Source organism: Lathyrus oleraceus, chromosome 7, assembly GCF_024323335.1.
Source record: "Lathyrus oleraceus cultivar Zhongwan6 chromosome 7, CAAS_Psat_ZW6_1.0, whole genome shotgun sequence".
NCBI classification, from domain to species: domain Eukaryota; kingdom Viridiplantae; phylum Streptophyta; class Magnoliopsida; order Fabales; family Fabaceae; genus Lathyrus; species Lathyrus oleraceus.
Window position 1 is genome coordinate 280,107,227 of NC_066585.1, and position 72,089 is coordinate 280,179,315.

Consider the following 72,089-nt stretch of genomic DNA (forward strand, 5'->3'; position numbering starts at 1 on the left):
TATTTGCAGGTATCCAGGTACTCAACGAAAATAAAGATCTACGCTTCTCCAAGCTAGATCTCCATGGTTTTCCTCTTTTGATCTTGTATTCTTCTCTTTCTTCATAATATTATATTACATAAAAGAATACTCATTTTACATACAAGAGAGTGAGATGAGAAGAGAAGTTACATAGGGAGTGTATAGAGAAAGGCACGCATGCAAGTCGTATTTAAAATTTGCAAAATTAAATAGATAAATAAAAAGGACTAAAGTCATAACCGTTCACCACAAGAAAATAATTATAAACACACTTTTAGTATTATAACTAATTTAAATTCTGTTAATTAAATAAATTAAATTAAATTTGACAAATTGATCACATTATTCAGAGTTATCAAGGTTTTACTGTCGGGTTATAAATGTATAACAAATTATGTAAATAAATAATAATAACAAATTATTATTATAATATTTAAATAAAAATTCTAAACCATTATAATTTTATCATTATAAAGAACCATACTTCTTAAAATTAATATAATGATAATAATAATTATTATTATATTATAAAAAGAGAATTTATGTATACAATTTTACAAACCCTAATTTTATAACTCTTGACAATACAACTTTTGTGTCGTCACAAACTCAAATACAACACATTGATACTATCAAAAATATAATGAACGATTATTCAATTCGAATGATCAAAATATCATTGTTTCACCATATAAATGTTGGATTCCGAAGCAGAATGAACATTGACCATTCATATGAAACACAATCATCACACTAATTGAATCAATGAAATAAAAGGCATATCAAATATACCGCAGTTGCAGAATTATTCATATCTTATATGGAATTGATCGGTTAATTTTGTGTAACTTATGAATGATCGACGTATCGCTGCTTTACCATACAAAAGTTGAATTCCAAAGCATAGTCAACATTGAATCATTCAAATCGTACACAATATGATGCCAAAAATTAATTTTCTTTATTATTTAATTTATTCAGTCTTTTAATCGAATTAAATCAGAAAGTACAGAAAATAAACAACTACCTGATTCATGGTTTCGTAAATGGCTCGAATACCATTGAAGGGAAATAGCGATTCAAAACGCAACGGAAAACAAAATTTTCCCTTTAGTTGATCCTTACGAATGAACATGATTAGTAATAAAAACAATTATCTCTTGTGGTAATTAACAACTTTGATGCAAATCCGGGTGAATGATCATGATCGTTGAATGAAGAACAACGTCTCTACCCAGTCCACATGAATATAGTGCATTCAATCTCATTGCTAGATACTACGAATGAAGACTTTGAGTAAGAGAGAGGAAGAGAGAAATTACGGTCAATGTTTCACCAACCGAATTTTATCAACTAAGAAAACTTTTACACAAGGGTTATATTTATAGAACCACTTGTGTGGACTACAAGCTAAAAAACCCAACTTAAGTTCACCATATAATAATAATAAGGCTTAAGTAGTCTTTTGGTCCCTGTAAGTTAACGAGTTTTTAATTTTGGTCCCTGTATCTTTTTTTTTATCTGAGTCCCTATATCTCACTTTTGTGCTCATTTTAGTCCCTAAAAGTAAAATCCGCATAAAATCTGCGGATTTTCCTACAAATTTTAACTTTAGGGACTAAAACCAACACAAAAAGTGAGATATCTCAGACCAAAAAATTAAAATTACAAGAACCAAAATCAACAATTCGCTAACTTACCGGAACCAACAAACTATTTTAGCCTAATAATAATAATAATAATAATAGTAGTAGTAGTAATAATAATATTAGTATAATAACTATTTTTATAATAACATATTTTATTATTATTATATTTAATAATTAATATAATAATATTAACTATTATTATTATATTATATGATGTTCCATATTTCACTTATGTACACCGTATCTTACGATGTTTTATAATTTTCTCAACTACATTGTACCATATAGTGTTCCTTATTTATTTTATCTCTCATCAATCTGTTCTTATGTGTGTGACCCTGTAGGTTCTCATGATGTTGACAGTGAGCAGTATCTAGAAACACATCACTGCTACCTAAGTCACGAAAATATTGTGTGATATGACAAAACTTTTTCGTGATAATATTAGTGTGTACAATTACCCTTTTGCCATCATGTATATATTGAACACAAGGCATTGACCGTGTCACCCTTGTCAATTTCAATATTGGACCCTTAGACATTTATCCTATTACGCAGAAATTTCATCTAGGTCACTCATGTCCCTCAACATACTTTGTGGAGTACCCATCAACTGTCTTTATGGTCATCCAGTTACGAACAATGTTTGATCAACAATAAAGTATTCGACTCCACTATCACCATGAGAATAACTTATGACACTTTTCATAACTTTCTATGTAGTATTCTCATAGCAGGTCAATTCAGTATAAATATTACTCCTAATATTCATACATATGTGAAGACGTGATAACTTTTTATCCATGACCTACAAGATGTGATTATCAGTCTATCCACATAATAGTCTTAATGTTTTAATGTTACCCCACTTCATAATAAAGTTCGACTATGGATACTTTAAGAATAATGTCCTTATGTTTAATGGAATCTAATAATTAAGTCACACTTATCATTTCATTAAACGGACTAACTATTCTAGGAACTTTGTCATTTTGGAAAAACAAACATAATAAAGAAATGCCTTCTTAATTATTAATAAATAATTCGATACAAGTACCAAAACTATTTGCCTCTAAGACTTAAACCCACACTCCCCTCGAATAACTAAACGCCTAGGAACAGGGCCGGTTTTTTTCCTGTGCAAGCTGTGCAGTAGCATAGGGCCTCACTTTTTGTGGGGCCTCAAATTAACTATTATTAGTGAATATAAAAAAATTAATAAATAAAAATATTTTTGTATCACATATAATAAATAAAATATTAAATGCTGGAAAATATGATATTTGGAAATCAAACCTTTTTTTTTTCTTTTCTCACACATTCTCACTTCTCTCTCCTCTCAAACGTTATTCTCTTCTCCTCTTTCTCTGTTAGAGCTGTTTGAAACCAGAAAAAAAATCTTATTTTTCATTTTCAATCCTCTCTTTTATCAGGTTAGTTTATTCAATTAGTTACTTTCCATTTATTTTTATTGTGATTATTTGATTTTGAAGGTAGAAAAAATAGTAATTTTAGATTTATTTTAAATTTTAGGGTGAAATCCTATTTTAGTTCCCGTATCAATATTGATTTTAGATTTTAGATTTTAGGGTGGAAATGAGGGTAACATGTGTTCTTTATAAAATTATAATATATAAATAAATAGAATTTTAGGGTGAAGTGCGATACTAATATACTGTATATACTACTCAGTAGTATCAAAACTCAAAACAAGAATACTGTTGGTGTTGGTAACGATTTTTATACCTACTTTTTCTCATAAGACCAAATTGCAATTTGGAATCTTTCAAAGCAAAATTAGTATGTATCAGTATTGATATTTTTTATGATTAATTTATAATTTATTTAATTAAATGTAATTTATTTTCTTACTATTAATTTATAATTTGCTTTTAATTTATAATTATTAATTTTTTATGGTACTATATTAGAGAAGAACACAACATAATAAAATATAATTGAATATTAATTAAAGTCTTTTTTTCCATGATTTAATTATTAATATTTTTTGATGATTAATTTATAATTTCTTTTATTTAATGTAATTGATTTTTTTTGTTATTGATGTAGGAAGACAATTTCACAACAACATAATTAGTAGATCATCGACGGACACAAAAGACATTGTGAGAAATTTCATATTTTTCTTATTATGCCTCCTAAGATGCCTCCTAAGAATAGAAAATTTGAATGTGGAAATGATAAACGTAAGAAAAAGAAAAAAATTGAAGAGTTAATTCAATCTCAAGTAAGAGCTCTTGTAAATTTTTAATCAAAGAACCACAAGTTTCAAATGAAAGTCGTTATGTTGATAATATTGATAGTTTGCCTATTGAAAATGATAATCTTGATAGTGTTCCGATTGAAAATGATAATCTTGATAGTGTGCCCATTGAAAATGATAATCTTAATAGTATGCCCATTGAAAATGATAATCTTGATAGTGTGCCAACTGTTGATGAAGTTAATAATGATGATGATGCCGATGATGATGATGATAATGTTGATTATGATATATTTGATCCAAGAAATTGGGATCGTCTTCAACCTAAACTGATTGATTTATTAGTTGTGAAAGGTCCTAAAAGAGATAATTCTATTGTGAAGGGTCCTAGAGATAGTTTGAATAGACATTTTACGGCTAATTTGTATACTAGAGCTTTAGCAAATGGAGAGGTGTGTGATAGAGATTGGCTTGTTTATTCGAAAGAGTTTGATAGAGTATTTTGTTTTTGTTGTAAAGTTTTTAAAAATGGGATTGTTAGGGGACAATTAGCAAATGAGGGTTATAGTGATTGGGTACATGTTGGTGAAAGAATTAAAGAGCACGAGTTAGGCATGGAACATGTTAAAAATATGACTACTTGGTATGAGTATCGCAAAAGGCTGCAAAAATTTTAAACTATTGATAAAACAACTCAAAGATTAATTGAGAAAGAAAAGGATCACTGGAAAAATGTTTTAAAAAGAGTTATTTCAATAGTGAAATTTCTTGCTAAACATAATTTAGCCTTTCGTGGTTCTAAGGAGAAATTGTACGAAGATAGCAATGGAAACTTTTTGGGTTTGATTGAAATGTTAGCTGAATTTGACCCAATCATCCAAGAACATGTTAGACGTGTTACAACTCAAAAAGTTCATATTCATTATCTTGGGCATAACATACAGAATGAGTTGATTTCATTGCTTGGTTCTGAGATTAAAATTGAAATCATTAGAAAAATCAAATAGGCAAAGTATTTTTCGGTGATACTTGATTGTACTCCTGATGTTAGTCACCAAGAGCAGATGTCTTTCATAATAAGATATGTGGATATTTCTTCAGCTTCTGTTAGTATTGATGAATCATTTTTAGGATTTTTGAATGTGAATGATACAAGTGGTCAAGGGCTTTTTGATGTTTTACAAAATGAATTGAAAGAACTTGGTCTTGACCTATTTGACGTGAGAGGGCAAGGTTATGATAATGGGTCCAATATGAAAGGAAAACACCAAGGTGTGCAAAAGAGATTTTTAGACATAAATCCGAGAGCCTTTTATACTCCTTGTGGTTATCATAGTCTTAATTTGGCATTGTGTGATATGGCTAACTCTTGTATTAAAGCTAGGATTTTTTTTGGAGTTGTTCAACGCATTTATATAATTTTTGCCAATTCTACTAAGAGATGGCAAATTTTGAAAGATAATATAAAAGGGTTGACTCCAAAATCATTGTCATCCACTCGTTGGGAGAGTCGTGTAGAAAGTGTCAAAGCTATAAGAACTCAAATGTTAGAATTCACAAAAGCTTTGCTTAAGTGTCAGAAAATGATCTTGATCCTAAAATACAAAATGAAGCTAAATCCTTAGCAACAAATGAACTTGGTGATTTTGAGTTTTTGATGGCTATAATTATTTGGTTTGAAATATTATCTGCAATTAATTCTGTTAGCAAGCTTTTACAGGAAAAGGATATGCTTATTGATGTTGCTATGCAAAAAATTAAGGGGTTGATTTCGTATTTTGAGGGATATAGAGAAACAAATTTTTATAATGTATTGATTAACGCTAAGGAAATTGCGGTGGAATTGAATATTGCCTCAATATTTCCTCAAAGGTTTATAATTAAAAGAAAAAGGCAATTTGATGAGAATTTGAATATCCCATCAGTCGAGCTATTAGAAGAAGAATCATTCAGGGTTAATTATTTTCTTTACCTTGTTGATCAAGTTGTTGTTTCTCTTAATAAGAGGTTTGAGCAATACCAAGAGTATGAAAGTATTCTTGGTTTCTTGTTTACTTCTCACAAGTTACAATCATTAGATGATGCAACTTTGAAGTCTTGTTGTACTAACTTTGAGCAGACATTGAAACATAATGAGCAATCTGATATTGATGGGAATGAATTTTTTGCAGAGTTGAAGTTACTAAGAGAAATGTTGCCTGAAGAAACCATAAGACCTACTGATATATTATTATTTTTAAAAGGCTTGGATTGTTTTCCTAATACAGTTATTGCATATAGAATCTTATTGACTATTCCTGTGACAGTTGCTTCTGCAGAAAGAAGTTTTTCAAAATTGAAGTTGTTAAAGACTTACCTGCGGTCTACCATGTCACAAGAAAGGCTTAATGGATTGGCATTAATAGCTATTGAAAATGATATTTTGGAGACAATAAAATATGAAGACTTAGTTGATGATTTTGCTTCAAAAAGTGTTCGTAGGAATGCTCTTTTTATGTAGTTAGATAATTTAAGTTGTAAGAAATGATGTTAGTAGTTTAAACAATACCTTTGAACTTTTTGGTACTTCATTTGGTTAATATATAATTTTATCTTTTGTTTGTCATTTTTAATCATTAAAATTATATATATATATATATATATATATATATATATATATATATATATATATATATATATATATATATAGGCCCATTTTTAAAATTAGAACATGGCCTCTGAATTGATTGGGTCGGCCCTGCTAGGAACTATATCTCGTGAGACAAATGTCTCATAACAACAAAGGCAGATTCAGAATAATCCTCTACCTCCACAAACTTAGCAAAGCTAGATTAACAAGTCTAGGATCCTTCACCCTTAAGCCATCACCTTTTTATCCTTACGCACATCCGCCCACTTCACCCAAGAAACCTTGCTACACCTTTATGACCCCTTAGAGAAACCACTTATGCAAACCTCCAAATTTCTACCACACCGAAAACATGCATCTTCATGAATGGAAAAAAGAACACGGTGGTAGAGTTCAACACCGAGTTCAACATGACCACCCTCCCCCAACACTATCAAAATTATTCCTTCGGTCCACACCTATCGAAAGCCTTAACTACTTAAAAGGAAGGTACTCTACCGTGAATCACAGATACTCCTCCACCCTACTAAATACATCCCTACTCATATTAACACCAAAGAAGCAGCTCTTAGAAAAATTCACTTAGAGAGTTGAGGAAAACTCAAAAGTTCTATAAACTTCCTTGATAGTAAAATATTAGCCACCAAAAGGACATCCACGATAATTATATCATCGACGTACTAAATTCTTTCAAACTCACCCTTAGAATTAACTTAGTTCAAAGAAGCACTACGACCTTCCACCACTAAAAGAAACAGGAAGGGAGCTAAAGGGTTTCCTTTCTTTAAATGCTTTTAAATACTTATTTCCTCTGTGGAACTCCCATTCACCAACACATATTGACTTCCTGCAAAGGCAACATCTCTAATCCAAGCACTCTACGTACCATCAAACCCAAAACGCCTCAATAAGTAATCTAGGAAGGACCAAATGACCAAATCGTAAACCTTCTCAAAATCCAATTTAAACACAAAACACTCCCTCTTAGAAACCCTAGACAAGTCTAAAACCTCGTTAAGCGCGACCACAACATCCACCAATAACACCCCTTGACTAGGGATGACAATTCGACCCATCCCAAATGGACACTCGCAAAAATTACCCATAATGGATAGGTAAAAACCCACAATATGGGTACGGGCATGGGCCTGAGAAATTACCCACAAAAAATAAGTGGGTAATAGCGCGGCTACGAGTACCTTAGTACCCACCCCGTCCCATACCTGCAAAATATATATTTTTATATTTTTATATTTATCATTTTATATACATATTAGTTTATCAATTTTATTAAATGCATCACTATTAAACTTGTATGTATTTTAACATAAATGTTTGTTTAGTTCTTAACTCAACAATATCATCCTTGAATTTTTTTTAATGTTGTTACAAATTTAAATTGACATGATAACTTATAAATGATATGTTATTTTTTATTAGAAATACGGGTAAACGTGTATGGGTATGGGTACTTAGGAACCCATAGGGAACATGTACGGGTACAAATATTGATACCCACTCAGGTGTGGTCTCGGGTACGAGAATGTTTTTAAACCATGAGTATGGGGACATATACTATAGTACCCTGCCCATTGCCATCCCTACCCTTGAGAAAGTCGTGTGCTTTAGAGAAATAAGCTTCCATATCACTATAACCAACCTAGCAGCCAAAACCTTAGCAAACAACCTATACAGAGAGACCAAAAGAGAATTCAATCTAAAATTTCCCAACCCTAAAGGAAAATCTACCTTCGGAATAAGGGTGACAAAAATATATCAAATGCTTCGAAAGGACAAAATTAAGAAAAAACTAATCAAATATTTCAAATACCTCCATCTTAATCAACCTCCAAAACTTCTTATAAGAGGTAAAATTGAAACTATTTAGGCACATACTCTTGACTCATTGATCACGGGGACCACACTGCCCAACTCCTTAAGTGAAAACCTAATTGCATAGATTCAACGTCCTCTACCGACATACAGGTAAAGGGGTACTCCATTAAGGATGGGCCTAAACTCTAGTGAGTTAATAAATTTCTCTTAAAAAATCTAGAAACTTCCCTTCTCACCCCAGGCCCCTTCTCCATTCACCCTTCCCCAACACAAAGAACCACTTGATTATTTCTCCACTTCCTCTACTTAATAAAAGCATGAAAGTATCTTGTATTATCATTCCGTTCCTTTATACACACTACTCTTGACCTCATAAACAATTGAGAATCAAGACACCAGATAAGATCCCACAACTTTTGACAATCCAACATTCTATTATGCAACTCTTTCAGAAAGAGATCCACTAACTTTGCCCTTAACTTTAATTCCCAAACTTACTTGAGTAAAACTTGATCTTAAAATCCAAATAATCAAACAACTCCTTATTCCAAATGTTAAATGAAACCTTAAGAGGTTTCGGCTTATCCCTAAGAACACACACCATCCACCCCTGACATACCACATACTCCCAAGACTCCCGAACCACCTAGCCGTAACTGAGAACCCCAAGCCATAAACTGTTAAACCTAAAGGGATTAGGCACCCAAAGATGAGGGGGGTGTTTAACTAGTATCAGGAAATTATCAGAGTCATTACAAAGCAAAACCCAAAGAGTACCTAGACCTCACTCATCCTTCTACCCTGCTGATAAAAGGACTAAATCTAGTTTACTCATAGAAATCACGGATATCCGTAAATAAATGTGGGTATCTCAATATCCACGGATACCCGTCCTGAGGATACCATCATGGGTATAAGGTAGGTATGGGTATCACATTTACTAACCGGGACAGGTAACAGGAGACTAGTACTTGTGCATATGAGTAACCATTGCCATCCCTAGTTTAGCCATTAAAGAAAGACCACCTTCTGATGAGGACTCGCCCTCTCTCCAGAACTCACATAAAGCTGATAGGCTCTCCCTCTCTCATGCACGTACCTTAAGGTGAGGGACTTGTCCTCTCTTAGGCACTCGCCTTTGTCGAGGGACTCTCCTCTGAGCATGTTTCCTCCAAGGGACTCATGGTTAGGGTGAAGGGCACACTACGAACAAAAAAGGGTCTTAAAAACACGATGTCCTAAGAAAAGTACTCGTGCTTAAGGGACTATGTAGTGATATATTTGTGAAAATCTTGAATTAGTGCGCCCTCACCCAAAGAACAGTACTAGGTCGATGACCCAATGACCCGCCTGGGGGCACTGATGACGCATAATGACATTAGTCAAAGGAGAGGGATTCCTCCATTAACTCCTGAAAGTAAGGTGGTCAATAACCTCTCTTGAATAAAAGAGAGTTGTTGTCACCAATAGTGGTTACTCAAACCCTAGGTCCAAAGGGTCTCTATAAATATTTCTCCCCTCGAAGGAGAAAAACATGTTATAAAACCCTAAAATCATAACATATATTCATCACTCTACATACGCTTATACCTAAGAACACCGATCATCACCAGAGCCTCTCACCTTACGTGAGCAAAACCCCAAAAACCACCATAAAACACCATCGTATTGGACTTCTCGACATTGTGGACAAGTCCTAACCACCGGACAACATAATATACATACAAAGGCCTTTGAGTCTCTCTTCCCTTGGAGGGGGAGCATGCGCACCTGGACTTTTTGATCAATACAGTTTTATTATTATTTTTTAAATTTTAATGTCACTTTTTAATTGTTTTAATATATTTTTTATAATAATAGTCTTTAGATTTTATTGTATTAAGTTATCTTTTAAAATTGTATATTATTATTGTTATGTTTTTATAAAATATTTTATGATTCTCTCTAGATGAATACTTATATTTCGTTAATAAATTTATTTTCGAATTATGAATGGTAAACATCATTTTATTTTGTTTGAGTTTGTATTCGAACTATGAAAGGTAAATATCATGATTCTTATGATAAAATTACAAAGATAAAAATGTAATGTTGTTTTAAAATCCCTCACTTTCCATTGTGAATCAAAGTTCTTTGTAATTAAAATCTCTCCTATGCTCCCCTTCATATTTTGAACCCAACATATATATAAATCAAATCATTCTCTTACCTTCCCCTTTCATATTTTGAATCATACATATATGTAAATCAAATCACTCCCCTCCCCTCCCCTCCATTTGACAAAAATCTCTCCTCTATCTCGATTGAACCAAATAGACCCTAAAAAATTATGGATTGAATGTTTAATTATTAATGGATTGGAGTTAGATAACTTAGAAGTAAGCAATAATATAATACAATAACTTTAATTGGAAAAATGAAATAAGAAGTGCAACGGAAACACGGAGTTAGCCTTATCCCTAACATATTTTTATTATTAATTTTATAAATATATTTTTATTAAGCTTAAATAGTCATTTGGTCTACGTAAGTTGACATATTTTTTAATTTGGTCCTTCAATATATATATATATATATATATATATATATATATATATATATATATATATATATATATATATATATATATATATATATATTTTGAAATAGTCCCTGAATGTTAAATTATTTTGGATGTAGTCCCTAAAGTGAAAAATTGCAGAAAAATTTGAAGGAAAACCCGTAGGAAACCCACAGATTTTCCAACTGATATGGATTTTAAGGACTAAAAAAAAATTAGCATTCAGGAATTATTTCTAAACAAAAAAAGATCCAGAGACCAAATTGAAAAATACGCCAATTTGCATAGACCAAATAACTTTTTAAGTTTTTTTTTGTTATTATATCTTTCAAAACAGATAAGAAATTTTTGGCTCAACTATTTCATTGTTAAATTTAATACTCCATATGTTTCACAATGAGTGGTCCAATTAACCATGTCTCATCTATTAAGAAAATTGGATAAACGAAAGAGAGATAACTGTTTTTATCTAAGTATTTTATCATGTATTGAGAATGATGAAAATAATAATTATTAAAGAATACAATTAAAAAAACACAATTAATTTGTATTATAAATTAAAATTAATTATTTATTTTAAAACACTTTTTTATTTTAAATGGAAGATTCATTGTAAAACGTATGGAATACTAAATAAATTTTTATGTTCGATGCAGAGAAATACCTAGGGAACTAAAAAGATGATAATAATTGATGCATGTAGCATACTTACTTAGATAATAATCCATTGTTTGTAAGATAAATAGTCGATTATTGTTGGTGTTTTTTTTTTTTTTGATAATCACTTGTATTAATACGTACAAGGGGTGTAACCCAATACAAAGGGAAAAAAGTTACAATCCAATGAAATTAGAAGGATTAGCAAACCATAAATTAGAAGGATTATTGTTGGTGTTGTTATTGTTTATATACATAAACAAATTCATAAACAAACTCCGAACACATGCTTACGCATGAATATTCTTATAATTATTAATTAAGGTGAATTAACATAGAAATGTAAATATTTATCCAAAAAGTTGATAATATCATTTTATTTAGTTTTAGTGGCAAATATAATATACAATGACAAAAGAGAAAATTTAGTATAAGGAATATTTATTCATGTATAAAGTACATTAAAGGAGTTCAATTAAAAATGGCTACACAAACTGAATCAATATAAATGGTATATTGTGGCCATATTGCAGAAAAAGTTGGCCATACTTGAATCTATACAATGAAACACAGGTAGAACGTTTGTGATTGGTTAAGATTTGACAGGATTAACAGTAAACCAGGTTTGGATAACGGCAAGAGCAAGTGCGAGCTCCGTAGCATGGACTGCAAAGTTGGTCCAAGGGTGACGGATATATCTTAGAAAACGTACAGTTTTAGTCTTCCATTTATTCGCCATATGCTTGTTAATTTTCCCAAAAAGATGCGAGTATGATTTGGCATTAGATACTACATCAGTAGTTATGAAATGGAATAGCTTAATCAATTCGTCATCGGTTCCGTAGTTGCTAAATAAAATCCCTGCTAATCTCAAGTCTTTCACGTCTTCTGGTACGCGGATGAGTGAGTTTATGAATGCCAGAAATGTGCTAATCCCATAATCATTTCTAAAATCTGGACACATTTCGTATGCTATCAAGTTAAGGAAGATAGAAATTGTTAAATCGTCTAAAACAATCTCAGGAAGCGTCAATTCTCCAATAAGCCAGCGGTGGGAGAAAGACATGTCTATTATGCTTGACTCACTTGATTTTATTCTGATACCGTTTGATTTCAGCTCCTGTATGTTCATGTATCTTACAACACTGTTGCTGATACGTTCACGTCTCCTCAAATTTTGGTGAACCGTTATCTGTTACCAATTGAAAATTTTAATAAAATATTGATAGATACAAAATATAGTATATAATTTATATATACCCATTTAAAAGTTGGGATCGCAAAATTGTATGTATATGTACCCATTCATCATCAATTTCAGGTTTTCCTCCTATTTTCCTTCCACTGCCGCTAAATGGCTAGATTTACTATTAGAAGCACTAAATCCGCCACCAAAACCACTGAATATGAAATTTAAACCACTACTAAAACTACCAAATATGAAATTGTAATCGCCAGACTCGCCACTGAATCCACCATTTACTCGTACACGACCTCGACCACCGCTGGAACCACCTTCATTTTCAATTATCTCCATCATTTTAATTTTTATTACGTGATGTTTGAAGAAAAATAATGAAAAAAGAAGAAGGAGGAAGTAGAAGGAAGATATGGAAGAGGAAAAAAAACAGAACAATGAGAAGAAAAAAGAAAGAAGAAGGATTAAAAAATGTCAAAGAGAAAAGAAGGTGAAAAGGAAAGAGAGAAAAAAGAGAGAGATTGAAGAAAGTAGTAAAAAAACTGAACTTTAGAAAGAAAAAAAAAAGGAGAATAAACAAGGACACCATCCATGACAGGTTGCATTATCCAATCAATGGTTAATACGTAGCCATACAAAATGTCATAAAATTGAAGAAAACCAAAAATAAAGTAATCCAATTGCAATAAAATGAAAATTCATAAAGTATAAAGGAAAATCTCACCACAATTCGAGAGAGACAAAGAAAGTCAGTATATCGTACTTTGAAGTGGAGGAAGAAACCAAGAAATGATTTTTGTTCCAAGAAATGATCGAAGACGATGAGGATTGTGTTGAATTGTAATTCCTTGTGTCAAAGTAGGTAGTGCTCAACAGAAACAAGGATGTGTCAAAATCTGTAGTGTGCGTTGAGTTGTATTAGATGTGAAAGTGTCGAAACAGGTTGTTTGACACATGATTTCGACTTAGACCAAAATAGGTATTTTGAGCCTTTGTAATTTTCATAACAATCTTGTAATCACTTGCAGTTGCAAAATTAACGAGATTTTTCACAGACTAAGGGAAGAGAGAGACTCTGCAGAAATTATCTTTTCCCCAATTTCTGTCAAACCCTATTCTTCTTTCCTATTCAATTTTCTTTTCTGGTTTTCATCATCATTGTGTAGCGGATACAATTTTGCAACCAATGTTGGTTGATTCACACGAGTGAAGAGTCAAGAACATGTGGGAATTCGATTGGTTGTTTGAATCTTGTTCATCAAGATTGACTCGGAATTACTCAAAGTTTTGGATTTAATTCCAACATTTGGTATCTAGAGCAATGACTGAGCCATTTATGGGAAGCAAAACACGATGGTGATGAATCATCCGAACAAGCATTTTCCGGAGAGTCTCCCAATTCCGAAGAATCATAATTACGAGAATTGGTGCAAGCAGATAAAGGTTTTCTTTTGCTATCAAGATCTTTGGGATCTTGTGAAGGAGGGAGTCACACTGCTTGCAACAAATGCGACAGATGAAGAAAAAGTTGCACAAAAAGAATTGAAGAAGAAAGATTATAAAGCTCTCTTTATAATTCATCATCGTGTCAATTATGATAATTTCGAAAAGGTTAGTGATGTTGAATCAACGAAAGAGGAATGAGAAATTCTTGAAAAATCATTTGGAGGCAGAGAAAATGTGAGGTTACAAACACACAAAAGAACATATTAATTGCTTCAGATGGAAGACAATTAAAGCATAACTGATTTTTTCACTAGAGTTACAAAATTGGTGAATCAAATCAAGGTATGTGGAGAAGTGTTGACATCAAGATCAGTTGTTTCAAAGATCTTATTAATTGCTTCAGATGGAAGACAATTAAAGCATAACTGATTGCTTTGTAGGCGCAATCAGCAAGAGAAAAGAAAGACAAAGGGAAGTGGGTCGACAACAAAGGTAAATAAGGCTACAACAATTCGACGAGTCGAAATCAGCAAGAAGGAGGCTGGTCAAATAAGAGAAGACCCTCATACCAGAGTAACCAAAGAGGTGGTGTTGTAGGTAGAGGAATAGGTGGTGGTCGAAAACCTGACAAAAGTCACATTCAATGTTTCAATTTTCAGAAGTATAATCACTACTCAAGTGATTGTTATGAAAAACAGAAGAATCAAGAAACTGATGCAAAGTTTGCAAAGCATGAAGAAGAAGAGATGTTGTTGATGGTCACAACAAGAGATGAAGAAAAATTCCAGGACCAGTGATACTTGGACTCGGGATGTTCATCACACATGACTGGTAGGAAAGATTGGTTTGTCAACATGAAATCCTCAATTAAGAACATGGTAAGTTTTGCAAATGACAATACTCTAGCAGCTGAAGGTATTGGTGATGTCCTGATTATGAGGAAAAATGGCAAAAGGTTAGTAATTTCCAATGTATTGTACATATCAAGCATGAAAAGCAATTTGCTCAGCATATGGCAATTGGTCAAAAAGAACTACAAAGTGTCGATCGAAGACAAGATGATGAGAATTCTCGACTTAGGTGGAAGGTTAATCTTGAAGGCACATGTGTCTCAGAATATAAACTTCAGGATTAAACTTAATGTGATGGAGTACAAGTGCCTTGCAACTGCAACTAGCAGGGATGAATGGATATGGCACAATAGACTTGGCCATTTCAATTTCAAAGACATCAGAGATATGAAAAGTAGAAATATGGTTTCAAGGTTACCAGAAATCGACATTCCAAATGAAGTGTGTGAAGAATATGTGCAGGCGAAGCAGCACAAGAACAACTTCAACAAAGATGCAGGAAGCAAGTCGAAGGCAATTCTTGAAATCATATACTCAAATGTATGTGGTCCTATCTAGGTGGATTTGGTTGGAGGTAACAGATACTTTGTCACATTCATAGATGATTTCAGTTGAAAATTATGGACTTACCTGATCAAGAAGAAAAGTGAAGTGATCGAGGTATTTTTCAAGTTTAAATCTATGGTCAAAAGACAAAGTGGTCAAAAGCTCAAGATTCTGGACAGATGATGGTGGAGAGTATGTGTCGAAAGACTTCGACAGCTATGTGAGAAAGAAGGGATTGTGCATGAGGTGGTGTCACCCTACACTCCGTAGAATAATGGAACTGCAAAAAGAAAGATTAGAACCATCATGAATAGGGTGAGAAGTATGTTGAAAGGAAAATATCTACCCAAAGAATTATGGGGAGAAGCTGTGTCAATAACAACATATATTTTGAATAGATGTCCGACGAAGAAGCTAAAAGGAATTACGCCAGAAGAATGTTGGTCTGGTGTCAAGCATAGCTTAAGCCATCTGAAAGTATTTGGATCTATAGCACATAGACATGTTATAGATCAATTGAGAAGAAAATTTGATGGCAAGTCGAGTCAGATGATCCTAATAGGATATCATTCAATAAGAGGTTACAAGTTGTTTGACCCAGTGAATAAGTAAGTAGTGATCAACATGGACATGATCATAGATGAGCTTAAGGAATGAGATTGGACTGAAAATATCAAGAATGATTCAGTGAGAATTTTATATGAAGAACCAACAATTGAAGTCGAAAGAGAAGTTTGACAACAAGAAGTCAGGGGTCAAGCAAGCACAATTAAACCTCAAAGAACAAGACACATGCCTCTAAGGTTGCAAGAATGTATGATTACATCAGATGATGTGGTCGATGATGAAGGTGAGCTGGTACACTATGCTTCCTATGTAGATGTCGAACCAGTCAATATAGACGAGGCATTGAAGGATTCGAAGCGGGTGAAAGCAATGAATGAGGAACTAAAGTCCATCATAAACAACAATACCTAGTCACTTGTCGAATTGCCTCAAGGCAAGAAGGAAATCAATGTTTATGCTAGGTGGTGCAATAATTGCTTGGAGTTCAAGAAAGGAACCAGTATTAACATTGTCATCGTGTGAAGTAGAGTACATATCTGTTTCTCTATGTGTGTGTCAAGCAACATGGATGAGTGAATTTTACCGAAGAGATTACAGGGAAGAATCATGGAGAAACTACCATGAAGATCGACAACATGTCCTCTATCAATCTAGCGAAGAATCTGATAGTACATGGACGAAGCAAGCACATTGAAATGAGGTTTCGCTATCTTCGAGAGCAGGTAGCAGAAGAGAAGCTGAACTTGGAACACTGCAAAATTGAGAATTAGATTGCAGATATCATGACGAAAGGAGTGTGGGTCGAAGTGTTTAAAAAGTTAAGAACTATGATGAATGTTGATAACTTATACACAATGAATTAGGTGGTGTGTTGAATTATAATTCCTTGTGTCGAAGTAGGTAGTTCTCGAGAGAAACACGGATGTGTCGAAACATGTAATGTGCATCGAGTTGTGTTAGATGTCGAAGTGTCGAAGCGGGTTGCTTAACACAAGATTTCTACTTAGACCAAAATAGGTATTTTGGGCCTTTGTAATTTTTGGACTTTAGTTTAGGAACCAAGCTAGCTCGATTATCAATAGAGGGAGTAACCCTATTTTCATAACAATCTTGTAATCACTTGCAGTTGCAAAATTAACGAGATTTTCCACAGGCTATGGGCAGAGAGACTATGCAGAAATCATCTCTCCCCAATTTCCGTCAAACCCTAATCTTCTTTGTTATTCAATTTTATTTTCTTGTCTTCATCATCATTGTGCAACGATACAATCTTGCAACCAATGTTGGTTGATTCACTCGAGTGAAGAGTGAAGAACAAGTGGGAATTTGATTGGTTGTTTGAATCTTGTTCATCAAGATTGACTCGGAATTACTCAAAATTTTGGGTTTAATTCCAACAGATTGACCATTTCAAGAAATGAATGGAGATGAAGAAAGATGAAGATTTCGCTATCGCTATCGTCTAATTCCCTAAGGCATGTGTTATGAAGGAAATAAAGAACTTGTTATGTTTTAATTTTGCAGAAAAGAATCTCAACGTAGTTGCAAATATCAATCGTAGTGAAATATGACACATATAACCACGGTTGATAAAAACAACAATGGTTAAATGCTTTTCAATTTTTTTATAAGAATATAAGTTAAGGGAAATGAAAAAATATTGATACTGAGATTTGAAACTTGTGGGCCTCGATCTATGACCACGGTTGTAATAATGAATTATGATAAAAAAAATTAATAAATAAAACCAGACTCGTAAAATTGAAACATTACTACGTTCACAAAATTCTTTAAATTATCATCCTCATTGTTGTTTAAGATTTTTTTTAGAGTATATGAATCATTTAATGAAACAATACTTAAATAATTAATAGGTTGTAAAAAAAACTTTGATTAATCTTATCTATATTGTCCAACTCATAGTTGTCCATTGAGTCACAAAAGGTCAAAAGTCATTCAAATAGTTTATGAGTAATTATTTAATATTAAATTAATATATATTTTATTAATAATTATCTATGCAATCCATATTTAATTAATAAAATAATTAATCTTAACATTCATGCCTAAGCCGCCTTAATCAGCCATTTTGACCATATAAAATTTTCATTATTTATTATTGTCATAAATGAAAAAAATATATATTATTATTATCGTATTAAATACTACTCCAATTTTTTATTATAATTCGTTTTGTTAAAATGGCCTATGAAAAAGAGAAATAGGTTCACTTAAGATAAAATTCATATAACTATCAACTTAATCAGTTTCTGAGATATACCTTATGTTCATGGTTGGGCAACAACATTTCGCGAACAAGATCAAGAAGATGAGTAGGCGTTTCATTCAGCAGTTTGTACCCACTACTGACCACATGATTAAATTTTAGAAATCTTATGATTCTTTCCATCAAATTGAGCCGATTCTTTCCATCATTCGCCAACAAGTACAGCAACCCGAGCGGCAACTGGTTCTCCAATAAAAGCACATCCCTACTCACAAGCTTCATAATCGTTTCCTCATTTTCAAAATCATTGTCTATGTCTAAGATATACAGCAAAGAATATCCATCCACAAACAACATCCATGTCAACTTTTGGTCGAAGCTACGGAAGTTACCAATAGTATTGCTGGCCATGGTTAAAACGTCGTCGGCAAAAAAACTCTTGAGTGTAGCCAAGTTATCTACAATTTTGCGGTGTAGATCTTTTGAGTCGGTTCCTGCCTTTTGAATGTACTTTTTTGCCCAAATAAGCTTGTACTCCTCTCCTATCTGCAGTTCTGGGTTACCATGATGGATAGGGCCCATTGATACTATGGTGGGAAGATAATGGCTCTTATAATCCGTTCGTTCTCGAAGATCATTTGCTACGATTTGTATTTTGGGGCGTGAATATAGGGGTCTTTCCGTTGACATATTCATCTCATGTAACCTATAATTAAGCTCATCATCTGCGGACATAATCTCATCCATTTTAGTAAAAAAAAACAATATATTAATTGAGTGCAAGTTTGGTGCCGTGTGTAGTTAGTTGCAAAGGTATATATATATATATATATATATATATATATATATATATATATATATATATATATATATAGACAGACAAAAGTAATGTTTATTTCACACAAGCATGACTTTACCTGATGCACAAGATAAGTATATTGATTATGGACAATGTGGGTAACAAACTATAGGATATATGCAAAGCTTTTACACTTTATTAAATATTAAAAGTAAATATATAACGATAAACTAACAAGGAAAGTATATATCTAATGCTTGTAAGGAAAACATCTATGCTTTTTTTTTTCACAACCAAAAGAATTTACCTGAAGTCAATTTAGAATGAAAAAAATGGAGTGCTTAATCCTTAATCACTTATCTTGAGAAAAAGGAAAATGGAGAATCATAAAGATCACTTATATAGAAAGAAAAGGAGATCCGTGTCTTGCTATTTTTATCTAACTTTGTTCAAATATTTAAAGTAGTGGAGTAAGATGTTGGTGCACAAGGGAAAAATGATGGAGATGAAGGAAGAGAGAGAATAACAAATTCTAACAAACTTCCATTATAATTTCACTAACGGTTCCACACAAAAATTGGTTGCACACACATTTAATGGATACAACTATTGACAGCTATGATACTATATATACACAAATAATAAAGTCACGTAGACAAAATACTAAAATACTGAATTACCTTTCCACACCATCCCTTAATTCAGAATTTAACTAATCAAAACTAGTAACACCAATTTCATCCCTCGAGTGGAGAAATTGATCAGTCTTGATCGCTTTCGTCAGAACATATGCCAGTTGCTTATAAGTGCTACAATGCATAACTTCTCGCACTCAATTCTGAACCTGACTTCTTAAAAATTGATACTTAGTCTCAATATGCTTGCTTCTCCCATGCAACACTAAATTCTTGTCAAGATTGATCGCAGACTTGTTATCATTCATCAGCTTCAGAGGCTTATTTACCTTGATCTTTAGATCATACAGTACATTCTGAAGCCAAACAGCTTGACATGCAGTCAAAACACCTGCAATGTATTCTGCTTTCCAAATTGACAAAACAACAAATGGTTGCTTCCTAGATACTTAAACAAATATCCAGAAGTACTTCTTCTATCAACTCTGTCTACATACTAATCAGAGACTGGGTAACACATCAACTCCGAATTAGCCTTTTCATTAGAAGGAAACAAAACTCCATAATTCAGAGCCCCCTTAACATACCTTAGAATCATGACAACAGTTTGGTAATGAGACCACTTCGATTTACTCAGAAACCTACTAACCATTTCAATTGCATAGAAAACGTCAGGTCTGATATTACACAAATACCTTAGAGAGCCAACCAACTGCTTGAAATTTGTGGCATCTACATCATCATCTTCAGAATCAGAATTCAATTTGTGATTAGTTTCTGACAGTGTGACAACAACCTTACAATTCAGCAACTCGAATCTCTTCAGAAGCTCAGGTTCATATTTCAGATGATGCAAAATAATACCCTTCTCAGAATACATAAATTCCATCCCTAGGAAATATGTCATCTTTCCTAGATCAGTTATCTCAAACTCATTCTCAGCACCTTCTTGAACTTAGCCATCTCATGTTCGCAACTCGCTATTAGCAATATGTCATCAACATACAGACACACCAGAATCTTATTGCCTTCAGAAGTATGCTGAAAATAAACACCATACTCCATCTCACACTTTTTGAATTCTTGGAGCTTGAAAAATGAATCAATCTTTAGATTCCAAACTCTATGAGCGTGTTCCAGTCCATACAATGCTTTATGTAACCTGTACACCATCCCCTCCTAATTATTTTTCACAAATCCAGGAAGTTGTAACATGTATTCCCCTTCTTGCAGTGGACCGTTCAAAAATGCATATTTCACGTCTAAATGCATCATAGGCCAATTCCTATTAGCAGTTATCGCAATAACCTGTCTGATTGTCTCATGTCTCACTATAAGAGCAAACACCTCAAAGTAGTCTAACCTAGGTTTCTGTAGAAAACCTTTTCCACTAACCTTGCTTTGCGTTTGCCAATTGATCCATCTGGCTTCAACTTCTCCTTGAAAACGCGTCTGACGCTGATGACTTTCTTATCCTTTGGAAGTTCAGTCAACTCGCCAATCTTGTTTCTTTCTATAGCCTCAAGTTCTTCTTTCATGGCCATCAGCCACACTTTCTTCTTGAGCGTTTTTTCAACACTGACTGGTTCAAATTCTACTGACATGACATACTGAATGACTTCTCCTTCAGAGTTTACTTCAGTATCTTGCAGCATGTCAAACTCTGCAAATCTTCTTGGAATTTTTTTTGATCCTTTGTGGCCTCTGAACTTGTTCAGAATCTCCTTTGGGCGCTGGAACAATATCAGATGTTGGAGACCCATAAGTACCACCTTCAGAGGCATGACCACCTTCCGAGTCTGGAATATTCCCAGAGTTTGGATCTCCACCAGAGTCTGAATCACCATTATAATCTAGATCAAAATTAAATTCACCTTAAAAGTAATACTTTCCTTCAGAGTCAGACTCGCCTTCAGAGTCACTTTCATAATCAGCTTCTGATTCTGACTCACCTTCAGAGGCAGAATCCTCTTCAGAGACAGATTCTCCTTCAAAGTAAGAAGTCTCTTCAGAATATAACTTAGGTGTTAATACTGCACCAGAGTTGGATTGAGATTTACTCCAATCTCATGCTTCTGATTCTTTTAGAATGACATCTCTATTGAATTCAACCTTGTTGGTGATAGGACAATAGAGCTTATAAGCACCTGTACTATGGTACACTACAAGCAACATGGATCTTCTTTTGTCATCCAACTTCCTTCTCTTAGCATCTGAAACGTGTTTGTAGCAAACAGAACCAAACACCTTCAAATGGCTCACACTTTGCTTATCTCCAATCCACTTCTCTAAAGGAACAATTTCCTTCAGCTTCTTGGTTGGACACCTGTTGAGCACATAGGCTGAGGTGGCAAAAAATTCTCCCCATAAAGTGTGAGGTAGCTTCTTCTCCTTTTGCATGCTCCTTTTCATATCAAGCAAAGTTTCAGTACAAATCCAAAAAAAATCTCATGTTTGAGGAAAATTCTCAAGTTTCGGTGCAAATCCAAAAAAGTTGTTCGAGACAATTTTTCCGTGTCAAAGATTGACCGTAAAATTTTGTTAGAGGTGTTTGCTGACATGATAATCTACATAAAAAAATATGAAGATATAAGTATCATTAAAAACATATTCAATTAGGCTTTTAGTTAAATATGTTCTCACTATCTTACTCAAACCAATATGACCATCGCCATTTGATTTAAAAAATCTCGTTGGAAGATTTTCTAGTGGTCAAGATTCATATTTCTCTTTTTTTAAGTCAGCGGTGAGATGATTACACAAAAGTTAGTTATTTATATGCAAATTTCATCCAATTATATCTAATACAACTTTTGAATATTATCAGTTGGATGAATAATTCCTTATTCTAATCTATCATATGGATTGTTCCCAACTATTGCTTCTAAATTCATATAATTTTATTATAATTAATTTAGTTAAGTTAAACTCAAGTTTTAACAATTGGATATTACATTTATCCCATCGCACCTTACTAAGATAGAACATGCACCTCACGGTGGGCGAAACCTACATTGTTTGATACTAGTTTTGATGAGTGCTAAAATTTAGAAACATATTATTTTGAGGAACTTCTTAGTTAGTTTGATCTCAACGACTTATGGATGATATAAATATCCTCTCACATGCATCAACATACATATAACATAACATTATATTACATATAGAATGCTTGTTTTACTTACGAGTGACTGAAATTAGAAAAGAAGTGACATAAAATGACTATAAATAAATGCACAATAACCAGGTCGTATTTAAAAATCCACGGAAAAAATAAAAGATAACTATAGACTTAACTGTTCACCATAAGACAACAATAATAAACACATTATTATTATTATTATTATTATTATTATTATTATTATTATTATTATTATTATTATTATTATTACTATTAATATTATTACTATTATTATTATTATTATCATTATTACTAAATGTTATCAATTAAATAAACCAAATTAAAGTTTTGGCGATTGATCGCACTACGCAGAGCAAGTCGGGGGTTGCGTTGCTCGACCAACGGCTAATCACACTATGCAAAAAATTTATGAATAATTCACTTGGAATAGACGAAGTTATTTGCATCAACACTTGATACTCTCTGTAAACCCTAATGCACGACTCTTGCGCCATCACATACCCTTATTGCATAACTCATGATAACATAACTTTTACGCTATCAAAAGCCCTGATGCAACACGTTCTTACGCTAAAAAAACATAATGATGGATTACTCAATACGACTGATCGAAATTCCATTGTTTCACTATACAAACATCAGATTCTGAAGTAGAATGAACATTTATCATTCAAATGAATAATAATCATTATACTATTCGAATGGAAGAAACAAAATAATATAGCAAATACACTACCGCCACACCAATGATATTTATATATTATATAAATTGATAAATCATATTTGTATCTCCGGAATGCTTTGGAGCTTAAATTGTCCAGAACCCTTCTCCTTCTTCATTTCTCATATTTCTCAAAACCTCTTCAAAGTCTCTCAATTTGTTTTCATCACCAAGTCCAAAATCAAGCAACCAAGGCCAAAGGAACTTCAATCAACTTCAGAAACATCATTCAACACTGAAGCAAAGTGAAAAATTGTAAGTTTTTTGATGTTTTCAATAGTTTTTGAGTTTTTGTGTAAATGAGTAGAATTTGATGATTAAGGTAGGAAATTTGTAGAAATTGGATGATTGATTGTTTAAACATAGTGTAAAACTTGATAGTTGACTTAAAATGATGATCATTGCAATACTTTTTATGTTTCCTTATTTGCATTGTCTCCATTGACGCAACTGCTGAGTTGTAGAAAATTCCAGAGATGCATCTCCGAAATTTTTCCACGTTTTAGTTTCCCAACATCCGGAGATGCATCTCCGTAATTTTCTCAGTATTTTTTATTTTATTTTCTTGCTTGTCATGTTTTTTGCTTACACTAATTATATGTTTTACTTTAACTTACATGAATAATGGTTGATAAACACGATAGACTGAGGCACAAGAGGGTTGCACAACATGCATCAGTGCGGCGAGAAAAGAGTCAGCAGGTTTTGGAGGCTTTTGGTCCCTCTTGTGATGCAGAGCCATCTACCTCTAGGGCTCGTACATCTCCTAATGCTTCTACATCTTCTTCTTCTCGTAGGAGACGAAATTCACCTACTGACGCATCACTCCATCTATCCTCACGTAGGCGTCAAATTTTCCCTTTTATGGTGCCTGAGGTACCCGAGTCACCACTGCCACCTCATACTACTGATATTGTTGATGTTGTTGAGACAATGCCACCTCCTACTACTGATGTTGCTGATCCAGTTCCATCTCTAGAGGCTGAGACTACTGCATATGCTAAGCTAGAGGCATTTGGAGGAGGCCTTGTAGATTTGTCATTACTTTCTTTGTACCCAAACCCTACTGCCATACATATTTGGGACGGAGAGGTAACATTAGTTGGATTCATTCTTTTTTATTTACGTTAATTTTAATTGACAAATTTTTTATGTTGATTTTTTTTTCAGGAGTGTGATCTGCATAAGTTTATTAACCACATGCGGAAGATTACTGGCTTGACTCAGCCGAATGAGGATTGGTTTCATGTAGCTTTGTCCTTATCTGGCCTAAGGATTTGTGCATGGTCGGTTATACTATGGTCAACCGCGGTATGCTTAATGCATTCGTGGAGAGATGGGACTCGGAGACATCCTCATTTCATCTTTCGCTTGGTGAAATATTTATCACACTCGACGATGTCTCGTGGTTGCTTTACCTTCCGATCAGGGGGAAACTTCTAGATCATGGGAGGATTACGAAAGATGAGGCGTTCGAGATAATGGTAGAGTATATGGGGGCTGACGTGTGGGAGGCAAAGAAGGAGTTGGATAAAATCAAGAGATCCGTCGAGGCCAGCCCATCGGAAGATACTAGAGGAGGAGTAGACACAATTAGATCATGTTGAGGATGTATTTCTTAGATGTCGTCGCATAGTGGAGATTGCACATGCAGACATTGACATATGTATTTTCCTTGATAAGTTTGATGTGAGGTATGTCCTAGATGCCATTATGACGGAGACACAAAGGGCGTTGATGTATCGAAGACAACACTGAAAGGGAGGAGGGGATTGATGGTCGAGGAGCCCGAGGAGGTAGAGAAGGCAGAGGAGATGTAGTCTGACATACACAATAGTGCATTAGTATATAATAGTAGTACTATGTATTGTATTTTATTTTGACATCATGCTACTTTATCATTTTTTTGACATTTATTGGTCTTTTATTTATATATGACATTTTTGGACCATATGTATTTATGTATGTCATTTTTTGCATATGGATTGAATGATTTAAATCTGCATCTGAATAAATATAAATAAAATATAATATGAGGAGTTCTAAGTTTTATTCTAATAGGTTATAGAGATATATCTGCGTAAAATAAATAGAGATGCATCTCCAGAATATTCTAATGTTCAATGGAAATTTGGTGCAATCGGAGATGCATCTTCGAAATCTAGAAGTATTTAAATATTTTTGCATGGTGACAAAGAAATATATAAGGTGCATTAAAAAACTCCCCAAAATGTGATATGGATGCTCCATGTTAGGGCCAAATATTCAAATTATGTCGGTGACTTATGACTCATATAGAGCATGAAGACTCAATTGGATCGGGGTTGATTCATCAAGGGATGTGTCAGTAGTATCTGTGGACTGTGTTTGGCATTCGTCCACCTGTTCTTCCCCATCCTCAAAAAACAACAAAAATGCTCGTCCTCCACAAAGATGATGTCACGACCACTTCTGATATAAGTTGAAGCAAAACCCTTTTTAAAGACTCTCAGCAAGTTCTGGTTTAGATAGGTGGCAGAATATGAGTTTTTGCGATGGTATCGGTAACAGCCCAGGAACAAACCAGAGGGGGTCGGGTTTAATGGAGGACACGGTTGATTTTGATTGTGGAACGTTTTAGGTCGCAAAGCCCTGATTTGGTCATGGAACTTGTCTTCTTGACGGCGAGCTAACCCTCCTATCAATGTCATAGAGCTGGGTTGCTGGGCTAAAACTTCTTTTCGTATCTTGATCTTGAGACCCGAAATAAAACAACTCATCAGATCCATAGGTGACAACCCCACGATACGATTATCCAAAGCTTCCAACCGATGGCCTATTTCTTCTAGACGGATAATAACAACTGACATTTGTTTACCAAGCTCATCAATGGGATCATTAGCTGATGTGGTACCACGTGTTCCAGCCATTTGACTAGGGGAAGGGAGTCTCTCTCAATGACAGTACTAGTGTTAAGGAAACAAATTCTTAGAATTAGAGGACTAAGGACCTCTTAAAGAAGAAGATAGGGAAATGAAATACTATTATTTCATTCATACCTCTAAATGAGGGAGATATAATGTATAACAACTTCCACAAAAATAAGGATTATTCTATGTGGTGATGTAACTATCAAACCACTATATATCCATATTACTAACAGATTTCTAAAAGACTTCATTCCTGCATGACATAATCATTGAGTTTGTGAGGCTGCCTAACAATCCTTGTGGGCATGCCAGTTGTGGGCCCATCACTCGGGTCATAACAGAACTCCATTACTTTGATTGTTCAACACACTTAGGAGTGAAACAAGAAATAAAAAGAAAATGAGTGTCATCTGAATACAAGAAATAATTATTGCTTAAAACCATGATCCCACAAATTAATTAAACAAGTTTTTCTCAGTCATCCAACAACTCTTCCATGGATTTGTAAGGTCCACTTTCTGATATGAACATTTCTGCATTTAGGGTTCTTCTTTGAGGAATCTGATTGATTTTGTCCAACTCTTCCTGGTTCAATTCCCAATCAAATATTTCAATGTTTTGTTTCATCCTCTCTTTATTGAAGCTTTTCACAATGGGAGTTGCGCCTTGCTGGTATATCCATCTTAGTACTATCTGTATAATATGTATCCACATAGGGAGGCATGTTTTAGAAAACTTATTAAAACCCTAATAGTTGCCATTGAAAATAGTTTGAAATAAAATAATGAGTTGCACCTGAGCTACACTCTTGTTTTTAGCCTCAGCAATTTCGTGTAGAATTGGATTATCCATAACTGCAGCCGAACCCCAAGGATCTTTGTATGCTCCTAGTGGTGACCATGCACTCACATGAATTCCTTTCATCTTGCAGAATTCTATGAGTTCCCCTTGATTCCATGATGGGTTCATTTCCACCTAAATACATGTATATCATTTTGAATTAACTAGGGCAACCAATAAATGTATTTCATGTTTATGTTAGAATGAATCATATCAAATAGTGGTAAATTCTTTTACCTGATTAACTGCAGGAGAGATTTTGGCATCTTCTAAGAGTATGGAGAGCTTTTTGATGCCAAAGTTGCTAACACCAATAGACTTTGCTAAACCCAATCTATGACACTCTTCCATAGCTTCCCATGTTTCTTTTATGTCAAATGGAATCAAATCCTCACCTTTAAAGTTTAAGCCTTTAACATCTTGTTTCAACCTCACTGGCCAGTGAATCAAATAGAGATCCACATACTCCAAGCCCAGCTTTCTAAACAATTTCAAACAAAAAAACCAAAACTAGAGTTAGTCAAGTAATAAAAATCACTAACTTTAAAGAAGGAAAAAAAAGGTTAAGAGAATTATCCTTGCTTGAGGGTGGTTTTGAGAGCTGGGAGAACAAGGTCATGGTGAGCATCAGTACACCATAACTTGGAAGTAATAAACAGTTCGTCGCGATTTTCAATAAGGCCTAGCTCTAAAGCCTTCGACACAGCTTGGCCTAGAAGTTCTTCAGTATTATACAAAGAAGCTGTATCAAAATGTCTGTAGCCAATGTCAATAGCATCAATCAAAGCTGTTGGAGGAGGAGGAGTGGCTGTTCCATATCCTATGGCTGGCATCTTTTTTCCTGAATTTAGTACCACATCTGGAACTTTCTTTGCTTCCATTTTTTTTTGTGTTGGTTCAAAGCACAAGCTTCACACAATTCACAATTTTCTCTTATGAATGTTAACTTTGAGATTTGAGTTAATATAATAGTTTTTATAATTTTTTTTTTTAAGATTTTACAATTTATCGAATAAAATAGCTTTGTTTTCTGAAGTACCCTTCTTAATCTTTGTGATTTCCGTCAAGGATGTCAATTCCAATTTCCAGTACATACGCAGTATTGCACTATTCAATTTTCTGAATAATTGAAGTATTTTCTAAGTTTAAAGTGTAATAAATACATTTCAACTTTCAGAGGGATATTTGATGTAAAATATTAATTAGATTAATTAGTTAGACTAATTAACTATTCTCATTGACTATACACGTCTTTTTATACTTCATATAATCACATTAATATGAAGATAATAAGAGTGATTACAAACACACTATATCATGTATTATTGACGTGCATATGTGCTCCATGGTTTTGATTGTTCAACACATTTGGGTTTAGAAGGAAAAAGATCAATAAACCTGTGGAATAGGACCCATCTTTTTTCTGTCACAAATATGTGTAATCTTTATGTTTAGTTTAGTCTCAAATTTCATTATGTGCATGAGTTAATTTTTGAGTTTACAAAATTTAGATTACATTAGTACGAGTTCTTTACAAGAACTAAAATGAGATAAAGAAGAACTTATGTTATAATTAATAAATAATTAATCATCATGTATGTATTTTAAAATGACAAAAAAATATACAAGTGAATGATATTTTTTGAATTCAAAAATAGACAACACCTTCGGTAGGCAAAAAGTTGCAACATTCAGAAGTATTGCTGTAAGAAAGTGTTTCATCAAGAATCGCAACCTTGTGAAACAAGGATAATTTAATGGTTTGACAAAGATTTATTATGTAGTCGAAGTCTGTTCACATGTTGATCTTATATGTTGTAGTCGAAGTATGCTCAAACATGCATTAGTCGAAATGCTAAGATTGGTAGCATGTCGAATTGAGTCTTGCTTGTAAGCCCAATTATAAAGTTAGCTTGTAGTCTAAGTTAGCTTAGTAGTCTATAAATAAACTCGTTCTCTCAAGTTGTGGAGAGATGTTAATTGTTGTTATCCACGTGTAATCTTTAAACCCTTAGTAGTCTACAAGAAAAGTTGTCTCCAACCACGTGATTTAGTGACGTGAAATTCATATGACTAAAAAGGAAGGTTGCAACGTAAAAATCACATAACTAAATATTTAAAATAATAAAATAATAAACGTCATGTTTTTACACGGGGGAATTGTAAAATTTTCAAAAAAAATAGTTTTGACATGTATTTCACGTGGCTAACAAAAATTCAAAAATTTTAAAAATTTGAGTGGGAAATATTAACCGGTTGAATTGATTGAGCTGACAACTTTAATGTTTGTGGTGTGGTTTTCACGCGACAAGTTTGTGGCATGATTTTCATGTGGAAAATTTCTGACACGTTGACATTTGTGGTGTGATTTTTAAGTGGCAAGTTTATGGCGTGATATTCACGTAGAAAATTTCCTCTTTTCCAAAATCTCTTCTAACGTCTTATGTTCTACCTTTCCTCTTTTTCTTTATTCACCATTTTGTTCTTCTTCTTTCTCCCATCCACCATTTTTCTTCTTCTTTCTCTCCCCCACTATTTTTCTACCACCAAAAACCAGTCTTCCAACATTTATTTAAAAGATAATATTTGTTAATTTTGTTAAGGTTACAACTATAACTTATTTTTATTTAATTTGTTGACAAAGACTCAAGAACTTGATTTTTTCACTATAAGGTATGTATTGTTTAATTTTTTGTGGGTTGATTTCTTCACTAAAAATATATTGAGTTTGGGTTGTTTGATTTTTTGTATGTATTGTTGTTATATTTATATAAATATGTTTATTAATTTTTTTATTTTTTAAAATCCGAAGATTTTAGTTTTATATATATATATATATATATATATATATATATATATATATATATATATATATATATATATATATATATATATATATATATATATATATATATATATATATATATAAAATTAGAATAAATAATGTATACTATTTATTTATGTTAATTTAAAATCCAAATTTTTTAATTTTTATTTATTAAAATAGAATATATATAATACTTTTTTATAATATTAAACTATGTAGATATTTGTGGTGTGATTTTTACGTGATAAGATTGTGGCGTGATTTTCTCGTGGCAAATTTTTGATACATACCCGACCAAACCTGCAATTAATGTAGAGTACTTTGTCATAAAAATTACGTGGCAAAGTGTTACGATGTGAAAATCACATTGCAACTTTGTGAAGTGGATTTCACGTGGCAACTGAGTTGCGACATGTGCTCTTGTCTCGTGATTTTTCATGTCGCTAAATGATGGCTGTGGCATGATTTTTCACTTTGTTGCGTGCAAATCACGTGGCTAATGACAGTTCTTCTTCTTCATTCTTCTCTCTCTTTTGTAAAATTTGATAGGGTTTCTTGTACTTGTTCAAGAAACTCATTCTTTCTCATATTTTGGTATGTTCTTGACGATATCGTGTCGCGCCACAAAAAATACTCGAGCGCATCGCACGCTTGAAATACAACAGAGTCGCCATTGAATTTTATTTATTCTAAGAGAAAGGGAAAATATCAATAAAACTCAAAGGGAAGAGAAAAATGGTAAGGAAGTCGGTTATGTAAGGGGGGGTATTAACATCTCTCACAATCGTGAGGGGATGAAAGTTGGTGATGGTAAGATGTTTTATGGAAGTTTTGTTGTAATAGACATGAGTTAAGGATGGTGTGGCGAAGAAAAAGGTTTATGATGTTGAATGATTGTTGTTATTGGTGTTAATGGTGGTTTTGAGCTATGATTTATGGTTGATGAAGAAAAAGGTTGAAAATCAAAGAAAATGAGGTGAGTATGAAGGGGTTTATATGGTTTTCTCGTGCACATCCCCCCTACAAGTTGAATTTTCTTTTTTGTTATATAGAGTAATGATTAGTGTAACACCCAAAATTTGATTAATTAATTTAATTGAATCATTTAGAATTTTATTTGATTAATTGGTATTTTAATTATTTATTGTGGTTATGGGGGTAAGTGTCCTTAAAGTAAAGGTATAGAGAGAGTAAGAATTTGATATAGTTGTTTAGAATTAAATATAATTTTTATTAATTATTAGAATAAATAGTATTTTATTTGAATTAATTAAATAAAATAGTAAAATGATAGAATTGGGCCAGTATCAAGAATTTGGAGGAATAAAGGGGAGAAGGAGTTAGGGAGTTAGGAGAATATTGTGTATTAAGAAAATTAAGGGTTAATGAGGTAATTAGAAAGAAGTGTGTAGAAAATCCTAAGTTATATTTGAAGGAAGAGAGTTTGAAGAGTTTTACGTAGAACGTAATTTTGTGGTGAGAAGAGACAAAGGCTAGGGCTAAAATGAAGACTCCACTGTTAAAGCTTGAAGTTGCATATTGCTGGAAAATCCAAGGTAAGGGGGGAGAAAAAGCTACCAATTAGGTGTATTACATGATGGGATAATGATGAGAAGTCATAAATCTCATTAGGATTCTAAGCTTTTTTGTGATGACTTATTATATGATGAATTTCCTGGAAATTGTTGGTTGATTTTGTGTTTATAAGTATTATTATGATTGAATCAATGTTTGAATAGTAATGAATTTGTATGTATGAAGTTTTGCCATTGATGAGGGTATGCAAGCTTGAGTTTTTTTCATGATGATGAGAAAAATTACTATGAATTGTGGTGAAATAGACGATTTACGTGCTAATTATTATGCTAGTATAATTCATTGTTAAAAATCATGTTTGAGAATGTTAAATTTGTGTAAAATAATTTGGAATGATGTTTGATGGTTTTGAGATGAGAGAGATGAAGATCGTAGGATAGAAACTGGAAGTTTTGAAAAAAAAAGAGTTGTGTCAATTGAGTGACATTCTCAGTCAATTGTTTGTATGCCTTCAAAAAGTATAAAAAACATAAGCAGTGCAATCGATTGAAGGGGATTACAATCGATTGAAAATCCTGTAAATGTGATTTTTGCAAAGTCAGTAGCTAGATACATGTAATGACAATCGATTAACACCACATGTCAATCGATTGTCCTTAGCCAATTTTTCCGAAATTCGGATTTGTCTTTTATCGCACTATCTGATGATTTTGGCTGTAACTTTCATTATGTAATTCCAAATGAGACGTCGTTTAAAGCATTGGGAAGCTAACATATAGAGCTACCTCATGGTAGAGTGAACTGTTTGAATTATAATTATGTGGCTTCTGTGGCAATGTTTGTGCTGACTTGTATGATCGGTTATCAAATTGTTATGTTTATACGATGATGTGTTGTTTGTAAGACCCCAATTTTGACCCTAAGATCCCTCATGCTATCTCATCATATGCATTAGCATTGGGATCACAACTTGGCATCCTCCTTACCCCTCATTCATTGGGTTTGCATTGGGAGAGATCACCAAGCACATTTGATTGTATCATACTTAATTTTCTATTATTTACTAACCAAAATACCCAAAATATGTCAATATATAGTTTGTTGCTTTTGTAGGTAGTGGGTGTGCTCACTTATGCTCTATCAAGCTCATATATAGGGTTAAGACCCTCAATGTAAGGAGCTCAATCAAGAAATGATCCATGTTGGATCTAAGTATCATATATTGATCCTCATGATCTTCACATGTTATTTTGATCAAGAAATCATTAAGAGTTTGGAGTTGGTTTGCCTGGGAAACCCTAATTCATTTGGGTATCTTGTGTGACTTCTTCAATAAGTTTCTTCAACAATTGATCAAATATTTCAAGGAATACTTCATATTACATCATCTTATGCATATATGATCCTCCATGAGTCCCAAAAGTCAAGAGAATGCTAAGCTAGCATGATGGTTCATGGTGGTTGACCAGAGAAAGTCAACTGACCAAAATTGGGATTCCCTAGACCCTATATCCTACAATGTTTGTCATATGAAAATGATTCTAAGAGAAACGTTACTTTAAATGACATTCCAAATAACTTTCATGTTGAGGTCAAGAGCTAGTTTTGCTTGGAAAGTCATTTTTTATGGTGAAAGATTATAGGTCATTTTGTCTAAACCCTAATTTGGAGGTCAACTTCCCAAGACCATAACTTTCTCAATTGTTATGAGATGAAAGTCATTAAAATTGCATGATCAAATTCAAGATGTCTACTTCAACTTTGATGTTTGGAGGAAGTACAAATTCAACTTTCAAATGCATGTTCCAAGAGGAAACATTATAGGTCATTTTGGACCATTACCATTGAACAAGTGATTTTCCTCGACTTCTAAAATGCATAACTCCTTTATGAAAAATCCAAACGAGGTCAAATTTGTGACCAAATTGAATAGGTTTGAAGCGCTACAACTTTGATTAAGCAACGTTTCTCATTTGAAGTACATAGAAAAAGTTATCCAAGGTGGAAGAAGTGAACATTTGACTTGGGACTTAGAAAATTTTCAAATATGTTTGATTTCCGAAACTTCCACCTCAAAATTCATCATGATCCAAGATTCAAATGAAAAAGTGTTCAACATAAAAGTTGTTCCCCTTCATCTCATCTTACTAAAAAGTCGAAGATCATCTCTTTTGGATCAAAATTGAGGGACTTGCGCATGGCCTTATTATGGGAAGTGTTTTGGCAAGATTGGATTTCAAGTGATCAAATTCTTTTGCATGCTTCCACATGATGGATTCAGTACACTTTGCACACGAATTGGAAGTGGGTTGCATCATTCCTAAGGCCTAAATCATTGCCCATGCATCCATGCAAGGAGGTTTCTAAAATTAGCCAATTTCAAGTGGTGCAAATATCAAGTGCATTGCCTATTTGAATAAGCTTAAGGCTTCAGATTCATCATCAACACCTTGCCCAAGCTTTGCTAGACTGATTCAAACCCCCACTCCCATAGAGTTTCTGAAGATTTCTCTTGAAATAGAGCTTGAACTTCATCTTCTGTTTGGAAGTTCAAACTCCAGAAATTCACTTCCCTTTTCATCTCAATTGGTTTCTACAAGCAAGAGGAAGAGAAAGCAATCAAATCCAGGTCAAGATCAAGTGGAATTAGATCAACTCGAAGGTGATTTTTCAGAAACTTCTTCTCTTCAATTCTCTCTCAATTCTTCACCATTCTTGTTGATTTTTGGTTGTCTGAAGTCCTATCAATGTAGGCAAGAAGATTGAGTTGCTTTGAGGTCAAATTGAAGCAACTCAGTTCATGATCCTCAAAATTCAAATCCCTGTATATTTTTGTATACTTGGAATTGGACAAAATTAAGACCAGATTCGAGCTCTTGAGCATTTTTTCTTTAAATCCATGTTTTGCTTTTTCATTTTGGTGATGGTTGATGGTGGACAAGTCTGGTAAGGTCCACCGGAGAAGAAGACTGGAGCTCTGGCTCCGGTGATGTGTTGTCATGCATCTCAACCATAAGATCCAGTTTAAATGTTTTAATCGCATGCGTTGCTTTTGATTACCAAGCCTATGTCACCTCGACTGCAAGGCATCATGGAACGTGCGCTTATCACCGTCTGATTTGCCACCTCAATTAATGAGGGAGATCAGATGGTTCTCATTTTTTTGAATTTCTAATTATTTCATTTAATTACTTATTTTTAGTTAATTCATATTAATTTCATTATTAATCCAAAAAATATGGGACTTTCACCAAAAGTTTTCAAATATTTTTCTCTTTCATTTTCTGAATTAAAATTATTTTTTGGATTAATTTTGATATTTTTCATGATTTAGTTGTTTTTGTGCATATTTTTAATTATTAAAAAATACTTCTGACTTTTCAAAAATAATGAATTTTTTTGTCCAATGTCCTTTGACCTTCATTGGCCTAGGATAAATCTCTTGGCCATTTATTTGGTGTTTTAAAGAGGTTTTAGGTTTTTGATCAAACATAATTTAATTTAAATGCATTTTAATTCGATTTTCAATTGATTAATTGTATAGAAATTGTGTTGAGCCATTTTTATTGACTTGTGAAGTTTGACTATGTGTTTGGGTCTTGGTCAAGGTTGATTTGACTTTTGTTGGATTAAAATAATTCGATTTAGGGGATTGATGAAATGTACATTTCATCTCCCAAAATGAATGAATGATTTTAATTTGATAAAATTCCTCCCATGACCAATTTGTGTTTATCTCATTTCCCATCCCTCTTCATCTTCAATCCCATTCTATCCCATCCTTCTCATTGACCAATGAAGTCTCAATATCCTAAGGCTAATTGGTTCATCAATAACTTTGTATTAGATGAACCAATACAAGTATGGATGAGATTAGGTCCATCCTTTGACCATTTTCTTTTTGTGTGTGGTATGTTTTAGGATTATGGTTCATTATACCATATCTCTAACATGCATTAACACCAAAATTTCTATTGCCCGACCTCAGATAGTTGTGACTTCTACATAAGTCCAATTACGATTGCTTAACATAGCGCTAAATTTTGACCCAAAAGGCATAGCATTCTAGTAAGTGAGATTGTAAGTCTCCCCCCTTTCATGGTATTGTGTGGAAACTTGGCCTTTTCTCCTTCCTTTGGAAGATGTCTTGGTTCAAGGATCTATGCTTGTGAATAGAGGGTTGAGTGTTCTCCAAAGAATGACTTAATCAATTGAAAATCAAAAACTCCACTAACATCTAATCAACTAACATTTTACTAACCTTTATTATAATTTCTTTTAATTTCAAATCCTTTACTTTATGCAATTTAAATTCAAGCCATTTACCATTTCATTTGTCATTTACATATCATTTAACTTGTTTATTTTTACGTCATTTTCACTTTGCTCACTTGAGCCATATATTGTGGTTGTATATATTTGTTTGTGTATCTTGTTTGTGTTGGTGGTCTTAGGACCTTAAAGTACATAATAATAAAATAAAAACCCTAAAAATTGTTTGTGTGGACTATTGGACTTGATCTGAGCTTTGGACTTAGAATTAGGCAACATTCCATGTGCAAAAGGACTTAGTCAATGCCAACATCTCTGAAACCCATCTATTATGAAGTGAGATTTCATCTGATGCAAATATTAAGATCCTTTTGAGTTCATCTGCTACATGTTCTTGATGCAAATGTTATTTTGAACCTGTGTCTAATGCCTTATTCTGAGCCATTCAAGGAGTATGCCTTCTGATACATGGGAAGATCAAGAAGAAGACCATGAAGTTGCTTGCTTGGATGTGGCTATCTTTATTTGATGCATTTCTCTTTATTTTGCTACTTGTTTATTGATATTGCTTGATTATAAAGTCCAAAGGAAGAATGGATCTCTATATGACATTCTTGTCTATTGGATTGCATCCCATTGGTTAGATCTTTTCAACTCTTAACTTTTAAATTTTTGCTTAGGATTAGTCTCTTCATCTCCTCCCACTTCTTAAATTTCAAATCTCTCCCTCTTTTCAAAATCTTATTTGTTTGTGATTTCTAAACTTAGACTTTATTGCAAATTAGAAACTTTGGTCTTATGCCATTGCATTTAAAAAAAATCTTTTCCTAAATCAAACTTGTAAATGAATCTAATCATATTTACTAAAAAATTCAAAAGACAAAAAGAACTAACACTCATTCAAACTCTTTTAGGCCCTTTTGTGCCTCCTTTAAACTTAAATTTTGGTTAAAAGCAATTCACTCACTTTGAAATTGTTACCACGAACTACGAGGTTTTGATCCCTCATTTTATGTTGGTACGTAAGCACAAGTCCGAAGGTCTTGTCAAACACAAAAAATATAATCAATAAATTCTTTTATCATCCCCACACTCTATTTATTGCAAACATAATTTTATACCAAAAAACACATACACACATAAAAAAGGGCTCCCTAGGAGTACCTAGGACACTTTGGATGCTAACACCTTCCCTCTGTGTAACCAACCCCCTTACCTGTAATCTCTGGAATTTTATTAGTTTTGATTTGAAAACTTCTTATCTTTGGCTTTTGTTCGTACTTTTCCCTTTTGCTTTGGAAACAATAAAAGCGCGGTGACGACTCTAGTTTTATTGACGTTAAGTTTATCCATAGCTTAATGGTCATGAATTTACCGCTACAGAAATTAAGTGGCGACTCTGCTGGGGAGTAGTCCTCAGTGGGTTTAACCTACTTTTTTATGTGTATATAATTATATATTTGATGTTTGTATACTTTTTTTGTATGATATAATTTGTTTGTTGTGCTTGGTGATCTCTGAGTGGTGAGATAAGTTCTAACCCGAACTTGAGTGCAATTAAGACAGGAGGATGGTATAGTCATGTTCGACTTGTGTGGAGTAGTCCTTAACAAGTTGGCTTGAGACCCATCTACTAAGTGGAGATCCTTTTGGAGCTATTGATGTCACACAAGTTATTTGTGGTTAGACATTAGTTTCTCTGATTTGGGGTTCGAGAAGCTGAGGATCGTAGAACATTTAACCCAACTTGGCCTGTTTAGGGCGTAGTGCGGAGACTGTTCAAGTGTAGAATTGATAACAGTTGTTACATGATACTACACTCAAACGAGTTTCTCTTGAGAATATTATGGGTTGTCAGTCATCCTAACCTATAATATTCGCTAGATGGAATTAAGACTTAAGGAACTTTTTAAAACATGATCTACAAGTTTTATCCTTAGTACACTCCTTTGGGATGGTTCTTAACCCGACTTCATGCTCGTGACTCACAACAAACCCTTGATTCTTGGTTGATCCTATTAAGTCTTGTCAATATCAATGGAACTTGGGTGTTGATAAGGTGAAAACCATAATCCACCAAAATGGATGATTGATCTTGAAAATGACTTGATTCATCCCTTGACCTTTATTTGTTTGCCTTGGGTGTGATCCCTTATTTGTGATTGTTGCATTCATGCATTCATGCGCATCATAAGATTTATCACACGAAAAATAACTTCAAGAAACTGAGGTTTTATTTGCAAATACTTTCAGACCATGGATTATGGACGAAGGAACACCAAGAAGTACAGTTTCAGATGTCCTGATTTGAAATAGCTAAGGAAGCTGTCATCTTTTGTATTAGATCCCTTGGACTTCAAGCAACGTCATGGAAAACTTCTATCTATGTTATCTGCTGATGCGGTTGAAGGACTCTTGAGCGTGTTGGTTCAGTTTTATGATCCTCTCTACCGTTGCTTCACTTTTCCGGATTTTCATCTCGTGCCTACGTTAGAGGAGTATGCCCACCTCTTGGGAATACCCATTTCTAACAAGTTGCCCTTTAGTGGATTGGAGGAGATTCCCAAATCTCATATTATAGCTGAAGCCCTTCATCTGAAGAAGTCTGAGATTAAGGCTCATTGGGTGAAGAAAGGAGGAATGTTTGGGTTGACTTCTGAGTTCCTTATTGGGAAAGCTATTACCTTTGCTCAGGCCGGGAGTGTGGATGCTTTTGAAGTTATCTTTGTGTTGCTCATCTATGGTTTGTCTTTGTTCCCGAACATTGACGATTTTGTTGATGTTAATGCCATTAGAATCTTCTTGATTGGGAATCATGTGCCTACTCTGTTAGGTGATATGTACTTCTCTTTGTATTTGAGGAATTCTAAAAGTGGTGGAACTATTATGTGTTGTGTTCCTCTTTTGTACAAGTGGTTTATTTCGCACTTGCCTCAAACACCTGCTTTTGTGGAGAATAAGCAATGTCTACGGTGGTCTCAGAGACTTATGTCCCTCACTAATGATGATATTGTTTGGTATGATCCTTCGTTGAGTGGCTTGGATATTATTGATAGTTGTGGTGAATTCTCTAATGTGCCTCTCATTGGTACACAAGGAGGAATCAACTACAACCCCGCTTTGGCTCGTCGTCAACTTGGGTTCCCCTTGAGAGGCAAACCTAATAACACTCAGTTAGAAGGTCTTTTCTATCAAGAGGGTAAAGATCCCCAACATTTGAAGTAGAAGATGATACATGCTTGGCATAACGTGCATAGGAAAGGAAGATCCGAGCTTGGTCCATGCAACTGTGTAGCTTTGGAAGCTTACACTACTTGGGTGAAGAAGAGAGCTTTGGAGTTGAAGATGTCGTATGCTTGTGGGAAACCTATGTCTATTATTGTGGTTGAGCCATTAACTCTCCCTAACCAAGATGTAGAGGAGTTGGAAGACGCACTTGCCAAGATGAAACAAGAGAAGGATATATGGGAAGAGCGGTTCCATGCTTTGAGCCGAAAGCATGAAGAGTTGCAGCTTGAGTCTAAGGACAAGGATGCACTCATTGAACTTCTTGAAGACCGAGCAGTGAAGAGACAGAGAGATCCAGAGGGTCCATGATCCTCTAGTATGCCTCAACCTTCCGGTGCTTTGAAGAAGATTGTTGATCAGCTTGTCCTTGGGAAGGCTCAGATGAAGACTTCTTTTGAGTCAGAGATTCGACGCATCCGAAGGAAGTACGCACCAACAACTAGATCATCTGACACTGTTGTTTGGGGATCCTTAGAATGATTAGTTTCCTTCTCTCTTGTATTTGTATTTTGGTTTCTGAAATTGTACTCGGTGTAATCCTTCCAAATTCTATGAATAAAAGAGATTTTTATGGTCAATCAAATTGTTATTATTGTTATTATATATTTGCAAATAAAATAGTATGTTCCTTGAAAATAAAAACAAACAAAACATTGCATTTCATGCATCATTTACATAACAGGTTTTTCCGTCAGATGTCTTATCGGTTCTTCTTTTGCGCTTCAGCCAAGCTGACTCACCAATACAACACTCACGCCAATCAACCAAGAATCATTGAACATTTGGAGCAAGAGAACCGAGAGTTGAAGGGTGAAATTTCCCGTTTAATTGCTATGATGGAGTCTGTTTTTACTGCGCATAATTAGTCTTCTCCAACTCCTGCAACTCCTCCTCCTCAGAGGATTGTCATCTCAGAGGTTGCTACTTCAACCTTGCCCATTGCTGTTACTCAATCTGGTCTGACTATGCATGCTGGATTCTCGTGGGTAATGCCACCAAATTTCATGCCTGAAGGGTTTGCGCCTACTTTTGCTTCCATGCCGACATCTAGCTCGGTCATGTCCGTTCCTCCTCTAGTTATTCACAATCTGCCTCGTGTTGAGGACATCATCTATCATTCTGAGCCGTCTGAGGGTCCCGATGTTTATGAGAAGATGGATGAGATGAAGGACCAGTTCCATGATCTGCGAAAGGAATTGAAGACATTGAGAGGAAAGGATTTGTTTGGAAAGAGTGTCGTTGAACTCTGTTTGGTTCCCAATGTTAAGATCCCGATGAAGTTCAAAGTCCCTGACTTTGAAAAGTATAAGGGAAAAACTTATCCACTAAGCTACCTTGTTATGTATGCCAGGAAAATGTCAACTCAAACTGATAATGATCAGTTATTGATTCACTACTTCCAAGACAGCCTGACTAGTGCCGCTCTGAGGTGGTACATGGGGCTAGATAGTACAAGTGTTCGCACATTCAATGATTTGGGTGAAGCTTTTGCGAAGCAGTATAAGTACAATGTGGACATGGCGCCTGATAGAGACCAGCTAAGGTCTATGTCTCAGAAGGATAAAGAGGCATTCAAAGAATATGCCCAAAGATGGAGAGAGCTTGCTTCTTAGATTAACCCTCCATTGGAAAAGAAGGAGATGACCAAGATTTTCCTTAAGACCCTGAGTTTGTTTTATTAGGAACGAATGATTGCTAGTGCCCTAGTGATTTCATCGAAATGGTAAACATGGGGATGAGGTTGGAAGAAGGAGTCTGAGAGGGATGTTTGTCTAAGGAAGAGGTTTCATCAAGCAAGAAGTATGGGAGCAGTTTCTCCAGAAAGAAGGAAGGTGAAACCAATGCAGTGTCAGTAGGGAGGCAGATGAGGCCTCATATCAAAAGGAATCTGCAACCGCGTCAGCATCATCAGCAAGTTTCGTCAGTTATTCAAGTATTTTCTAATAATCAATCAATGTCAGTTCAACAACAACGTCAACAACAACCGCAACAAAGAACAAAGAACAAAGAACTACAACAACAATAACAATAATCAACAACAACAAAATTTCGAGAGGAAGAAGGTCTTTGTTGACCACACTCCTATGTTGTACGCCGAGCTTTATCCGTCTTTGGTTCTCAAGAACCTACTCCAACCAAGAAATCTTCCGCAAATTCCAGAACCACTTCCATGGTGGTATAAACCAGAAATCCATTGCGCTTTTCATCAAGGAGCTCCCGGCCATGATATTGAAAATTGTTACCCATTGAAGTATGAGGTCCAGAAATTAGTGAAGAGTGGGATGGTGTCCTTCGAGGACCGTACGCCGAATGTAAAAGCCAATCCGTTGCCCGCTCATGGTAATTCCTCTGTCAATATGGTAGATGGTTGTCTAGGAAGTTTCAGAGTGTTCGATGTGCGACGTATTCATCGGTCCTTGGTGGAAATGCATAGGACTTTGTGTACAATCAATGATTGTGAGCACGACCATGAAAGTTGTATGGTTTGTAGTGTAAACCCTCGTGGGTGTTCGATCGTCAAGAGAGATATCCAGAAGTTGATGGATGAGAATGTAATTCAAATTAAACAGTCGAGGGATATAAATGATGTCAATGTTATTGTACTAGTGTTTAAAACCCCAGAGCGGATGGTGATTCAGTTTGACAGCAGCAGCAGTAACAACATCAATAGATCGGTATCACCGTTAGTCATACGGTTAGAAGGCCCCGTCTCGTATGCATCCGATAGAGCTGTTCCGTACAAGTATAATGCTACTATGGTGGAGAATGGCCAAGAGGTTCCATTGCCTATGACCAATTCTGTTGTGAATATCGTCGATATTGCAAAGGTGACCCGTAGCGGTCGTGTTTTTGGACCTGTCTTTCCAAAAGAAAATGTAGAAGATGTGTCTGTTGGTAAGAAGGTTGAGGTACCTGCAATGAATCCGGTTAGTGCTCCAATGTGTCAGTCCAGTGAATCCAGCAAATTGAAGCCTAATGATGATGATGAGGTACTAAGATTGATTAAGAAGAGTGAGTTTAATATGGTGGAGCAACTACTCCAAACTCCGTCGAAGATTTCAGTGTTGTCCCTGTTAATGAATTGTGAAGCGCACAGAAAAGAACTGCAAAGAGTGTTGGAGCAAGCCTACGTGGAGCATGATGTGACCGTGGATCAGTTTGACCACATTGTGGCTAACATCACTTCCTGCAACAACTTGAGATTTTATGATGAAGAACTCCCTAAGGAGGGTAGAAATCATAATTTAGCGCTACACATTTCAATGAATTGTAAGGAGGATTCTTTGTCCAATGTGTTGGTCGATACTGGTTCGTCTTTGAATGTAATCCCCAAATCAACTATGTCATGGTTATCCTATCAAGATTCCCTGATGAAGTACAATGGCGTGATTGTTAAAGCTTTTGATGGTTCTCGCAAGACTGTTTTAGGAGAAGCGGACCTTCCAGTTAAGATAGGTCCGAGTGATTTCTAAATTACTTTTCAAGTGATGGATATCCACCCGGCCTACAGCTGCTTGTTGGGAAGGCCATGGATCCATGAGGATGGAGCTATAACATCCACTCTGCACCAATTTGTGAAAAATGGAAAGCTTGTCATTATGGGTGGAGAGAAAGAGATTTTGGTGAGCCATATGTCATACTTTTCATATGTGGAAGCTGAGGAAGAGGTCGGAACTCCGTTCCAAGCTCTATCTATTGCTTAAGAGAAGAGAGCTGGGGCACCCATGTCCTCTTTCAAAGATGCGCAAAAAATTATTGAAGATGGGAGTTTTGATCAGTGGGGCTGTATGGTAGAGGTCGTCGAGAACAAGCTTAGAGCCAGTTTAGGATTCCAGCAATGGCAGTCTTATGTCAAAATTGAAGATATGCAACCGAGTTTCCGTAGTGGAGGGTTCATCCATAGTAATGAACAACACTCAGCTGCTGTGATCGAGGGTGATGAAGATGAAGATTGCACCAATTTTGTGATGCATGGAAAGGCTTGCAACAATTGGGTTGCTGTTGATGTTCCTGTTATTGTCCATTGCTCTAAGTAATTTGTTTTCATTATTTTTGAGAAAATCCTTCTCCTATGCCTAAGGGAGAAGTGAACATTGTTGGGCATTTTTCAATTTTATCATCAATAAAATGAAATTCTATTCATCCACATCTATGATGTTTTATTTTTACTTTTTGCTTTTCTGAAAAATGGTAATCACAAAATACATAAATAAATAATAATTGTCCATCTGCATAATATTTGGTCATAATTCACTTCTCTAAAATCAGAATATCAAATCATTATGCAGGTTGGTTTCTAAGCCCGTTGAATATAATGATCCTACTCCTTTTCCAAACTTTGAATTCCCTGTGTTTGAGGCTGAGGAAGAAAGTGATGAAGAAGTATCTGATGAATTGTCTCGTCTACTTTAGCACGAGGAAAAAGCCATTCAGCCATTCGAAGAACATATTGATTTAGTCAACTTGGGTTCCGAAGATGAGGTGAAGGAAGTCAAGATTGGGTCTCAACGGTGTCCAGAGGTTAAGACGGGGTTGATTGATCTTCTTCGAGAGTATTCAGACGTGTTTGCTTGGTCGTATCAAGACATGCCTGGTTTAGATTCTGAGATTGTGGAGCATAGATTGCCATTGAAGCCAGAATACCCGCCAGTCAAGCAGAAGTTGAGGAGGACTCATCCTGATATGGCAGTAAAGATCAAAGAAGAAGTGAAAAAGCAGATCGATGTAGGTTTCCTTGTTACTGCTGAGTATCCGCAATGGGTGGCCAATATTGTGCCTGTTTCGAAGAAAGATGGAAAAGTCCATATGTGTGTTGATTATAGAGATTTGAACAAAGCTAGTCCGAAAGATGATTTCCCTCTACCACACATTGATATGTTGGTAGACAATACAACTAAATTCAAAGTATTTTCGTTTATGGATGGATTTTCCAGTTATAATCAGATTAAGATGGCACTTGAAGATATGGAGAAGACCATATTCATTACACCTTGGGGAACATTCTGTTATAGAGTGACACCTTTCGGTTTAAAGAATGCTGGTGCAACATACCAAAGAGCTATGACCATTCTTTTCCATGATATGATGCATAAAGATATTGAAGTCTATGTTGATGATATGATTGCTAAATCCAATGATGAAGAAGAACATGTCGAGCATTTGTTGAAGTTATTCCAGCGTTTGAGGAAGTATAAATTCTGCTTGAATCCCAATAAGTGTACATTTGGTGTTCATTCTGGTAAATTGTTGGGCTTTATTGTCAGGGAGAAAGGTATTGAAGTTGATCCTGCCAAGATCAAAGCAATACAAGAGATGCTTGCACCCAAAACTGAGAAGCAAGTCAGAGGTTTTCTCGCCCGCTTGAATTATATCTCAAGATTCATTTCGCATATGATTGCCACATGTGCGCCTATATTAAAGCTTCTTAGGAAATACCAGTCTTGTAATTGGACCGAAATTTGCCAAAAAGCTTTTGACAATATCAAAGAATATCTGCTTGAGCCTCTGATTCTGTCTCCACCCGCTGACGGAAGACCGTTGATCATGTATTTGATGGTGCTTGAAGAGAGTATGGGTTGTGTTCTAGGTTAGAAAGATGAAACTGGAAAGAAAGAATATGCCATTTACTACCTTAGTAAGAAGTTCACCGATTGTGAGACTCGGTATTCTATGCTTGAAAAGACTTCTTGCGCATTGGCTTGGGCTGCTAAGCGTCTGTGTCAGTATATGTTGAATCATACCACTTAGTTGATATCCAAAATGGATCCAATCAAGTATATTTTGAGAAGCTTGCTTTAACTGGGAGGATTTCCCATTGGCAGATGTTGTTATCCGAGTATGATATTGAATACCGATCTCAAAAAGAAATTAAGGGTAGTGTCTTGGCTGACCATTTGGCACACCAACCGATTGTAGATTACCAGTCAGTGCAGTATGATTTTCTTGATGATGAGATTTTGTACCTAAAAATGAAAGATTGTGATGAACCATTGCTTGAAGAAGGGCCATAACCTGGTTCCCGTTGGGGCATGGTATTTGATGGAGCTGTTAATCAGTATGGTAATGGCATTGGGGCAGTAATTATTACTCCTCAAGGCACTCATTTTCCCTTTACAGCTAGATTAACTTTCAAGTGCACGAACAACATGGTTGAATATGAAGCTTGCATTATGGGGCTTGAAGAGGCCATTGATCTCAGAATCAAGTATTTGGATGTCTATGGAGATTTAGCTTTGGTTGTGAATCAGATCAAAGGTGAATAGGAGACGAATCAACCCGGTTTGATACCATATAGAGATTATGCAAGGAGGATTTCAACTTTCTTTACAAAGGTTGAGTTTCATCATATCCCTCAAGATGAAAACTGGATGGCAGATGCTCTTGCGACGTTGGCTTCAATGATTATGGTGAAGTTTTGGAATGAGGTTCCCAATTTGACTGTGATGCGTCTTGATAGGCCATCTCATGTTTTTTGCTGTTGAAGAGATAAAAGATGAAAAGGCGTGGTATTTCGATATCAAGTGTTTTCTGCAAAGTCCGATTTACCCGCCTAGGGAATCTTTGAAAGATTAGAAGACTTTGAGGAGATTAGCTGACAACTTCTACCTAAATGGTGATGTACTTTACGAGAGAAACTTTGATATGGTCCTACTCAGATGCATGGATAGACACGAAGCAGACTTATTGATGGCTGAAGTACATGAAGGTTCCTTTAGTACTCATTCCGATGGATATTCTATGGCTAAGAAGATGTTGAGAGCACGTTACTATTGGCTGACAATGGAATCTAACTGTTGCAAGTTGTGAAGAAATGCCACAAGTGTCAAATATATGCAGATAAGATTCATGTTCCACCGACACTGTTGAATGTCATTTCCTCCCCATGGCCCTTCTTCATGTGGGAAATTGATATGATTGGCATGATTGAGCCCAAAGCTTAGAACGTACATCGTTTCATTCTGGTGGCTATTGACTACTTCACAAAATGGGTTGAAGCGACATCATATGCAAATGTAACCAAGCAAGTTGTTGTAAGGTTTATCAAGAATCAAATTATATGTCGTTATGGTGTGCCAACCAAGATCATTACTGATAATAGGTCGAACTTGAACAATAATATGGTGGAGGCTCTTTGCAAAGACTTCAAGATTGCACATCATAATTCTTCTCCCTACAGACCTAAGATGAATGGGGTTGTTGAAGCTGCAAACAAGAACATCAAGAAGATCGTCCAGAAGATGGTTGTAACCTACAAAGATTGGCATGAGATGCTCCCATTTGCTTTGCACGGGTATCATACATCCATCCGCACTTTAACTGGGGAAAATCCTTTCTCACTTGTTTATGGCATGGAAGTTGTGCTCCCGGTAGAAGTTGAGATCCCATCGCTACGAGTACTGATGGAAGCCAAGTTGATTGAAGTTGAATGGTGTCAGACCAGGTATGACCAGATGAATTTAATTGAAGAGAAGAGGTTGGCTGCCATGTGTCATGGTCAATTATATCAGCAGAGAATGAAGAAAGCATTTGATAAGAAGGTCAGACCTCGTGTGTTCAAAGAAGGTGACCTTGTGCTCAAGAAGATTTTATCTTTCAAACCAGATGCTAGAGGCCAATGGACTCCTAATTATGAAGGCCCATATGTTGTCAAGAGAGCCTTTTCAGGCGATGCTTTGATTCTTACAACTATGGGTGGTGAAGAGTTCACGCGTCCTGTGAATGTCGATGCAGTCCAGAAATACTTCGCCTAAAAAAGAAAAGAACAACTCGCTAAGTTGAAAACCCGAAAGGGCTGTTTAGGCAAAAATGAGCGTCTCGGTGGATTGAAAACCCGAAAGGGCGATCCAGATAAAAGTTAGAGACATAAAACAGAAAAATTATCCCGATAAATTGAGTACCCCACCTTGGGGCAATTTATGCAAAAAATAGGGATTACGGCAAGTAACTGCATCCTGTTGATCTTCAGTCTTGAAGACATTCTTGAGCACTTCATTTGGTTCTGATTCGTCATCTTCAACCGAAGCCAAGGGCATAGTGGATATTGAAGTTGGTAGAAGGAATAATGATCATTGTATTCAATGTAGCCCTTTTCCGTGTAAATTACCATTTTTCAACTGTTGTAAAAATCTATGGAGTCTTGTCATTTATAGACTACCATTCTATTAAATAAAGTTGAGCTTTTTATCCAATTATTTCTACTCTTACTTATTTCAGCTAAATAGAATTAAATTTTATGATGATCATTTTGAAATTGAATTTAATAATTAAAATCATGTTTTTCTTAAATAATAAAAGCAATTACTTTTTAAGAGCACGTCGATGTCATTAAGAAATATCAACAATGGTCTGAGAACAGGTGAGCCCTAAAATACGAAGCATTGTTGGTTTTCCCCAAGCAGTTGGCGTGATCTCTGTTTCCTCCCCAGCGGTACAACCGAGTTTTGATGGTTTTCCCCTCCCAGCTGAGTTTGTATTTGCCCCCCCCCCTTGAGTTGTTAACCCCCATTTGATAGGGTTTTGACCTAAGCTCCCCGCAGAGTTGATGGTGCAAATCCGCAGCAGATCTTTCCTCTTCCCTAGCCCGGGTCGAACCCTTGAGAAGATTCGTGTTCATCCGATTCATTTCTTTCTCCAGTTGGTGTTTCCCTCCTGTTGAGACTGAATGATTGTTGTATTGATGATTCATATCAGTGACATTTGTATCCTTCGTGATTGTTTTGTCAGCATAATCATCATATATATATATATATATATATATATATATATATATATATATATATATATATTCATAGATTCCATTATTGCATTATTATTGCACTTTGTGATCCTCTGCTATGATGGTATCCTCTTCCCACACAGATCTGGTTTGACTATCCTCTTTCAATTGTAAAGTGTCACCCCTTTAAGTAGAAAGAATTTAACCTTTCTCATTCCCCACTGAGTTATTTTCTCGTGGATGATTATTATTTCAGCTTCCTCCCCAGTTGATTATCTGGATGGAACCACTCCCCCTGAGTTATGTCCTCATTGGGTTGAGTCTTTGATTGTCTTTTTCTTTCTAGATCTTGCCTAGATAGATACCTTGATCCCCCGAGAGCCTGTTGTAGCACCTCAAATTTGCACCTACCTTCTGTACATACATTCTCATACTAGGTCATAACATTAACATAGTCCACTGCATAACATTGCATTGTCCCTTTGCCCAAGTGCAAGCCATTCAGAAGAATTAGGTCAAACTGGTCAGGAGATCAGTCAATCAAGCAAGCAAGTACAGTTTTCATTGAGACAAGGCCCTAGGGTTGGTCCAACATGTTCACATGACCTAGGGATCCTTTGGAAGTGATTTGGTCAAGTATTGGATGCTCAGAAGTCATCAGTCATTGCTCAGTTCACCAGAAACCCTAAAAAGTCAACTATGGTCAACTGTGGTCAACTGTGCTTGATTTTATGGATTTCAAGGTGGAAGATGGTTTGAAAAGATTCATTCATGTCCATACAAGTCTCATCAACATTTCAAAGGTCAAGATTGAAGAATTTGAAGTCAGACAAGAAATTTCCAAAAATAGAAAGTTGACCTGTAATTGGAATTTGCCAAAAATGGAAAGTCTTGCTCCTTAAAATTACATCATCATACAAGCTTCAAATGAAATTTTGTCCAACATGAAAGTTGAAGATCTTGCTCTCACATTTCCAAAAAGTCCAAGAACACTCATTTATCACTTATGGTTGGCAAGTTATGATCAAATCATTCTCAAGATTTTTTGAACTTCAAAGTGGCATATCTTCCAAACCATTTGGCCAAATTGGGTGGGGTTTTTTGATACAAGTCCTATTTGATGTGCTCTATCCAAATATTTCATCACAATTCACCAAAAATCTTCCAAGCAAAATGGCATTTTTTAAGTGACTTGAATTAATTAAGTGAGGTGAAAAAGTTGACTTTCAAAATAGCTATTTGCTACACATTCTACCACTTGCCAAAGTTCAGAAATGACATTTAGAGTTTGCCCAAAGCCCAATTTCGTGCATGTACATGCACCCCCATGCAACTTGAATGGATTTTAGCAAATTGGTCAAAACACACTTAATTAAGCCATTTTCAATTACCACTTCAATTAACCAAGCTTACAAACACTAAACAGAGTATATATGTCATTTTTCTGCTGAGAAAACCCTAGCCACAATACTCTAAACAGATAAAAATTGCATTCTCTCTCAAATTCTCATTTTGGTTCATTTGGACTTTTCTCTGAAAAATTGCAAAGAGCTCTTGTTCTTGAACTCTGATTCACCATTTACAAACCTCTTGGAAGCGTTGGCAAGCACTAAAACACGACTGTAGGGCCATCTTCCAGCACTGTTCCATTGAGCTTCATTCATGGCAGTTCAGATTTGAAGCTAGAGGCAAGGCATCTGGGCTTTCCATACGCGTCCATTCATCATCTGAAGCACTATTGCTCATCTGTTTCAACTAAACATTGCCAAAGATGTTCCCTTGCTGCCCTTCAAGATCAGGTAAAACTCGAACTTAACCATTCTTGAAATCATGTAGTGCATCTTGTAGATCTTCTTACCATGAATATGCTGAGCTTTGAATCGTGGAAAATGGCTAGGTATTGAGAGAGAAACATGAAACTTAAGTTGTGTTGTCAAATATGTTTTTGCATGATTCATACTGTTTAGCTCGAATTGATGAAAGCCAAAGCTAGATTTATGATGTACATGTTTGATTGATTCGAATAGTGTGCTTGGTTCCCATATCTGGAAATTTTGTTCATCAATGGTGATGAACACGCACTGTAGCGTGAAAATCCTAGGAAGCCATTGCCCAGAATTTTGTTTTGATTCGCGTTTGGCCAAGCTTTGCATGAGAAGTTACTGTTCTATCGCCATGAGCCAGTAAGAGGACGACACCTCCTTAAGTGAAACGCAGAGTTTCACTTAAGGAACCGGATATTTACAACTTTGCCATCGGCCGGATTATTTAATTAATTAAATCATTCCATTTTTGCAATTTTTATTTCATTTGGCATGGCTATCTTCAAAAATTCATAAGTTGATCATTTCTTATCCAATTTTGATGGGGATTTTTTTGGATTGATCCTCATGACCTCTAGTTTTTTATGGCATTTTTTTCAGATTTTTTGCACGTGTGGATTTTAAATTGTGCTAGGGTTTGTCATATGTGTCCATTTTATGTATGTCTTGCCAAATCAATTGTGAAATGATGATACATTATCCAATGCTTCCCAAACTTTTTGTGCTTAAACTAGACACATTCATGGTGATTTTGGTGTAGAGTTTGTGAATTTATCATTGCTGGTTGTGGAGTTATGATTTTTTGAATAGGGGTGTGACAATTTGTGTCACACCATTGATGTGCAACTTCATGATTTTAATTACCATGCTTCTTGAACTCAAATTAGTTTGAATTTTTGCATGAATGTGCTTATGGATGTTGAGATTGTGTGTGAATTTTTCTGGAATTTTGGAATGCATTTTCTATTTGATTGATAATTTCTCCCCTGTTTGACCAAAATGTTGACTTTTGTGACACATGATGCCATATGATTTGTGAAATTCTCATACTTAATTGGATGGACATGAAATTTGACATGTGATTAGTAGACATCTTAAGGTTTATCATGGTTTTAGTCCCATTCATTTCTCATATGTTGTCACTGATTTATGATTTATTGAAGTTGGTGCATGTTTGGTTGACTTCTATGAGCATGTTTGAACTTGCCTTGCCTTTCTGATTTTCATTGACCAACTTCCCTTTATCAAAATGAGCTGAAATTTGGTATGCTTATCATGTTATGGATGATGTTTGATCATGAATTATTTGAGAATTTTTTGAATTGTTTGTGATTGGATTTGAGTTGAATCATTCTGTTGACTCCTTTGAACTTCTATATGACATGTTTTGACCTAATTTGCTTATGAAATGATGGTGATGATTGATATGAGTATGAAACCACTTGGGTTTGCTTCTTGATTGATTTGTCTTGACTTTGGACACTTGCCTCTTGCTGTTTTAAACTTTTTGCCTCTTTTGACCCTAGGCTTGTCCTAGTGGTCTTGTTGCTCATGTTTAAGCTTGTTGTTTCAGGTTAAGCAACAAATGTTTCAAAGAGATCAATACAAGTTGTCTAAGTTTGTTTGTTCATCATGACCTAACTTGTTTGTTTTGTAGGTTGCTTAGCTCACTTGCCTTGAGCTTGTGCTTTGCACAACTGATTGACTGTATTATCTGTTTGGTTTATGCTGTTTGTTCTAACTTTGTGTCTGATATACTAACTGTGCTTGACTGATTTCAGGTACTTTAGTTGCTTTAAGTTCCTTGTGAACTTTTCTTTGCTTTACTTAATAGCAATTTGCATTGAGGTATAACTTCTTATCTTCATGTAGTCTGGAAGACCTGGCCTGTTACTTGGCCAGGCAACTGTCTGAAGTCCTCCTTAAGAGGCAATGTTTGTGACTGTTTACATTTGTCCTTGTATATATTCAAAGACCTCCTAAGTGAAGAGGCAATTGGCAGAACCCAAGGGATATGCAATCTATCCCCTACTATTCTGTGTGTCATCTGCTTTGCTCACACCACTGTGTTGATGCATTGCAGATACTAACCCAAGATCTTGTACGGTGGTACAGTTGAGCCGATATCAAATGTGTAGAAGGGTTCCCCCTTTCTGAACCCACACATTCTTGTCTTAAGCTCTCCCAGGCCAGGGATAAGAGCTGTGAAGTCTCATCTTCACTCACCTTTCATCAGCTTCACCCTAACTCTCAATGTTAGGGTTAAGAGCTAACACTACCCAGTTACAGTGGTTTGTTTGTTGAGGTTGATATGACCCCTCGACTAAAACCTAACCTTGTTTGAGCCCATTGCTTGCATATAGTGTATGCTACTTGTGTTTGTGTGTTTGTTTGGCTTGCTTCCTGTGCAAGTTAGGTTTAGTTTGGCTTGCTTCCTGTGCAAGTCATGTTTAGGATAGGCTTGCTTCCTGTGCAAGTTAGCTAGAAACCTTAACTTAGGGATGATTTGCATGATAACATCTAGGCTCGAGTCGTAGTCTTCCTAGGTGTGTCTCCCTCTGTTATCTGGTTAGGCTAGTCCTGTGTCCCTCCGTAGGGGAACTACATCGCCCTGATCCTCATACCAGATGAGGTACGTAGGCAGGAGATGAGCAGATCTCTCCGGGCGCCTGTGTCTTTGTTTTGTGTTGTTGTGTGCTTAGAAGCTGATGTAAGTCCATCGAGTGGCATTCGGGTTCTAGTGTGGGTTTGTTGGTTCGGATGCTGATGTAAGTCCAGTGATTGGCATTCGGGCTCCATGTTTGCCTTTGCCTGTGTTTGTTTGTGTGCGTGTCAGCCGAGCTACGAATGCTCTGATTCTCCTTCGTCCAAAGGAGATACGTATGCATAGGATGCGATATCCTAGCGAGCATGTGTCGTTTCCCCCAGTCCGAACTACTTCGACTCTGATGTCTATGCCTGATAGACTAAGTAGGCCCAGGATGCGATATCCTGCCGAGTCAGTCTTGTCTGTTTTCTTGTGTCTCTTTCAGCCAGTGTGTGTGTGTTTGAGCAGTGTTTTAGCAACCTTTTTCCTTCCTTTTGTGCGTGGATCCCGTCGAGTACGACGGATGCGTAGGGGTGCTAATACCTTCCCTTCGCATAATCGACTCCCGATCCCATTTCTCTCTGGTCGCGAGACCATGTCTTTCCTAGGTTTACTCTGAGCGTTTCCTTTCCCTCTTTTGGGATAAATAACGCACGGTGGCGGCTTTGTTGTTCTTGTTTTCCCGCCGGTTTTTCGTGTAATGCGACACCTGTTACCCAGTAAATGGTAATATCCTTCTCAATCTGTGAGTACTGTACTTTTGCCCAATACCCGGTAAAAGTAATCTACTTCCTTTATTTCTCCTACGGAGTCGTTTTCATGTTTCCCTAGGAAGTCTATATTTGATATGTTCATCCTAACCAATGACATATATTCTTTCCCTTTTTAAGTTTATCCTTGATATGTTCACTTTAACCAGTGACAGATACTCTCGCTTTGGTTTTCTGCCCAGTAAAAAGGTAGTTGTAATCCCTATTTTCATCTCCCAGAGGTTTAATCCTTGATAAGTTCATCCTAACCGATGACGGATTTCCTCCTCTTCATGGTCTTCTGCCCAGTAACCAATAGTTGTAAGTCCTACTGCGGAGTTTATCCTTGATATATTCATCTTAACTGATGACGGATATTCTCTTTTTAGTTTGCTATCTAGTAAACGGTAGATATAATTCCTATTCCTCCCCTCTGAGTACATCCTTGATATGTTCACTTTAATCGGTGACAGATATTCTCTTTTCAATATTCTATCCAGTAACTGATAGATGTAATTCCTACTTTTTCCCGGCAGTCTATCCTTGATATGTTCATCTCAACCGATGACGAATATTCTTCCCTTTGAGTCTATCCTTGATATGTTCACTTTAACCAGTGACGCATATTCTCTCTTCGTGGTCTTCTTCCCAGTAACCGGTAGTTGTAAACCCTATTTGGCTTTTCCCCGGCGAGTTATTCTTGCCCAATAACTAGTAATGAATACACCTCTTGTTGCCCTCAGCAAGACATCCTTGATATGTTTACCCTAACCGGTAATGGATGTCCTCTCTGTCAGATTATGTTATCTCCTTATCCAATAACCGGTAGTGGATAATATACTTCTGTTACTATTGTGTCGAAGATCTTTTCTTCCCCAATTGAGTTCGGGTGCATATTTCCTCAGTGAAAACGCCATTGCCTATTTGATTTCAGGCATTTCAGTTTTGTTTTGATTTACCTGTTTCCCCTGCAGATTTCCTTTTTTCCCCGGCTGAGTGTTTCCATTGATTTATGGAATCCCTCGTGTCCCCCAACAGTTTTAAGTTGTGGCCTAGCCTACACATAACCTTTTATTTCCTAGTGTCTCTGTCTCCCCAATGAGTTTTCCTTATGGAATGCATTATGCTCCTGTGGACTTTCAATCTCTCTAGATTCTTTTCCTTTGTGGCAACACTTCCCCCACATAGATTATTTTAGCATTCATACCATATGCATCATGAGGTCTCTTAGGGACCAAAATTAGTTTCTAGATATTGTTATTTAAGTCCATTCTACTAAGTCGATACAAATATTTTAGCCTTCATCTCCTCAACTAGAACGTCCTTAAATAGGGGTAGCTGTAAGACCCCAATTTTGACCCTAAGATCCCTCATTTTATCTCATCATATGCATTAGCATTGGGATCATAGCTTGGCATCCTCCTTACCCCTCATTCATTGGGTTTGTATTGGGAGAGATCACCAAACACATTTGATTGTATCATACTTCATTTTCTATTATTTACCAACCAAAATACCAAAAATATGTCAATATATAGTTTGTTGCTTTTGTAGGTAGTGGGTGTGCTCACATATGCTCTATCAAGCTCATATATAGGGTTTAAGACCCTCAATGTAAGGATCTTAATCAAGAAATTATCCATGTTGGATCTAATTATTATATATGTATCCTCATGATCTTGACATGTTATTTTGATCAAGAAATCATTAAGAGTTTGGACTTGGTTTGTCTGGGAAATCCTAATTCATCTGGGTATCTTGTGTGACTTCTTCAACAAGTTTCTTCAACAATTGATCAAATATTTCAATGGATACTTAAAATTACATCATATTATACATATATGATCCTCCATGAGTCCCAAAAGTCAATAGAATGTCAAGCTAGCAAGATGGTTCATGGTGGTTGAACAGAGAAAGTCAACTGACCAAAACTGGGATTCCCTATACCCTATCTCCTACGATTTTTGTCATATGAAAATGATTCCAAGATAAAAGCTCCTCTAAATTACATTCCAAATAAATTTCATGTTGAGGTCAAGAGCTATGTTTGCTTGGAAAGTCATTTTTTATGGTGAAAGATTATAGGTCATTTTGTCTGAATCCTAATTTGGAGGTCAATTTCCCAAGACCATAACTTGCTCAATTTTTATGAGATGAAAGCCATTCAAATTGCATGATCAAATCAAATATGTATACTTCAACTTTTATGTTTAGAGTAAGTACAAATTTAAATTTCAAATGCATGTGACAAGAGGAAATATTATAGGTCATTTTGGACCATTACCATTGAACAAGTGATATTCCTCAACTTCTAAAATTCATAACTCCTTCATGCCAAATCCAAATAAGGTCAAATTTGTGACCAAATCGAATAGATTTGAAAGCTATACAACTTTGATGAAGGAACATTTCTCATTTTAAGTCCATAGAAAAAGTTACCCAAGATGGAAGAAGTGAACATTTGACTTGGGACTTAGAAAATTTTCAAATATGTTTGATTTCCAAAACTTCCACCTCAAAATTCATCATGATCCAAGATTCAAATGAAAAAGTCTTCAACATGAAAGTTGTTCCCCTTGATCTCAACTTTCCAAAAAGTCTAAGATTATCTCCTTTGGATCAAAATTGAGGAACTTGCGCATGGCTTCATTATGGGAATTGTTTTGGCAAGATTGGATTTCAAGTGATCAAATTCTTTTGCATGCTTCCACATGATGGATTCAATACACTTTGCACATGAATTGGAAGTGGATTGCATCATTCCTAAGGCCCAAATCATTGCCCATGCATCCATGCAAGGAGGTTTCTAAAATTGGGCAAATTTCAAATGGTGCAAATATCAAGTGCATTGCCTATTTAAACAAGCTTAAGGATTCAGATTCATCATCAACACCTTGCCCAAGCTTTGCTAGCCTGATTCAAACCCCCACTGCCATAGAGTTTCTGAAGATTTCTCTTAAAATCGAGCTTGAACTTCATCTTCTGTTTGGAAGTTCAAACTCCAGAAATTCACTTCCCTTTTTTATCTCAATTGGTTTCTGCAAGAAAAAGGAAGAGAAAGCAATCAAATCCAGATCAAGATCAAGTGGAATTAGATCAACTCGAAGGTGATTTTCCAGAAACTTTTTCTCTTCGATTCTCTCTCAATTCTTCACCATTCTTGTTGATTTTTGGTTGTCTGAAGTCCTATCAATGTAGGCAAGAAGATTGAGTTGCTTTGAGGTCAAATCGAAGCAACTCAGTTCATGATCCTCAAAATTCAAATCCCTGTATCTTTTTATATACTTGGAATTGCACAAAATTGAGGCCAAATTCGAGCTCCTGAGCATTTTTTCTTTAAATCCACGTCTTGCTTTTTCATTTTGGTAATGGTTGATGGTGGACCAGTCCGGTGAGGTCCACTGGAGAAGAAGACCGGAGCTCTGGCTCCGGTGATGTGTTGTCATGCATCTCAACCATAGGATCCGGTTTAAATGTTTTAATCTCATGTGTTGCTTTTGATTACCAAGCCTATGCGCGTTGACTGAAGTGCATCATGGAACACGCGCTTATCACGATCTGATCTGCCACCTCAATTAATGAGGGAGATCAGATGGTTCTCATTTTTTTGAATTTCTGATTATTTCATTTAATTGCTTATTTTTAATTAAGTTATATTAATTTCATTATTAATCCAAAAAATATGGGACTTTCACCAAAAAATTTCAAATATTTTTATCTTTCATTTTCTGAATTAAAATTATTTTTTGGATTAGTTTTGATATTTTTCATGATTTAATTGCTTTTGTGCATATTTTTAATTGTTAAAATATACTTCTGACTTTTAAAAAATAGTGAAATTTTTTGTCCAAGGTCCTTTGACCTTCATTGACCTAGGATAAATCTCTTGGCCATTTATTTGGTGTTTTGAAGAGGTTTTAGGTTTTTGATCAAACGTAATTTAATTTAAATGCATTTTAGTTTGATTAATTGTATAGAAATTGTGTTGAGCCATTTTTATTGACTTGTGAAGTTTGACTATGTGTTTGGGCCTTAGTCAAGGTTGATTTGACTTTTGTTGGATTAAAATCATTGGATTTAGGGGATCGATGAAATGTACATTTCATCTCCCAAAATGAATGAATGATTTTAATTTGATAAAATTCCTCCCATGACCAAATAGTGTTTATCTCATTTCCGATCCCTCTTCATCTTCAATCTTATTTTATCCCATCCTTCTCATTGACCAATGAAGTCTCAATATCCTAAGGCTAATTGGTTCATCAATAACTTTGTGTTAGATGAACCAATACAAGTATGGATGAGATTAGGTCCATCCTTTGACCATTTTCTTTTTGTGTGTGGTATGTTTTAGGATTATGGTTCATTATACCATATCTCTAACATGCATTAACACCAAAATTTCTATTGCCCGGCCTCAGATAATTGTGACTTCTACATAAGTCCAATTATGATTGCTTAACATAACGCTAAATTTTAACCCAAAAGGCATAGCATTCTAGTAAGTGAGGTTGTAAGTCTCCCCCCTTTCTTGATATTATGTGGAAACTTGACCTTTTTTCCTTCAGTGAAATATGTCTTGGTTCAAGGATCTATGCTTGTGAGTAGAGGGTTGAGTGTTCTCCAAAGAATGACTTAATCAATTGAAAAGAAAAAACTCCACTAACATCTAATCAACTAACATTTGACTAACCTTTATTATAATTTCTTTTAATTTCAAGTACTTTACTTTATGCAATTTAAATTCAAGCCATTTACCATTTTATTTGTCATTTACATGTCATTTAACTTGTTTATGTTTATGCCATTTTCACTTTGCTCACTTGAGCCATATATTGTGATTGTATATATTTGTTTCTGGATCTTGTTTGTGTTGGTGGTCTTAGGACTTTAAAGTACATAATAAACAACAAAAAACCCTAAAAAATGTTTGTGTAGACTGTTGGATTTGATCTGAGCTTTGGATTTAGAATTAGGGAACATTCCCTGTGCAAAAGGACTTGGCCAATGCCAACATCTCTGAAACCCAACTATTGTGAAGTGAGCTTTCATCTGATGCAAATATTAAGATCCTTTTGAGTTCATCTGTTACATGTTCTTGATGCAAATGTTACTTTGAACCCGTGTCTAATGCCTTATTCTGAGCCATTCAAGGAGTATGCCATCTGATACATGGGAAGATCAAGAAGAAGACCATGAAGTTGCTTGCTTGGATGTGGCTATCTTTATTTGATGCCTTGCTCTTCATTTTGCTACTTGTTTATTGATATTGCTTGATTCTAAAGTCAAAAGGAAGAGTGAGTCTCTATATGACATTCTTGTCTATTGGATTGCATCCCATTGGTTAGATCTTTTCAACTCTTAATTTTTAAATTTTTGCTTAGGATTGGTCTCTTCATCTCCTCCTACTTCTTAAATTTCAAATCTCTCCCTCTTTTCAAAATCTTCTTTGCTTGTGATTTCTAAACTTAGATTTTATTGCAAATTAGAAACTTTGGCCTTATGCCATTGCATTTTAAGAAAATCTTTTTCTAAATCAAACTTGTAAATGAATCTAATCATATTGACTAAAAATTTCAAAGAACAAAAAGAACTAACACTCATTGAAACTCTTTTAGGCCCCTTTGTGCCTCCTTTAAACTTAAATTTTTGTTAAAAGAAATTCACTCACTTTGAAATTGTTACCACGAACTACGAGGTTTTGATCCCTTATTTTATGTTGGTACGTAGGCACAAGTCTGAAGGTCCTGTCAAACACAAAAAGTATAATTAACGAATTCTTTTCTCATCCCCACACTCTATTTATTACAAACACCATTTTATACCAAAAAACACATACACACATAAAAAAGGGCTCCCTAGGAGTACCTAGGACACTTTGGATGCTAACACTTTCCCTCTGTGTAACCAACCCCCTTACCTGTAATCTCTGGCATTTTATTAGTTTTGATTTGAAAACTTCTTATCTTTGGGTTTTGTTCGTACTTTTCCCTTTTCCGTTGGAAACAATAAAAGTGTAGTGGCGACTCTGGTATTATTGACGTTAAGTTTATCCATAACTTAATGGTCATGAATTTACCGCTACATTGTTGTTTTGATGAATTAACATGAATGAATTCCTATGATGTTAATTTGGGTTAGTTGTGTAACACCCCAAAATTTGCCCTCCTCATTCATGCATTCATTTAGCATTTCATATTGCATTTCATCATGTCAATCAGAATTAGATCCAAAAAAAAAAATTAATTAATTAATTAAATAAATAATTAAATAAATAAAATATAATAAAAATTTTGGACTTGGACCTTTCTCAAAAGCCCACTAAGCTACCAATATTAGCCTATAAATACTAGAGTTTCATTGAAACAAAAGCCACACAGAAGAGGAGAAGAAAGAAGAGAAGCAAAATACTCTGAGGTTTCCTTGGAACAAAACCCTGAGGAAAAAGATAGTGAGAGAAGACCTAACGGAGTTCAGAGCAGCCTCCAAACCCCGAAGGGAACTCAACTACACAGAATCACCTCTGCCTCACATAAACCCTGAAGATTGTTTTGTAAACCTCACGGGTGCAACTCAATTTCAATCAAGCTCTCCAATCAGGTTTGCCATTATTCCAATTACCTTTGCCCATGGGTTTAGTATGTATATGAATGTATAAACAATGCCTTGAATGTTTAACCGTTTAATTTTTGAGTGTATGCCACAGGGTTTGAGGTTTCTGAAACCATACTGTTATTCATGAAAAAAATGCTTATGATGTTTCACTAACCCTTTTGTTGAATTTTTGTGAGGGCTCACATGACTTTTGCAGGGATAACTTGCGTGGTTTCCCACTTTATTTGTGGGATAACCCCTGGAGGTTCATTCCGATTACCTGTACTGACTCACTTTTCTTTGATGGCATTAGCTTGGAAGGATCTCAGGGTTTCCCATTCCTCTAATTGCTGTTACTTCGGATCTTTATCCGCGTGGTACTTTTACATTTTTCCCGCATTTTACTGCTTTCCTAGCTGGAAAACCTCGATAGGAGGCAACGTTTGAGCCCCTTGGTGGCATTTTACTTTGAGATACATGTTTTGTGTTTTGTATTCATATCCCTGCAGGTAGCGCGGTTCCTTCATCAAGGACTGCCTTTTTGCCCTTGAGCATCCCAAACCCTAAAACCCAAAGCAACACGTTAACTCCTTCTACTACAGGCGAGTAAGTCTCCAAAGGTCGAGCATCCGGTAGATTGCGTAGTGACGTCGTTCGTCCAAAACCCAATCCATAACCCCGTAGTTAGCCGAACTACGTTTGGCTCTGATTCTCAGGCCAGATGAGATACGTAGGCATAAGACGCGATGTCTTAGCGAGCACACATCCCCCAACCCATAGGTCAGCCGAGCTACGAACACTCTGATTCTCATATTCAGATGAGATACGTATGCAGTGGATGCGACATCCGCGCGAGTCATTTTCATTTAACCCTTTTTTTTTGGTAAACATCACAAGATAAACCCACACCCTTTAGACAAGAACTACAAAAGTGGATCCCGTAGAGTACTACGGATGCGTAGGGGTGATAATACCTTCCCTTCGCATAACCGACTCCCGAACCCAAGATTTGGTTGCGAGACCCCGTCTTGTCCTTTCCTTTTTCAGGTTTACTTCGAGCGTTTCCTTTCCCTCCTTTGGGATGAATAACGCACGGTGGCGACTCTTCTGTCTTTTTCTTTCGCCGGTTGTTTTTTTTTCGCACTGTATTTTTCAGGTTGCGACAGCTGGCGACTTCACTGGGGACTGAAAGAAGTTGACCTCTTGCTGGTCCATCTGCCCTAAGCGAGTCCCTCCTAGCTTTTGTAGTTTGTTTGTTTATTGGGTGTTCATGCTTTTGTGCAGTTATTTATTTACCTGCTTTACCTTATTGCATTGTGTATATGTCATTGTTGTTTCTGTTGGCTGGCTGCTTGGTGATCTTTGTGAGATGAGTTCTATACCCGAACTCGAGTGCACTTAAGATAGGAGAATGGTATAGTCCTGTCAACTTGTGTGGAGTATTCCTTAGCGAGTTGACTTGCAAGCCCATTCACTTGGTGGAGGTCATGTTGAGATCAATAATGTCACATAAGTAAGTTGTGGTTAGACATTACTTGTTCCAATATAGACCTAAGAAGCCAAGGACCTTAGTTTACCTAACCCATCTTGACCTATTCGTAGGACGTAGTGCGAAAGTCGTTCAAATGTAAGATTTGATACGATTGTTACGCGATACTACACTCATAAGAGTCTCTCTTGAGAATATTGTTGGAATACGAGTAGTCGTTCCTCTGATAATTTCCGAAAGATGGGATTATGACTATGGGAACCTTTTGTAGAACATGTTTGGCAGGTTTAAACCTTAGTACACTCCTTTTGGGTGGTTCTTAACCTAAACTCCATGCTCGTGACTTGCAACAAACCCTTGATTCATGGTTAATCTGATCAGGTATCCTTAATATCAATGAAACTCGGGTGTTGATAAGGTGTAAACCATAATCCACCAAAATGGGTGGTTGATATTAAGGATAACATGATCCATCCCATGACCTTTGTTTGGTGTGCTCTTAATTTCTCTCCAGACAGTGCAACCTGACAGATGTTCAAGCAGATACATCAATTCTGATTGACATGCCTTTGCATTGCATAACATCATCTGCATATTTGCATCCAACATCTCATGCTTATTCATTTGCAGGGTATTCCCTTTCAAAACGGGGGTGCCTTAAAACTGAACAAGCAGTGCATCGCATACCATGCATATTAACCCTTGTCTGTTTTGCAGGTGTCACCGCAGTGTCTAATGTTTGTTCCCTGTATCAGGCAGTTATTGGTCCCAAGCGAGTCCACAGGTACCCGACAAAGGAAAATCGTCCATAACTAGCGATGGACCAAGTACAGAAAGAGCTGACTGATATGCGTGAAAGGATGGAACAGTTCATGACATTGATGACTGGTATGGCAGCAGGCCAAGAAAAGCTGAGGGAATTGGTTGAGCAACCGAGGCCCAATCCAGATTTGGAGATACCAAATGCTGAGGGAAACCCTGGTAACCCTGGGAACGCTGATAACCCTGTGAACACTGGTAACGCGGGTAACGCAAATGCTGATGGAAACCCGGGTAATGTTGGCAACACAGGGAATGTTGGAAATGGTATTGGCAGAAGGTACAATGTGAATCAAGGAATTCGGATTAACGGGCACCCCGTTACTGAAGATTATCAGTGTGATCAATTTTCTTTGCACGACGAGGCCCTCGAGACCACTCGCCGTATGGATGAGCTTGCTGAGAAGCTCAAATCTTTGGAGTCTCAAAATTCCTTAGGCTTTGATGTCACAAATCTTGGTCTGGTTCAGGGAGTAAGGATTCCTCATAAGTTCAAACCCCCTACTTTTGAGAAATACAACGGGGCTTCTTGCCCACGCACTCATCTCCAATCTTATCTGGGAAGGTTGGGAGCTCACACGGAAGATGAAAAGCTGTGGATGTACTATTTTGAAGACAGTCTAACTGGAGCTTCTCGTGAATGGTATTCTCATTTGTCTCGTACTACCATCAAGAGCTGGAAAGACTTGGAAGAGGCTTTTATCAAGCAATACCAATACAACTTGGACATGGCTCCAAATCGGACCTTGTTGCAAGGTATGTCTCAGACTGCCAAGGAAACCTTTAGAGAGTATGCTCAGCGTTGGAGACAGATTGCTGCGTCCGTCCAACCCCCTATGTCTGAAAGGGAGATGGCGGACATGTTCATGAACACTCTTCAAGGCAATTATATTGAGAGATTGGCTGCTTGCCCGTCAATCAGCTTTGCAGAGATAGTAATTGCTGGAGAAAGAATCGAGAGTCTGTTGAAGATGGGCCGAATTCAAGACAATAGTGCTTCCAACTCATCAGGTCCCAAGAGACCGTTTGCTGGTAACGGTCAGCGAAGAAAAGAAGGCGAGACAAGCGTTGTGTATGCCGGCAAAGGCAGGGGTAGAGGACGCCCTAATTATTATCAAGATCAAGTGGCCGCAGTCACTATTCCAACACCTGTTCCTCAACCGCAATATCATCCGCAACAACAACCCAGGTACAACAATCAACAACAAGGAGGTAATCCGGGTCAGCAGAGACACTATCAACAACGTCCAAGGCAGATGGACCGGGTCATCGAGCCAATCCCAATGCCTTATTCAGTATTACTTCCCAAGCTGATTGACATGAATCTGGTTACGCTGAGAACTCTGGTCCCACCAATCGATCCCAATAATTTGCCTAGAGGTTATGATGTCAACGCCAGATGTGCTTTTCACTCCAACACACCTGGCCATACTACAGATAATTGCAAGGCTCTCCAGTTAAAGGTACAAGATTTGAGAGATGCCCAGGCTATCAATTTTGCTCCGGTGCCTAATGTTATCCAGAACCCGATGCCGGCTCACGGCGGGCAGGGGATTAATGTTGTCGAAGTGGTTGAAGCTGGTAATGCCCAAGGCTGGGGCAAATTTGTGGAGCCAGTCATCAAAGAAGACAAGTTTGGATCAGGGTATGCTCCGGGATCTCAGAAAAATGAAGCCGGTACTTTCTCCAGCGGGGGTTTGGTTTCTCCCCACGTCGTCAATGCTGCAGATGAAGACAAGGCTGACAGCGACTGTGACTTAGATAGTTGGATTCGCCCGTGTGTCCCGGGAGAAAAGCTCGACAATTGGTCGTCTGAAAAAACCGTTCGGGTTACTCTACCGAAAGAGTGATTTTTATTTTTTTCCTTTATTACATGCATAATAAAGTCTTACACTTTGCCTAAGGTGTAATGGCTCATTTGTAGGGCCATCCATTTAGTTACGTTTCGCAATTATTTTTATCATCAATAAAGGACGGCTTTTGCAAACAATTTTGTGTTCTCTTTCTTTCAGTTTTTTTACTTTTACAAAAAAAATGGCAATGTTTCTTTTGTCGTTTTTCCTTTCTTTCAAAAAAAAAACTCTCATTCTAAGGTAAAGCATGATCCTCCATCATGCAGAGCCGACCACCCGGATCTCACTGCTAACGACACTGCTATGGCCAAGTATGACTTCGACAATCCTATCTATCAAGCCGAAGAAGGGGCTGAGGAAGATTGTGAATTGCCTGAAGGGTTAGCCAGATTGTTGAAACAGGAGGACCGAGCTATTACACCTTATCAGGAGGTGGTTGAGACCATCAACGTTGGTACCGAAGACGACAAGAAAGAGATCAAGATCGGGGCCAGTCTACAGGCCGAGAGGAAAGACCGTTGATCATGTACTTGACTGTTTTAGAAAGGTCAATGGGTTGTGTGCTCGGTCAGCATGACGAGTCAGGTCGAAAAGAGCATGCAATATACTACCTTAGCAAAAGTTTACCGACTGTGAACAAAGATACTCATTGCTCGAGAAAACTTGCCGCGCTTTGGTATGGGTTGCTCGCCGACTAAGACAGTATATGTTGACTCACACTACTCTATTGATATCAAAAATGGATTCAGTCAAGTATATTTTTGAAAAGCCAGCACTTACCAGAAAAGTTACTAGGTGACAAATGATACTGACAGAGTATGACATCCAATACACTTCACAAAAAGCCATCAAGGGAAGTGTCTTGTCAGACTATCTTGCAGAGCAACCGATTGATGATTACCAACCTATGAGGTTTGACTTTCCTGATGAGGACATCATGTTTCTCAAATCGAAAGATTGAGAGGAACCACTCCCGGAGGAGGGGCCTGACCCTGAATCCAAATGGGTTATGATGTTTGATGGGGCGGTCCACGTCAATGGTCGCGGAGTTGGTATAGTGTTGATCACACCGGAAGGGGGTTCATATGCCATTTGGTGCCAGAATAACTTTTCCCTGCACCAACAATGAAGCCGAATACGAAGCTTGTATCCTAAGACTTGAGGAAGCCGTCAAAATACAGATTAAATCCCTGGATGTATACGGGGACTCAGCTTTGGTCATCAATCAAACCAACAGGGAAATGGTGCTATGCTGGAACTACGTACCCAGAATTGACGTATCTCGGTCAGAGACGAATGAAGAAAGCATTTGGTTAGAAAGTGCGCTCTCGGGGGTATCAAGTAGGTGAATTGGTACTCAAAAGATTTCTTCCTTCCAACACAGATCACAGGGGCAAATGGACACCGAACTAGGAGGGTCCGCACGTGGTTAAAAGGATTTTCTATGGCGGAGCTTTGACGCTAACAACCATGGAGGGCGAAGGATTCCCGTCCCCTATTAACTCAGACGCGGTTAAAAAATACTTCGCATAAAATAGACCCGCTGGACAGTAAAAAGAATAGTCCAGGCAAAAAAGGGGCATCCCGACGAACCAAAAAAAAGAATAAAGAGGTTCGGGAAAAAATTAGGGATATATAAAAAAAAAGAGTACACCCGGTGAGTCGAAAACCCAAAAGGGCGGCTCAGGCAAAAATGGGTATCCCGGTGGATTGAAAACCCGAAAAGGGGGCGATCCAGGCAAAAGTTAGGGAATAAGAGAATGACTGTGATTTGAGTTCATCAGTGTTATATCACCGTTTCATTCAATCCGGCAATCTTCGAAGGTTAAAGATCGACTAATCATCCACTTCAGAAAGCAAGATGAGCAGAGCGTCTTGAGGACATACGAACCATAGCAGAGTCGAAACTCAGTGGGACCCCGTTTCCCCATTGCCATTAGGATAGTTCTCTTTTTATAGCGATCACCTCTTTTCAGGGATCAGCTTCCTGATGCCCTCGCCTATTCCAGGCACAAATTTTCTCCCCATTAAGAGTCGAATAATTCAGTTAAAGAGCCTCTTTATTTTTCATTTATCAGTTTGTTTGCAAAAATGTCCGAATTTTTGATAAAACATATTGCATATGAACATAATGGTGGCTTTTGCAGATGATTTGCACAGGAAAACATTTAAAATTTCTTTGAATGTGCTAAATCCCGAACGGTGAATTCAAACCGAGTAATTCCCCCGAGGCATACGTGTATTTTTGGTTGCAGGTCACAGGAACCGGATGCCAAGTCATGAATCCTCATCCCCAAGCGGTTGACAAAGTCTCTCCTCAGCAGAGCATGTTCCCCAACAGAGTTGACAGTATCCAGACTGTCTATCCCCAGTAGAGTTGACAGTATCCAGACTGTCTATCCCCAGCGGAGTTGACGGTGTCAGACTGTATCTTCCTAGCAACAGCGGAGTGGTTGCATGCCCAACGGACAAGAGGGTGGTGTTCCCAGTGTTCATCTCATCCCTAGCATTATTTCTAACAGATTTGTTCTAATCCCCAGCTAGAGGACGATTAGCAAGTTCATATCCCCAGCAAAGGTCGTTTCCTACGACATTTCCCCAGGAAGTGTTTTCCCCACAGACTCTCCTCACAGAGCCTCGCCGAACAAAGTTTCCATAGTTGATACTCCCCCCGCAAGGTCAACTTTTCAAGCAGCCAATTTATTTTTGGTGGCTCATTGGTCCCGGCAGACGGATCATTCCCCACAGAGCATTCAAGGATTGATACAGCGATCTGTTCCCTACCGGAGTTTGCTTCCCCAAGCAGATTTCTTTTTACACCATGCATAACATTTGCATTTGCATGCATATCATATCAAGTATACACATAAGCTGATAAACAGGTTCTTCCAAGCAGACTGAAGAATTACTTTACAACCAAGGTCATGAGATCCAGCCAGAGGATCAAGCATGAGTGATCCAGCCTGAGGGTCATTTTGAAGATTCAGCCTGAGAATCGTTTTCCCGTGATCCAGCATGAGGGTCACTTTTTGAAGATTCAGCCTGAGAATCGTTTTCCCGTGATCCAGCATGAGGGTCATTTTTGAAGATTCAGCCTGAGAATCGTTTTCCCAAGAGTCAGCCTGAGGCTCAATTTGAAGATTCCCCAGTGAAGTCGCCTACGAGCTTTATTTCCCCAGCAAGTCTAATTGAGGAGTCGTTACAACATGTTCTAGCCCGAAGAATATGTACGAAGCCCAAAAGTGGAATATGCTCGAAGTTGCATATCTAATATGAAGGTTGGGTGTAGATTTCAAAAGAGGGTCAACCAGCGCATGCCTCAGATGCGGGATCCTAATGATGGGAATTTATCATCAAAACAATCCAGATCTAGCCAGAAGATCGAAATAGATTCAGCCAGAGAATCGAAACAATTCAGATCTAGCCAGAAGATCGAAGTAGATTCAGCCAGAGAATCAAATTAAGTTCAGATTCAGCCAGAGGATCGACACTCCAGATTAAGCCAGAAGATTGATTCAGATCAAACCAGAGGATCAAAAGGAAAATAAACAGCGCGGTGTATTTCCGCGTTTTTGTGGTATTCTCGGAGCATAAATTTTCGGTTTGTCTTTGGTATTCAATCACAACTCACCCCGTTTGTCTGATAAGCTGTTCGCTTTCATCCTACTCGGGTTAGCTGATGATTGAATAGGGGCAGCTGTAACATCCCAAAATTTGCCCTCCTCATTCATGCATTCATTTAGCATTTCATATTGCATTTCATCATGTCAATCAGAATTAGATCCAAAAAAAAAAATTTAATTAATTAATTAAATAAATAATTAAATAAATAAAATATAATAAAAATTTTGGACTTGGACCTTTCTCAAAAGCCCACTAAGCTACCAATATTAGCCTATAAATACTAGAGTTTCATTGAAACAAAAGCCACACAGAAGAGGAGAAGAAAGAAGAGAAGCAAAATACTCTGAGGTTTCCTTGGAACAAAACCCTGAGGAAAAAGATAGTGAGAGAAGACCTAACGGAGTTCAGAGCAGCCTCTAAACCCCGAAGGGAACTCAACTACACAGAATCACCTCTGCCTCACATAAACCCTGAAGATTGTTTTGTAAACCTCACGGGTGCAACTCAATTTCAATCAAGCTCTCCAATCAGGTTTGCCATTATTCCCATTACCTTTGCCCATGGGTTTAATATGTATATGAATGTATAAACAATGCCTTGAATGTTTAACCGTTTAATTTTTGAGTGTATGCCACAGGGTTTGAGGTTTCTGAAACCATACTGTTATTCATGAAAAAAATGCTTATGATGTTTCACTAACCCTTTTGTTGAATTTTTGTGAGGGCTCACATGACTTTTGCAGGGATAACTTGCGTGGTTTCCCACTTTATTTGTGGGATAACCCCTGGAGGTTCATTCCGATTACCTGTACTGACTCACTTTTCTTTGATGGCATTAGCTTGGAAGGATCTCAGGGTTTCCCATTCCTCTAATTGCTGTTACTTCGGATCTTTATCCGCGTGGTACTTTTACATTTTTCCCGCATTTTACTGCTTTCCTAGCTGGAAGACCTTGATAGGAGGCAACGTTTGAGCCCCTTGGTGGCATTTTACTTTGAGATACATGTTTTGTGTTTTGTATTCATATCCCTGCAGGTAGCGCGGTTCCTTCATCAAGGACTGCCTTTTTGCCCTTGAGCATCCCAAACCCTAAAACCCAAAGCAACACGTTAACTCCTTCTACTACAGGCGAGTAAGTCTCCAAAGGTCGAGCATCCGGTAGATTGCGTAGTGACGTCGTTCGTCCAAAACCCAATCCATAACCCCGTAGTTAGCCGAACTACGTTTGGCTCTGATTCTCAGGCCAGATGAGATACGTAGGCATAAGACGCGATGTCTTAGCGAGCACACATCCCCCAACCCATAGGTCAGCCGAGCTACGAAGACTCTGATTCTCATATTCAGATGAGATACGTATGCAGTGGATGCGACATCCGCGCGAGTCATTTTCATTTAACCCTTTTTTTTTGGTAAACATCACAAGATAAACCCACACCCTTTAGACAAGAACTACAAAAGTTGATCCCGTAGAGTACTACGGATGCGTAGGGGTGCTAATACCTTCCCTTCGCATAACCGACTCCCGAACCCAAGATTTGGTTGCGAGACCCCGTCTTGTCCTTTCCTTTTTCAGGTTTACTTCGAGCGTTTCCTTTCCCTCCTTTGGGATGAATAACGCACGGTGGCGACTCTTCTGTCTTTTTCTTTCGCCGGTTGTTTTTTTTTCGCACTGTATTTTTCAGGTTGCGACAAGTTGTTGTTGTTGTTTGTTGTTGTTATTGATGTCGTAACATTGATTAATTTTTGCATATGATGAAAAATATGTTGGAACAAAATTGTTCATATCCCTTGAATTTTGATGATAAAAAACTACTTAAAGAACAATTGGGTATACTAACATATGTTTGAGTACGCATGATCATAAGCTTAAAATTAAAATCAGAACTGACCCTAATAAAAGCATAGAGAAGCTAAAAGAATTAGATTCTGAAGGATCAGAATCTAATGACTTTGAACTTGGTATCTCAGCTTCTGAAGGATCAGAATCTGATTGTGGTATCTCAGCTTTTGGTGACAGCTCAGACTCTAAAGAGCTCAGCTAAAGGTGTTTAGTCTATGATCCGTACTGTGTCTCCAAATCAGATCAATCTTGTCAAACGCCAGATTATGGGAAAAATTTAACTAGTGTTTCTTTATGCAAAGCTTAAGGAAAGTTGATGTGACCTTTTAGTTTGCCCCGACTTTCTTGGTAGATACATAGTATGAGAAAGACACTATGGACAAATCTATTACACAATGGATGCAAATCTTAATAAGATTTATCTTCCAATGTCTATCTTGGAAATTCTTCTCAACAAAGAACACTTGTGCAAGTCTCCTTCTAATGACTCTTTTCCTGTCTCTATAAAAAGGAGTTGAAGACTTGAAGGAAGGTTACAACACTACAACAAACAAACAAACATTATAACGAGCATAACTTTCAGCTAAAGTTTTTATAACTGTTTATTACACAAGTCTTAAGACTTCTTATCTTTATATATATTAGAAATCTTAAGTGTTAAGGACCTTTGTTGTTGTTGTTGTATCACTTCTACACTTCTGATTATACATCACGTATATTTGTTAATCTATTATACTAAACTATTTGTTTAGAGCAGAGGAAGTCCCTTGCTAGTTTGCTTGAGTCGTGGAAGTCCACTACTGGTTTGCTTGAGCAGTGAAAGCCTCTACCTGTGTGCTTGAGCATAAGTCTTTTGCTAGGTTGCTCAAGCAGAAGTCTCTTTCTAGTGTGATTGAGCCATTGAAGTATATTTCTAGTTTGCTTGAGCAAAGTGTAATAAATTTGATTATAGTGAATTTCTCTTGTTGAACAAGGGGATTGTACTACTCTAAGTTTAAGAGAGGAACCTGGATAACTTTGTGTGTTTCTTTATCTCTTGCTTCTGATTGTTACTCGTTCCACTGCTAATAACTCTGATCAAATTTTGAACTTGTTCTGATTTTGAAGTTTTTTTTCAAAAGAAAAAAGAATTAACATACATAACTAAACCCACCTTCTTGTGTATTTTCTCACCTTCATTTGGCATCAGAGCACAGTCTGTGCTAAACACTTTATAGTGGTGTAGAAAAATATGTGTTCCATTATGTTGGGTGATTCTGGAAAAACTAGTAATGATGGTATACCCTATGACTATAATACTACTGAGAAAAGTCATTACATGGCTAAACCCCCCACATTTAATGGTGACTCCACTCAGTTTGAATGGTGAAAAAGTAAAATGTATACTTATATCACTGGTCTTGATGATGAGTTGCAGGATATCCTTAAAGATGGCACTAACATTGAAGTTAAAGGTGTTGGAATGGTAAAATATATGCAAACACTCACACCAACTCAAAAGAAAATTTACAGAAAACATCATATAGTTAGAGGCATTCTGATATAAGCTCTACATCACTCTAACTACATCAAGATCATTGATAAGTCAATTGCTAAGACTATCTTTGATTTTTTATGTTCTACTTATGAAGGGAACCAAGAAGTCAAAGAGGCTAAGGCCAACCTCTAGTACAACATTATGAGTTGTTCATAATGAAGAATGATGAAGATATTGAAACCATGTTTTCTAGGTTTCAAGTTCTTGTATCAGGCCTTCAGGTTCTGAAAAAAATCTACACTACATCTAACAATGTTAAGAAAATCTTGAGAAGTCCCCATGCTAGATACATACCTAAGGTCACAACTATTTAGGAGGCTAAAGACCTGAATACGCTGAGCCTTTAAATTATGATAAGAAACCTTTAGATCCATGAGATGGAGTTGAATAGAGATGAGTCTATAAATAAACCTAAAACTCTAGCTTTGAAGTTAGTAGCTGCAAAAATCTGGTGGTAAAGCCATCAGATCCTAAAAATTCTGGAAATCAGAAGAAGCTTATTATGAATAAGTTTCTAATGGTGACTCTGATGATGAGGAAATAACCTTTATTATCAGGAGGCTTCGACAACTGGAAAAAAAAAGAAACAAGATATTATCTGCTAGAAGCAGTGGCTTCAGAGGATCTAGTTCTAAAGACAAAGTAAATGATCTGAAGAATTCTTCCAATTGTAAGAAGCCTGGTCATTTGAAAGTTGAGTGTCCTGATCTGTAGAAATACATACCAAAGAAAGGAAGATTTCTAGAATGATAACTTCAAAAGTAAATTCAAGAGTTTCATGGCAGCATGGGATAAACTTGATAATAAAGACGATTTAGATAAAGATGGAGGAGAAGCAAATTTGGCTTTGATGGTTCTCACATCCTCTAACACAGAATATGAATTAACTTCTGGTTCAAAGTCTAAAGAATAAGATAAGGTATTTTCTAATATATCTCGTTCTAATCTATTCTCTTTCACTCAATACCTCATGAGTCGTTGCCAAGACAAGGCAAGACACGTGAAAACATTGAAAAAGAAGTATGATCTTCTGAAAGAAGAACTAAAATCTTCTCAAAATAAAGTTGAATCTTTAGAAA

General features: G+C 36.2%; 2 protein-coding genes and 1 pseudogene across 2 annotated transcripts; 1 reads left to right on the forward strand and 2 right to left on the reverse strand.

Annotated features, from left to right (window-relative positions):
• The first annotated feature begins 3,822 nt into the window (after positions 1-3,822).
• LOC127103439 (uncharacterized) lies at positions 3,823-6,394 on the forward strand (annotated as a pseudogene).
• A 5,555-nt stretch (positions 6,395-11,949) lies between these two features.
• On the reverse strand, positions 11,950-19,209 carry LOC127106542 (UPF0481 protein At3g47200). The gene is made up of 2 exons (XM_051043826.1): positions 18,466-19,209; positions 11,950-12,768 (listed from the first exon to the last, which is right to left on the reverse strand). Exons 1-2 carry the CDS (start codon positions 19,156-19,158, stop codon positions 12,169-12,171), a joined length of 1,293 nt encoding a protein of 430 aa, XP_050899783.1. The 5' UTR covers positions 19,159-19,209; the 3' UTR covers positions 11,950-12,168.
• Positions 19,210-26,944: 7,735 nt separating this feature from the next.
• LOC127106544 (methylecgonone reductase) lies at positions 26,945-28,392 on the reverse strand. The gene is made up of 4 exons (XM_051043827.1): positions 28,040-28,392; positions 27,695-27,938; positions 27,413-27,592; positions 26,945-27,310 (listed from the first exon to the last, which is right to left on the reverse strand). Exons 1-4 carry the CDS (start codon positions 28,336-28,338, stop codon positions 27,092-27,094), a joined length of 942 nt encoding a protein of 313 aa, XP_050899784.1. The 5' UTR covers positions 28,339-28,392; the 3' UTR covers positions 26,945-27,091.
• Between the last annotated feature and the right edge of the window lie 43,697 nt (positions 28,393-72,089).

Excerpts from the sequence above, each read along its gene's own strand:
- LOC127106542 (XM_051043826.1), bottom strand. The coding sequence starts at position 19,158 with ATGGATGAGATTATGTCCGCAGATGATGAGCTTAATTATAGGTTACAT. Across the intron at positions 12,769-18,465 it reads TGCCCAACCATGAACATAAG|ATAACGGTTCACCAAAATTT; the intron begins GTATATCTCAGA and ends AATTGGTAACAG.
- LOC127106544 (XM_051043827.1), bottom strand. The coding sequence starts at position 28,338 with ATGGAAGCAAAGAAAGTTCCAGATGTGGTACTAAATTCAGGAAAAAAG. Across the intron at positions 27,939-28,039 it reads GCTCTCAAAACCACCCTCAA|AAAGCTGGGCTTGGAGTATG; the intron begins GCAAGGATAATT and ends GAAATTGTTTAG. Across the intron at positions 27,593-27,694 it reads TCTCTCCTGCAGTTAATCAG|GTGGAAATGAACCCATCATG; the intron begins GTAAAAGAATTT and ends ACATGTATTTAG.